General features: G+C 49.0%; 1 protein-coding gene and 1 non-coding gene across 2 annotated transcripts; both read left to right on the top strand.

Annotated features, from left to right (window-relative positions):
- Window positions 1-11,033: 11,033 nt before the first annotated feature.
- Window positions 11,034-11,105, top strand: TRNAW-CCA (transfer RNA tryptophan (anticodon CCA)). The gene has a single exon. It is a non-coding gene; the product is annotated as a tRNA-Trp (tRNA).
- Window positions 11,106-23,519: 12,414 nt separating this feature from the next.
- SLC47A1 (solute carrier family 47 member 1) lies at window positions 23,520-52,419 on the top strand. Its single transcript, XM_052657224.1, has 17 exons — window positions 23,520-23,654; window positions 31,600-31,701; window positions 33,253-33,321; window positions 34,785-34,933; window positions 36,126-36,168; window positions 37,767-37,811; window positions 40,969-41,066; window positions 41,270-41,367; window positions 41,474-41,587; window positions 41,670-41,737; window positions 42,515-42,623; window positions 42,717-42,792; window positions 46,431-46,500; window positions 46,725-46,857; window positions 50,101-50,195; window positions 51,201-51,279; window positions 52,193-52,419. The coding sequence occupies exons 1-17, from the start codon at window positions 23,520-23,522 to the stop codon at window positions 52,417-52,419; spliced, it is 1,710 nt and encodes a 569-aa protein (XP_052513184.1).
- Window positions 52,420-70,887: the final 18,468 nt, after the last annotated feature.

Genomic DNA, 70,887 nt, shown 5'->3' with positions numbered 1-70,887 from the left:
ACAGGGATACAGAACTGAAGATGTCTCATGAAGACAGAGGTAGCCACAGGCCAAGGACGGCCAGCAACCCCAGCAGCCAGGAAAGAGGCATGAAACACATGCTCCCCCAGAGCTTCCTAGAGAACTAACCCTGCTGCCACCTTGGCTTCAGACCACTGGCCTCCAGACTGGGAGAGAATAAATTTCTGGCGTTTTAAGCCCCCAGTTTGTGGTTCTTCATTCCAGCAGCCCTAGGGGTCTAATATAGGATCTAACTTCCCACTCAGAGTTGTAACTTCTATTCCCGATCCCACCATAGATCTTGAGAAGGGAGTTGGGTCTGTTAAAAAAAACAACAACAAAAAAACAAAAAACAACTACAGGTCCGAAAATGGAGTCACCTGCAGACAAATACTTACTATCTAACCTAACTACACTCGCAGTGTCTCCCAGGAATGTGACCTTTAACCAGTCAGCTGGAATTAGGTATCTGCATGATGGAACCCCCCCTCCCCCCAAAAGAAGGTGACCCTGCCTAAAGCAATCCACTCTTAGAAACTGTCTTTTTTTCCTAGTCCCCTTTTGCCTGTAAAAGCCTTCATTCTGTACAGCTCCTTGAATCTCTTCCTCATGTGCTGGATGAAATGCTGCCTGATTCAAGAATCTCTGAATAGAGACTTTTCTGGTGGTTCCCTAAGACTGTGCTTCCACTTCAGGGGTCACGGGTTCAATTCCTGGTCAGGGAACTAAGATCCCACCTGCCTCGCAGTGTGGCCAACAAATAAATAATAAAAAAAGAATTGGATTAAATCATGAAAAAACTGACAGAGCACAGGTATGTTCAGAGTACTTTATTGGTTCCCATGCTAACCTCACAGTAGCCCTGAAGTGAGGCTCCCACTGTCGGTCCTCTTTATACCTAGAGGTGAGAGTGAGGGAGTTTAAGACACACCCTAGACCCACGCGAGGGCCAGTGACAGGTAGGGACTCCACCCAGGCAGCCCAGCTTGAAAGCCATTCGATTACACTCTCAGAATGTGGGCAGTAGCCGTCCTCCAGCTCAGTGACTTCAGATGGACTGTGGAGGGAAGGAGCAGCAGGTCAGTCCTGGGGCGTCAGGAAACCTTGCTGTGACTAGCATCTCTCCCAGCTCACTACTCAGACAGACCCCTTCGTGGACTTCCCGCTGGGAACACAGAGAAGGTTAGGGTCCTCAGGGACAACATTTGCAATTCTCATCCAGTCTTAATTACTCGGCGGGTACGGTGTTCACTCTCCTCTGGGAGCTGTGAGGAGCAGACTCCCAGAATCCACCACACTCGCAGCCAATTAGACCTGACCCGGACCCACAGCGCCTCATTTTCTGTGCCCTCAGATTCCCCTCCCAGCTTTCCTCCTAAGCCAGCTCATCTGCGTCGTCGGGCAACTGGCCTCGATATGGTCTACGATGAAGTGAACAATAAACTGGAGACATCGCCGTACAGGACACACGCGGACTCCTGGGGATCGAGCCGGGAGGGGGCAGGGAAGGTTGGCGGACTTCCGGGATGGTCACTGGGTGGATGACGTCACCGCGCCCCATCCAGGCGTTCGCGGAGCCGCCTCGGGATTGGCTGCCGGCAGGTGCGGCGGGCGCTAGAGGCCGAGCTCATCGCTTAAGTGCGCCCTCCTTGCGGTCGAGGGTCTTGCGCCTGGGGGTTGAGACCCGGCCTCGCCCACCTTCCACAGGCCGCCAGGCCTGGGCGTGGCATGCGAGTCCTGCGGATCCACCTGCTCCTCGGCACCTTCTGCCGCCTCCCTCCCGGGGAGCGGGACGGGGGCGAGGTCCAGAGGAGCGTTGCCCTCGGCTCGGCTGGGCTGGGCGGCGTAAGCACAAAGAGGACACTGATGGCCCGCGGGACCGCGCTACAGCCTGGGGACAAATTGAGCCTGGAGCGCACTGAGCCTCTGGAAACACCCATAAAGAGACTGAGTTAAGAGTGTAGGAACTGGGTGGTCCAGTGGTTAAAAATCCACTTTCCAGTGCAGCGGGTGCGTCTTCCATCCCTAACCCTAACCCCTACCCCTAGCCCGGGGAACTAGATACCCCATACTGTGGGGCAGCTAACCCTGTGGGCTGCAACTCCTGGGCATGTGCCCCATAGTGGGGAGAAGCCGGAGTGCCACTACTGAGACCGGATGCCGCCAAAAATAAATATTTTAAAATATAGAGTTTAGAACTCTCAGCTCCCAAAGGTGTGGAGAGTGAGGTTCTTTTGCGAGGAACCCTGGGGTTGGGTTACTGGTGTTTTTTCTGGAGTAGGTTGAGGCCCTTGGTCCTGGGCTGGAATTTTTGGAAGCATTTTGGGAGCCTACAGTTATTCCTGTTTTATTCTTAGGAACATTTCCCTTCAGATAGAGAAGCTATAGATAGACTGAACAACAGATTAAACATTCAAAAATATCTCTGTAAAAATGGCAAAGTCCTTATACTGTGACAATATGAATGGAAGCCCAAAGCAGAAAAATCTTTCTGGGAAAGTTAAAAAATAGCACAAGGCTCCTCCAGGGGAGTTATTTCACATGAGAAAGAATGGAAGAAAATGCAGAAAGACTGTTGCTAACCTGTATCCTTCAGTCCTGCAGTACTTGTAACTGCTCAGCAGTGAGATGGAAGAAAGAGCCTGTAGACAGTGACAGACAGAGGCATCAGTGTTTTTTGGATGGGCACCTTAACAGGTCAGAGGCAAAGGTCCTGGAGCAACACCCCACTGAGTACAGGGGAGGGCAAGCAGGACGTGGCAGCGGTCTTCACTGGAGGGGGCTGCTCTCAGTTGTAGGGAGCATGATGTTAGAAGCCCCCTTGGTCAACAGGGGGACTCCCACACAGCTCTGGGTTAGCAACAGTCATGAAGGCTGGTGTCTCCTGATGATGACCAAACATACTGGAGCCATTCTGGTCCTTTGGCTAGAACAAATTTTAGCTGAGGGTCAGGCTGATCACTGGAGAAGGCAATGGCAACCCACTCCAGTATTCTTGCCTGGAGAATCCCATGGACAGCAGAACCTGGCAAGCTACAGTCCAAGGGGTTGCAAAGAGTCAAACACGACTGAGAGACTAACACACACACAGCCTGATCATGCTGGCCATTCCTTATTAAACTTGCAGATTAAGACGGGGATGCAGGGACTTCCCTGGTAGTCCAGTTGTTAAGAATGCAGGGGACTCAGGTGCGATCTGTGGTCAGGGACCTAAGAGCCCACATGCCACGAAGCAACTAAGCCCATGAGCCACAGAGAGAGTCCCTGTGTGAAATGAAGAGCCTGTATGCTGCAACTAAGACCTGAGCAGCTAAATGAATAAATAGTAAAAAAAAAAAAAAAGGAAGCAATCTTTTGCATAGCATAAGGGTGAGGCAGGGCCAGTGGGGCATGGGATGTACCAAGAGCAAGAGAGCAGCCATTTATGGGGACCGACAGACCATACAATCATAGGAAAAGGCAGAGTTCCATGAAGAATTCAGGTTGTGAAGACTAAATGAGGTGACATATAAAATACCTACTGGGACCTCCCTGGTGCTCCAGGGGTTAAGATTTCACCTTTGAAACTCAGGGTACGAGGGTTGAATCTCTGGTCCCAAAACTAGGATCCACATTGCCACAGGGCAGCTAAGCCCATGTTCCACAAAGAGAGAAGCCGAGCAGCCACGATAAAGACCCAATGCAGCCAAAGAGTAAAATGTGTACCACGGTGCCAGGGACATGGTAGGTCCTCAGAAAAGTGATAAAATTGCAAAGATCTGAGTTTCCAGATGACTCAGAGTAGGTTTATGAATCATTTTGTGATGATGATTCCCCGATTTACATATCCGTCAGATAATACAAGGTCACACTGGCTATCCTGGGGACCCAAACAGGGTGATTTGGTTGGACTCCATTAATCCCTAATCAGAGAAGAACAATACATTTTTGAGAGGGAGAGAAATAACACAAGAATGTAAGGTGGAATAGGGGCTGTGAGGTACCCATTTTCCAGCTTACATGACTCTGAGTAAGTACTGACAGCAGGCTTGCTTACTGCTTGTGCTTGGAGAGAGCCCAGCATTAGGTTAAACCACATCTTGCTCCATAGCCCTGGGCAGTCCTGACAGCCCCATGGTCATGAACTCTGACATGTCTATGGAAGCCTAATAGACACTCCTAAGAATCAGGAAACAGCGATGTCCTGGTGGTCCTGTAGGTTGACTCTGAGCTCCCAATACAGGGGGTGGGATGAACAGATTCGATCTCTGGTCAGGAAACTAGATATCCCCCTGCTGCAACTAAAAAAAATTTTTTTAGAAACATATTGTGCTCTTTGGAGCTCGTTTTCAAAGCATTACTTGGCTTACAATCCTCTTACTCCGGTTATATCACAGTTTAGATTGAGGCATGTTGCAACACATGGACTGTAGCCCGCCAGGCTCCTCTGTCCATGGGATTTTCCAGGGAAGAATACTGGGAGTGGGTTGCCATTTCCTCCTCCAGGGAATCTTCCAGACCCAGGGATGGAACGTGCATCTCCTGTGTTTCCTGCATTGGTAGGCAGGTTCTTTACCACTAAGCCCTCTGGGAAGCTCTTAGAATTGAGGAGTCCATGGCAAAGAAAAGTTGGGTGATTTGTCTGGTGTCACACAGATAGTGGCAAAGACAGGACTGGTACGCTTGCCACCTCCTTGGTAGAGGGAACCTTCCACAGTAATGTTCTTTGTCTAAGTTTAAACCCATATTTAAATCCTGATGAATAGGGACAGGCTCTTCCTTTTATCATTCTTTCATGTTGGAAGACAGGGGTTTTAGATCCCAGGGGATGGCACTGTCTCCATTTGACTATTGATGGAATTTCAGGGCCCTGTCTGTCATCAAGGCCTCTCTGTGTGTGCAGCACACAGCTCCATCTGGTGAGTGACAGCCGGAGGGTCTTTGAATTAGTAAAATGCCAAGGCTCTCTCTAGGCTGGGGACTTCCCTGGTAATCCAGTGGCTAAGACTCTGCCCTCCCAATGCAGGGGACCCTGTGTTTGATCCCTGGTTGGGGAACTAGATCCCACATTCCACAACCAAGACCGATGCAGCCAAATAAACAAACAAATATATATTTTTAAAAAGGAAAAGAAGGGCTTCCCTGGTGGCTCAGTGGCAAAGAATCCACCTGCCAATGCAGGAGACACAGGTTCAGTCCCTGGTCCGGGATCCATAACTGCTGAGCCCACGTACCCTAGAGCCTGTAGTCCATGACGAGAGAAACCCCTACAATGAGAAGCCCATGCACCACAACTAGAGAGCAGCCCCCACTTGCTTCAACTAGAGAAAAGTCCAGGCAGCAATGAAGACCCAGCACAGACAAAAATAAATAAATTAATTACTGAAAAAGTTTTTTAATAGTAATAGAAGGTTGACGATCCCAAGTGCCACAACTAAGACCAAATAAATTAAAAAAAAAAAAAATCTCCAGGCTGAAGAACATCTCCAGAAACAAGTACAGTCAACACTGTCACATGGGGCAAAGTTGAGAAAGTCACACTTATTGTCACATGGAGTAACTGGACAGGACCCTCATCCTTGCTAGCTGCACCCACAGCTGATGAACGTAGATGGAACTTTCTGCTTTCAGCTCTCCGTCTCCAAGGTAAAGGACATCCACACTGCCCCAGTCTCCCCTGACCACAAACAAGCATGGCAACCTTCTCATTAGCTCAGTGAAGACATTCTAGCCCTGACAGATCAGCCAGACTTACTTGGGTTTATACCAAACCACATCCTCAGCAAAACCAAAACCTAAGAGGGTCACAGAAGCTTTAAAAGGAAAAGACAGGCAGGGAGGTGCAGACTGGTTTCAACTATAATCCTCTTGAATTTTCCTTTGTTGAAGGAGGGCTTTTTTTTTTTTTTCCTAATCAAGGTTTTCAAGGCACAGAGCAAAGAAGGAAAACCTGGCATAATACAAAATCGTCATGAAAATAGAAATGCCTGAAATTCAAGACTCTCTGTCGACACAAATAATAACCAGAGTATAACAGGAATGACAAGAGTTTTATTTGAGTCAAACAGGACTGTAGCCTGGGAGACAGCCTCGGAGGAGCTGCTTCGGAGAAGCATGGTTTTCAGCTCAGTTTTATATCTTGTCAGAACAAAGGACATCAAACAAGTCTGGGGTACATTCCTTCAAGGTTTCAAAAAGCAGATGAGCCAATATACAGCGAGTCAGAATGGCCTTGGTGCCTGGGAAGGGAGTCTTACCACGGAAGGAGAAACCAACACTGGCGTCCCAGGCGGGGAGTCTTTTAATATTTATATATTTTTAACATGGACATTCTTTGCTTCTGGTCTGTGAATGTGTTAATGATCAAAGCAGATGTACAATGTACATTTGATAGGCCCCAAACAGGCTGTTCTGGTTAGCATCAAATTCAAGTTAACTCCTGTATAAACCAGAATGACTTTCTCATACCTCAGTATGTGAAAACTTCTTCCATTATCCCCAAATCTGCATTTTTAAAACTTTAATTTTTCTTTCCTTGTTTTTTTTTTTTTTTTTTTTACCTCTGTGCCACGGCCGGAGGCATCCCTCTCCCATCATGGGATGTAGTGGCTTTTCTTCTCAATTAATCAGGAGGCCACAGCTTGGAGGAGTCCTGTCCTTGGCCTGGGCCTCCAGATTACCGAACATTGGTTTCTAATATATCTAATGAAAAAATGCTATAAGGATTTTTTTTTTTTTGACCATTGTAAAAGACTTTCTTGAATTTGTTACAACATTGCTTCTGTTGTTTTATGTTTTGGTTTGTTTGGCTGCAAGGCATGTGGGATCTTATCTCCTGGACCAGGGATCGAACCTGCACCGCTGTTAGGAGAATTAAGATTGAAGTCTTGTTCAGGTTTCAGAGACAAAGAAAGCAGAGCAGGCCTCTGACTTGTCCCTAATCTGCCTGGATGCCACCCTGGTTACGTGCCTGCCTGCACTTGCACCGACTTTTACCAGCCAGCTGGGCGGCATCATAGATAAGATAGGGAGTGAGTCTTGGAATTCTCCTGAGCCCTGGAGATCCAACCAGTCTCCTGGGCCTGGAGACTGTCAATGCTCATAAGATAAAACAGACAGCATTAACCTGAAACCAGAGCTGAAGTTTGCTCACAGATTGATGGCTATATCAGTCTGTGGCCTGGGATTTTAAGCGGGAATCTCAGAACTGAAGTTTTGAAGTCTCACCCACAAAGTGGACTCACTGCCTGGGACATTTTCCCAGTTCAGACTCCGGACTTGCTGTGACAGGGGATTTCCCAGTGCTGTTTAAGTCTGGATGTTGGTTACAACCCAGTCTGATGATGTATCCTCCGCTGTTTCTATTTCTCTTTTAATGTTAATATATTGAAAGTAAGCTAGATAATTCTCTAATAAATACTGGTATTGTTCATTTGTTTGCAACAAATGATTAATTTTGTTAACAAATCCTTTGAACCTGAGATGAAAGTTAAAACTTTTGGCAGAAGTTTAACCATTGGGTTGCCAGAGAAGTCCTTGTAATGAACAATGAAATGTCCCATCCCTGCATTCTTCCTCCATAACAGTTACCCCTGGAGTCTCAATACAACGTCTCTTTATTCAGGGAGCTCATAAACACAAGCACTTGCCAAGGCCAGCCCCTGTGCTCACTCCCTTGGAAATTAGACTGAGCTGTGGATCTTGGGTTTCACTGTCACCAACACAGCTCTGATGAGAACAATCTGGACAGTGCATCTTTGCACACATCCTTATCTGGTTCTTTAGTACCTATTCCTTTTCTCTAGAAGAGCAGATGTTTAGACAGAAGCATTTTTAAAATATTTGCCACAGTACAATCCAAACAGCTATTTCCTGTTCTTTTCCAGTCCTGAGTGAGAATATCTATTTCCCCACACACCTTTGTTACTGATGGCAGTTATCCTTTTTTTTATATTTTATTGGACATTGACTGTTTTGTCATTTTGAAAATTTCTATATTTTGCAGGAGTTTTTTGTTGTTGTTCTCTCTCTCTCTCTTTTTTTTTTTTGGCATAATGGAGTTTAGTTCTAAAATAAGGAAGCAGTTCGTTTTGATTTCTGGGCATCAGCAGAATTTTGTTGAACAGCAGGGCTGGAACTAGGGTGAAGCAAGTGAGGCATTCTCTGAGGGGTTGGGGCTTATCTCCACAGTTAAATTTTTTAAGTTTAAAAAATATTTTTAAATAAGATAAGTTTTTAAAATGCAGTCTTTTGAAAAATAAAAATTGTTGAACTTCCCTGGAGGTCCAGGGACTAAGCTTCTCAGCCTCCACAGCATGGGCTGCGAGTTCGGTCCCTAGTGGGGGAATTAAGATCCCCCATGCCTCAGGCGTGGTCAAAAAATACAAATAGATGCAAAAAATCCATGATGAACAAGCAAGCAAAGTTTTTTTTTTTTTTTCAAGCAAAGTTTTAAGAGGAGTTGACCCTGGAGGATTTCCCTAGCCCGCCAGTGGTTAAGGCTTCGTGCTCCCACTGGGCATGGGTCCGATAACCCCGAGGCGGGACCAAGGGTAAAAGAGGACCTGACTGATGCTGCACAACTGCACACCTGCCTCACTCCTTCGCTCTGGTCTGCCCTGGCGGGGACGGCGCTCACTTTTAAAAGGGCCCGCGGATGGCATCCGTACAAACCTCTGCCTGGCCTGTAGGGGCGAACGCACAGCGCATCACACTTCAGGTTTGCATCAACATCCCAGGAGGAGGGGCCCGGGCCTGAGTATCCAGAACTCTGAGCTGGGTTTCAAGAATGTATCTGACCTTTCCTTGTATTAAGGCATTCTTTCCAGGAGATTCTGGGCCCTCGACATCCGTGGGAAAGGCACTGGCTCCTCCTCACAGTGACCTTGCTGTGCGGCCAGGGCTGGAGGCTTGCGGGGAGGAGGGACGCGAGGGAGTGACCAGCCCGAAGCTGCGACCAGATCTCGTTCACTCCCTCCCCTCTCTCGGCTCCCCATTCCTCCACCACCCCCAGCAGGGTACACTTCACCCCTGGGCCATCAAAATTGATAAGGAGGTGACTCGGGGCTCTGGCTCCCTGGCATCTGGACACGGAACCAGCAATGGTGCTGCGGGCTGGCAGGCCCTTTTCCTGGAAGATCGGGGACAGAGGCTCCAGTCTCTGATGCCCTGATGGCCTTGGGTCCACCCCAAATGCTCCCAATGTCATACGTGGCCACAAACACAGAGACTGCCACAATCCCTTTCCATTGACAAGTAGAAGCTCTGGTGGTCTCACCTGCTCCCTCCAACCCACACTGCCCCCCCACCCCCCAGCCCCAGCTTCACCCGAGAGCACCAGACAGTTTTCCTTCTTCCCACAAAGGCTTCCCTCTCTCCTTCTCTAAAGAATGCCAGGACCTTTGGATGTCCTAGTTATTGAATTAACTGATACCTCTTGTTCTTAATCAGGCCAGGAGAGCGCTCTTTCTTACTTCTACCTTTTTAACTTAGGAGCATGTTTACTCATTTATTAAATAGTTTTGCCTTTCTTATCCAATAAAAAGGAAAAAGTACTGTTCAAAAGCAGGGACTCAGGATTCCCATGAAGTGATCAATGAGCCCTTTAAAATTACGATACATTGCGTGCTAAGTCGCTTCAGTCATGTTCTACTTTGTCCAATCCTATGGGCTGTAGCCTGCCAGGCTCCTCTGTCGATCCGATTCTCCAGGCAAGAATATTGGAGTGGGTAGCCATTTCCTCCTGCAGCGGATCTTCCTGACCCAGGGATTGAACCCGCATTTCTGGCATCACCTGAATTGGCAGAGGATTCTTTACCATTAGTGCCACCTGGGAAGCCCTGCCCTAAAATTAGGCTAGGAAATGTATTAATTAACATATGGGGACAATATAGTGACAAGTGAGAATATTAAAAAAAAACCGTTATGTACAGTATAATCTCATCTCAAAAATGCACTGGAAGAGGGATGCTTAGGTCTTTCTCTGTCTGGGAGCCAGATACACATTATCACTTTGTGAAAATTCACGGTTGCTTTTCTGGGTGTGTGTTAGTTGCTCATTCTTGTCGAACTCTTTGAGACCCTTTGGACTGTAGCCTATCAGGCTCCTCTGTCCAAGGGATTTTTCAGGCGAGAATACTGGAGTGGGTTGCCATTTCCTTCTCCAGGGGATCTTCCCTGACCCAGGGATTGAACCTGTGTCTCTTGCATTGCAGGCGGATTCTTTACCCACTCCGCCAGCAGGGAAGCCCTTCTGGGTGTATACGACCCATTACTTGAAAGTTCAGTAACGGATTTGGGAAGTAGAGGTAGCTGATAAAAAATCTGCAAAAAAAAAAAAAAAAAAAAAAACAAAAAAAAACCACAAACCCCAATCAATATCTCTGGGTGGTGGATGGTCAGAGATTCCAATTTTCTTCCAGGCACTGTTCTGATTTTCCTCAAAGACAAAGTTTACTTCTATGGTTTAGAAACAATAATTATATATCAACTATGTTGTTGTTTAACTGTTAAGTCGTGTCCAACTCTTTTGTGACCCCATGGACTTGTATCCCGCCAGGCTCCTTTGGCCATGAGATTTCCCAGGCAAGAATACCGGAGCAGGTTGCCCGGTCCTCCTCCAGGGGATTTTCCTCACCCCGGGATCGAACCTCGGTCTCCTGCGTTGGGAAGCGGGTTCTTGACCACTAAGCCACCAGGAAAACTCTAAAACCAATTGTACTTCAATTAAAAATTGACAAATGCAATGAACTAACTTGCAAAGTAAAAAATAATAGTAAAGTCGTTGCGTTTTTCAAGCTCGTTTATCAAGTTCTGACTCTTCAGGCTTTCTTTCCTTGGAGTCGGGCGGGGGACTTCTCTGAAAGGAGTCCCGCCCTCCAGATATCCGCTCCGCCCCGCACTAGCTCGCTGCCAGGCTTTCCTGGGACGCGCGTGCGCGTGGACTCGGCTCCGCCCCCCGAGTCCGGGCGGGATGAACGAAGCGCCCGCGTTCTGCCGCGCGGCGGCGCAGCCTCGCCGAGGCCTTTAGCTCCCGGGTAGCTCCTGTTTTCTGTGACCTCGTGGCGCAATGGTAGCGCGTCTGACTCCAGATCAGAAGGTTGCGTGTTCAAGTCACGTCGGGGTCAGGTCGGCTTTTTTCCTCCCAAAGTACAGGGGCAGCAGAAGGAGTGGAGTCGAGTCCCATCCCAAGAGATTTGATCTCGCGCAGGTGTATTATCCCGCTCGCCCTGACGGCGCGTGGGCCCTTTTTCCTCTCGTCGCGAAGACAGAGCTGATGCTCACGGTCCCTCCCGGGACCCGCCATGGGCTGTGCGCCGGGCCTCTTGAGTCACCCCTTCCCGAAGTCAGCCCCTCTCGCCCGACTCACGTCTCACCTCCCCAGCCCCGCTCCCCGGAGGGCCTCCCGGCGGGAGGTGTCCCCGCGGACTCCGCAGGTGTCTGACCCCTCGGCGGGCTCGGCTGGAAGGTCCAGTCAGCAGGTCTGATGGCCTTGGAACCCGCGGCGGGGGCTGCTCGTGCTCCCCGCCACGCCCCCCTCCCAATCCCCCCGCCCCGGACCTGGGGACTGACGGCCGAGCTCTGCGCAGCTCCGATGCCCGGAGATGCCCGGGCAGGTGGAGCCCGGCTTCCACGCAGGTGCTGGGACCCGCTAGCGGGTGGCAAGCACGATCCTGAGAGAGACCAGGACTAGCCCTGCCCTGGAGTGGGCGGAAGGGCCAGCCATAAAGAGCCAGCGTTTCAAATCTCAAATGACGAAAAAATCCCCAGGATTAGATCTGTGCCTGCAGACGGGTGGAGAGCTGCAGGGCCTGAGGAACTGTAGGCTCAGGCAGCTCAGGGTGGCTGTTCTCTTACTCTCTGTCCATCCGCTGCTGGACCAGGGCCCACTTCCCCTACACCCTGCGCTCAGGACTGACCTTCCTGCCTAGTGGTCCCAGGACCCAGTTTATCACAGGGGCAGTGAGGGGCTGCCCTCTGCTGGTCTCCCTGGTAACTCATGAGCCCACCTGAGGTCAGTTTCCCCTATAACTGCAGTCTCCCCTTCCGGGGGAGAAGGCAGCCGTCCTGTCCACCCCTCTGTCCACCTGTCCACCTCTCTGTCCACTGCACACGGTGGGCTGTAGCTCCAGGACTTTCTTCAGAGGCATAAGTTCCTCTATGTTCAATCATCCATGTCGCTGTTGCTGACTCTGGCTCTCTCTTCTGCCTTGAAACTAGGCAAGCACAAGGCTGGTAGTCTTGCAGGCCACCAGGAGCACATCCGTACAAGCCCAGACATCACAAGTGGAAAGGAAAAACATGTCAAGGGGTTCTTCGCAGAAGACAATGAGGGACCAAGGGAGTACTGGGGAGATTTCCCCGTGCCTTTTGTGCACCTGGTTGGAAGAATTGAGAGATTAGATCCAAAGGGAGTAGCCCTTACTTTCGTGAATAACAATGTAAAAAGACTCCTCTGGGTTTCTGAAAACAGAATAAAACCCACAGGATCCATACTTCACCTACAGCTGTTCAGTTTCCCTTACTCTCATGACCAGAAAAGAAAGGAACGTGGAAAGACAGACACAGAATGACCTGGTCGCAGGAGCTAATAATCTATGGACATTACCAGAAAACACGGTGAAGGTGATTCTCAAAAATGGCTTTTTATACCACTTTGAATAACTCTTCTTGCGTATTGTCAGTGAAATCTATGTATGTTTTTACTGTACAGTTTGAGTACAGGAGATTTACATGAAATGAAAAGAATTAATAGATTTTAATTAACTTTAATAGAATCAGCATGACCTTCTAAATGTTAATATCAAATATATGCAGCAATATTGTATTTATTTTGTTTAAAATTTTTCATAAATGAAAAACAATATCAGAAAATGAATTACTAAGTAAAAGAAAAAATTGTTTCTCTCTGGAAAAATAAAGCAAGTTGCACAAAAACTTTAAACACACAAAATATGTAGACACATACTCTGCATGTTAACATGTAGGACTGTGGGTGGGAGACACACCAGCTCTGGGAGAGCGGTAACCACTGGCTTGTCCTGAGTTGGCAACAGGGACAATAGTTGGAAAAGCTGCCAGTTACTGATCAGAGGTGGGGTGTTTGAGACCCACTGTTACAGGGGTTGTTTAGCTTCCAGGTTTTTATAGGAGATGACAGGCTGCCTTCCTGGGCTGGTCACTGTCGATAAGGGGTTGGTTTCCTGGGCGTGCTGCTGCCCACTGTGAATTGGGCTCTATTTTTATACTGGTTTGGCTATCATCCATGTGTATATTCAGTCTCTCAGAGGTTGTTTATTCCCCAGCTGTCTCCCTGCAGGGTCCCTGGAAACCTCAGCCTGGACAAACGTCCATGGTTCCTGTGGAGTGACCCTGCCACAGGCCCTCTCTGTCCCCAAGTGCTGGGACCCACGCCTTCCCTCAGGTCTGCACGCCCAGGGTGGACAAGGCACCCCATCCCTCCCAACCTCAGGTGACTGTGCTGTTCAGGACTCTGTGTGCCCGAGGCCAAACAAACTAAAACGGAGGCATTTGGAGCAGAGAAAGGTTTATTGCAGGATTGAGCAAGGGGGATGGGTGGCTTGTGTCGTCCTCAAACGCCGAACTCCCTGAAGGGTTTCAGCAAACGTCTTAAAAAAAATATTCATTTATTTAGCAGCACCATGTCTTAGTGGCGGCACGCAGGACCTGCAGAATCTGCTCTGCAGTATGCGTGATCTTAAGTTGCAGCTGTAGCATGAGGGATCTAGTTCCCTGACCAGGAAACGAACCAAGGCCCCCTGCATTGGGAGCATGGAGACTTAGCCACTGGACCACCAGGGAAGTCCCAGGAAAGCATTTAGAAAGGCCAGGGGAAGGAGGGCATTCCCAGGGTCTGTGGTCAGCTCGTTTGCAATTCTCTGATTGGTTGATGGTGAGGTCACAAGGTGGGGTCACAGGGGTTCACAGTATCAGTCCTTAGGCCTTGTAGGTCTGGGGCAATTAATCATGTGTGAGTTTCTCCCATTTGGTGGTGGTTTTTAACATCTGCAAACTCAGGAAGTATTCCTGAGATGCTGTAATCTGGGAACTTCACAGAGGAACTATAGCAGAGGGGGAGGGGATCTGTTCTGGGAAGGCCCCGCAAGGTCTCAGCAGCACAAACCAAGGTCTTCGACCTGCTTCCTCTTTCCTCCCCATGCCCACTTGAACTTGAAACTCATTACCCCAATCTTCAGGTGTCAGTGCCACTCCCCACCTTGTGAGGGGCAGCCTGGCTCAAGGGGTGACCTTAGTCCTGAGGGACATGACCAGGACAGAGGGCTCCCTGCGACCCAGCTCACTAGAGCTGCCCTTTGCGGAGACAACTCTAGCAAGCTGAAAGAAACGGCATGAGGTCTGCCGACTCTGTGCTCCAGGGAACACACATTCTCCAGGGGACACACTGAACTGACAGCGGCGGAGAAGGGAGATGAAAGCGGCCGAGGAAAACCTGGACATACCTTCAAGTGTTCTGAGCAGACGGCAGAAGGAGATCTCATTTGTACAAAACATATCCTGCTCCACAAGGCTGGAGAAGAACACACCAGATTGTCAGCATTGCTTCTCTAGGGTGGTGAGATATTTGTCTGCATTTTCTCACTTTTCATCAACAGTGAAGAATCTGGAATCCAGTATGCCCGTCTGGAGCCTGGCCCTGCCTCAGTATGACCTGGACAATTACTGTCACCTCTCAGTACTTGGTACAGGCAGTAAAGAATCTGCCTGCAATGCAGAAGACGTGAGACTCGGGTTCAATCCCTGGGTTGGGAAGATCCCTTGGAGGAGGAAACAGCTACCCAATCCAGTATTCTTGCCTGGAGAATTCCATGGGCAGAGGAGCCTGGCAGGCCACAGGCCATGGGGTCACAAAGAGTTGGACACCACTAAGCAACTAACACACACACTCAGTGCCTATGTCCTTGTCTGTAAAGTGGGAGCCACCAGGGTTCCTGGCTCAGAGGACAAACGAGAGAACTGAGGGGGTGGATTTACACAGGGCGCTTCAGACACTACAGACCCTCCTGCTGTGATCAGAATGACTTTTCTAAGGTTATTGCTATTTCCAAGGCCAAACCCCCTTCTCAGTAAAAGAGGATTGCATCAGCGGAACCACAGCGTGTCCTGCCTCCCCTCTGACCCAGACACTCTGTGCACTATGTGCTGGGACAAGGCCCTGCAAAACCCTACCAAGGTCCCGCACTTGGGCCTCCCAGCTGGCCCCCAGGTGGGGGTTCCGACCACAGGTGGGAACCAAGCAAGGAGGAGGCTGGACTGCAGCGGTCAGCAGAGGGCGCCAGAGGCGAACCCAGCCGAAGAGGGCCGTTAACCGCGAGCATCTTTTTCGCTCCAGCGAAGCGAATGCGGAGCCTTCTTGTTTGAGCGCCTCTGGGAGAATTTCTGGAAAGCGATGTGACCCTTGTCTGTTTTCAAGTGGTCATCTAACACTTTCACCGTTATGTAATCGTTGCAGGGGTTGGCATATTGTGAATAGTAACGTGTTAAAATAAAGGGCTACATCATTAGTTTAACTATAACCCAGGAAATATTAATACCGCCAGGATTTGATACTAGGATGAATTTAAAAATATAAGAACAAGCTCTTCTTTATTAGACAGTTTGCATGTTTCCTCTTTCTCTTTGTATTTTCAGTCCCCTCCTGCCATAAATTTATAATAACATGATATACTTTTAAAAGTATACTTCTCTCTACAAAGATGCAAATATAAATTATAAAACATAATTTCATAAAATTAAATGTGTTGGACTTCCCTGGTGGTCCATTGGTTAAGACTCCACACTTCCAATTCAGGGACTGTGCGTTTAATCCATGGTTAGGGAATTGAGATCCCGTGGGCCGCACAGCAAGGCTGAAAAACAAAAAAAATAAAATATCTTATTTCCTGAGATCTTAGAGATCTGAAGTGTTCATTTTTCTTTGAAACTGAATCAACACTATAATAATGTTAGCATAGTACTGATACAAACTGTACAAGTATGAGTTTTGATAGTAAAATTTGAAATGATCAAATTGCCTCTTTAAACAAATCTTAAATTTTATACCAGAGTATAGCTGATTCACAAAGTTGTGTTAACGAATTGTCTCTTTGTTTGGCACTTCAGAAGTGTTTACACGCTGGGATGGCATCTCTAGGGAGGAGCTGGCTGGGTGAGAAGCGGCTTTTTCTTGACGAAAGACTCTATCAGGGAGAAAATGATTTCCTCTGCCCTTCTAGGTTCTTCTGGCTGGTCTAAGAGAGACAGAGTAACAGGAGAAAATCAAGTACAGTTTAATGTTGAAACCATTTCCCTCAGATAGGGACTTGAACTTGGCCAAAACCCAGTCTTCCAACTAAGATCACAGACCTGGTTTCAGGACCTAATGAAGCTCAGGTCCTTGATGTCTCATCACAGAAAGCATTCAGTGAGAGACAAAATGATAGATAACAAGTGGATTTATTTAGAGAATCACACTCCACAGACAGAGTGTGGGCTGTGTCAGAGGGTGAGTACGGCCTTGAGATGTCATGTGGTGAGCTTTCAAGGCCTGGGTGGTTTCACAGGCTAAACCACAGGCTAATGAGGGGAAGATTATTCCAGTTGTTCTGGGGAAGGGGCAGAGATTTCCAGGGATTGGGCTACCACTCACTTTTTGTTTTTGTTTTTTTCCCAAGTTATTCACTATTCTGTTTTTTTTTTTAATACATTTATTTATTTTAATTGGAGGATACTTGGCAATATTGTGATTGTTTTTGCCATGCATCAACATGAACCGGCCATAGGTATATATGTGCCCCCCAATCCTGAATCCCCCTCCCACCTTCCTTTCTACTCTATCCCTAGGTTGTCCCAGAGCTTTGGGTCCCCTGCTTCATACATAGACTTTTTGATCTTTGATGGTTGACTTTAGAACTCTCATGGTGCCTCTGGGTGTGTCATTTAGCTTGCTGATGTGTTACAGTTAGCAAATACTGAGGATCAAAGTCTAGGCCTCTGAGTCACCTAGGTCATGCCCCGCTCCTTCCCTCCTGTTTCAATATCAGGGACTTCCTGGGGGTCCAGTAGCTAGGACTTTGGGTTCCCAATGGAGGGGGCCTGGGTTCCATTCCTTGTCAGGGAACTAGATCCCACATGCCACAACTAAGACCCAGCACAACCAAATAAATAAATAGGACACAATGGACACTGTTTAAGGCCCATCCAGCATTAACACTCTAGTCTTCTCTTCAGCCTTATTACTCTGCGTGCGGTCCTCAAACCTGCAGCAGAGACTGCCTGGGAGGAGAAATGCAAGACCCAGACCCCACCCCAGCGCCACTGACCCCTTGTTCATCATTCAGTTGTGTTTGACTCTGTGACTCCAGGGACTGCAACACGTCAGGCTTCCCTGTCCTTCACTGTCTCATGGAGTTTGTTGCTCAGACTTATGTCCATCGATTCGATGATGCCATCCAGTCATCTCATTCTGTCACCTACTCCTCCTGCCCTCAATCTTTCCCAGCATCAGGGTCTTTTCCAATGCGTCAGCTCTTCGCATCAGGTAGCCAAAGTAGTAGAGCTTCAGCTTCAGCAACAGTCCTTCCAATAAATATTCGGGACCGATTTCCTTTAGGATTGACTGGTTTGATCTCCTTGCTGTCCAAGGGACTCTTCAGGAGCCTTCTTCAGCACCACAGTTCGAAAGCATTGATTCTTCAGCGCTCAGCCTTCTTTATGATCCAACTCTCACATCTGTACATGTGAGATGCTTTTAAAAACATATCCGGGTGATCTGCAGATGCTCTCCTACATAAATTTGAGGCTCCTCAGAGGGAAGAATGAAACAACCCACATGAATATAAATACATACATTTTATAGACTCGAGGGGCTAGGATGCCCCCTGGCAGTGGAGAAACGACGTCTTCATTTCTGAGCCAGGGGGCATCCATGGAATTTCTGCAAGTTCGGTGTTTTGTTCCTAGAAACAACAGATACTCACAACCCATTTTCTGGGTGACAGGTGTGCAGATGAGCAGAGTTGGATAGTCCTATCGCCTCATCACCTGATGTAAAATTATGAGCTTTTATTCCACCTTCTCTGGAACCAGGCAGAAGTAACTTGCAGACTCCTCCTCTGCCACTCATTAGCCACTTAGCCCTGGGCAAGTTACTCAGCTGACGGACTCGGTGAACTACCCCCCTGAAGAAACAGATTAGTAACCCGTCCAGGGTGGTTTCGAGGATTATGAACTCCCAGAGGAAAGCACTTGCCAGAGTCCTGGATTGAGGTGGGGGTTGGTGATGTGATGGAAAGAGAGTGTTGTTACATAAGATCACAGGCAGTGATATGACATGCTTATGGCTGTTGTATTAGTCAGCTCGGGGTGCCATTACAAAATACATCAAAGACGGAGTGTCTTAAACAACAGAAATTACCTTTGTCACGGTTCTGGAGGCTGGAATTCGCAGAGAAGGTGCCAGCTGACCCAGTTCCCGGTGAGGACTCTCTTCCTGGCGTGTGGACAGCCGCCATTTTGCTGTGTCCTTGCAGGGCCTTTCTCGGTCGTGCGTGGGCCCGGAGATCTCTCTTCCCCTGTTAGAGCCACCACTCTCGTCAAGTTCCACCCTCGTGACCTCATGACATGTTAATTACCTCCAGATTACCTCCTCTCCTGGAGCTTCTCTGGTGGTTCAGATGGTAAAGAATCTGCCTGCAATGTGGGAGACTCGGGTTCAATTCCTGCATTGGGAAGATCCCCTGGAGAATGAAATGGCAACCCACTCCAGTATTGCCTTGAGAATCTCATGGACAGAGGAGCCTGGCGGGCTACAGTCCACGGGTTCACAAAGAGCCGGATACAACGGAAGCGACTTGGCATGGCATATTTCATGTTAAGATTCTTGTTATGAATTTTTTTAATGTATGTATTTATTTTTAGCTGCACTGCATCTTTGTTGCTGCATGCGGGCTTTCTCTAGTTTCAGTGAGCAGGGCTGCTCTCTAGTTGCAGTGCATGGGATTCTCATCACAGCGGCTTCTCTTGTTGTAGAGCACAGCTTTCAGTGGGTGTGGCTCGAGGGCTCTGTGGCACAGGGGTTCAGTTGCTTCTCGGGCACATGGAAGCTTCCCGGACCAGGGACTGAACCCGTGTCCCATGCATTGGCTGGCAGATTCTTAACCTCTGGACCAGCAGGGAAGCCTTCAGGCATTGTTTCTGAAGCTCTGCCACAGTACAACTGAAGCGACTTAGCACGCATGAGCACACAGCACGGAAATGCCTGTGCTCTGGCCAGAGAGCCTTTCACTTTGATTCTTTTAATCCCAGTGGATGAAAAATGGAAGACACCAAGACAGAGACAGGTAAACAGTTTTGTAGGCATGTTATTCCCTATGAAATGTAACCCGCAGAAGATAGGTGAAAGCTACAAGGGCAGCTTTGCAAGTAGACAACTTCAAAGTGTTCCCCAAATCCCCCACAGCTACACAGTGGTTTTACCTGCTGTCAGAGGTGAATCTTTGGAGGGTGTTTTCTAGCTATTGGCTCTAGCAGTGGTGGAGGGGTGCTATGGGTCTGTGTAAACAATAACTTCCGGGAGCTGAATTGCTATGGATATATTATTACTAACCAAAGTCCATACTTAACTCAGATTCCTTAATTCTTGCTTAAGGTCCCTTTTCTGTCCCAGGGTCCCACTCAAGCACCATGGCACGTTCTGCCCTCATTTATCTTAGGCTCCTCTTGACTGTGACAGTTTATCAGAATGTTCTTGTTTGGGTTGATGGTGACAGATTTGAAAAGTGCTTATCAGGTATTTTCATAGAATATTTCTCCATTGGGATTTGCCTGATGTTTTTCAGATGATTAGACTGGAGGGTTATGGTTTTGGGGAGGAAGACCACAGAGATAAAGTGCCATTTTCATTACATCCTATCAAGATGCCCTCCTCCCCCAAAATCCCTGTCCCCCGGAACCTCAGATGTGACCTCATTTGGAAACAGGGTCTTTGCAGATGTGATGAGGTTAAGATGAGGTCACATGGGTTAGGGTGGGCTCTGATCCAGGGACTGGTGTCCTTTAAGGAGAGAAAACAGACACAGAGGCAGAGGTTGGAATTATGCTGCCAGGGGCCAAGAGATGCCAACAACTCCCAGAAGCCAGGAGAGAGTCCTGGAGCAGATGCTCCCTGAGCCCCAGAGAAGGAACCAGCCCTGTCAGCTCCTGCATTTTAGACTTCTGGCCTTCAGCACTATGAGAGAATATACTGCTGTTGGTTTAAGCCACCAGTTACAGCACCCCTAGGTACATACTTAAGTACATACTATGAGCCTGATTTATCACTGTTGATGTTAACCTTGGTCATGGGGCTGAGGTCATTTTAGCCAGGTTTCTCTGCTATAAAGTCACTATCTCCCCCTCCACACACACACCCTTCCCTGGTGTGCTCTTTGGAAGGAAGTCCCTGTACACAGTCCCATTGTACTTTATTTGTAAAAATTAACTGATTAATTAATTTTGGGCTGCCCTGGGTCTTTGTTGCTGTGTGTGGACTACTCTCTAGTTGTAGCTCCCTAGCTCGGTAGCTGTGGTGAGTGGGCTTGGTTGCTCCACTGCGTGTGGAAACATCCCAGACCAGGGATTGAACCTGTGTCTCCTGCATTGGCAGGAGGATTCTTAACCAATGGACCACCAGGGAAGTCCCCACAGTCCTTTAAAGAGTTGGGAATGCTCCATGTCATAGGAGGGTTTATTTGAAGGCTCTTGAGAGTCCCTTGGACAGCAAGGAGATCAAACCAGTCCATCCTAAAGGAAATCAACTCTGAATATTCATTGGAAGGACTGATGGTGAAGCTAAAGCTCCAATACTTTGGCCACCTGATGTGAAGAACTGAGTCATTGGAAAAGACCCTGATGCTGGGAAAGATTGCAGGCAGGAGGCGAAGGGGACGACAGAGGATGAGATGGTTGGATGGCATCACTGACTCAACGGACATGAGTTTGAGCAAACTCCAGGAGATGGTGACGGTCAGGGAAGCCTGGCATGCTGCAGTCCATGGGGTCACAAAGAGTCGGACACAACTAAGCAACTAAACAACAACAATCGTGAAAGAGGCTTTTCTCCTTCCAGTATTCTCATATATGTTATTACGAACCTAAAGGACTGATCATATCTGTTGAAGGACTTAAGTGTGGCAACTTTTAAAATTCCTTTAATTAATCCTATTAGCTTTATCCCCATGTAATTCCTTTGGACTATCTGGAATTATAACCATGAACGATGCTTTGATTTCTTCTCAATAGTTATACATGACATTTCTGTTTCATGACTTCTAACGTTGATCAGGATACCAGAAGACTATTAAAGAGCTGGGCTTGGAGATCTAGCATACATCCTAGCATTTTTGTCTGGTGGGACCCTCCATGTAACTCTGGTGGGACTCTTGCCAGTGACAGACAGCACCCAACCTTTCTGGTACAGAGTTGAGCCGAAGGTTTTGGGTCCAGCCAAACAAGACCCTATTTCCCTGGCCAGGGTGGCAAAGGCGGGCAGGAAACCTAAACAGGGCCAACCAATTTTCTCCGTTTTTAGTTTGTTTGGTCCCGAAGAGAAGTGGGGAGGGTCTTATCTGGATCACAAGGTAGGAAAGATGGGAATGAGGATTGGGGGAGGCTACCCTCCTGAACAAGCAAAAAGGGACTGCCTACAGAGAAAGATGAGGCCAAGTAGTGAAGAGCAAATAGTAGGGAGGGGACTTCCATAGTGGTCCAGGTTAAGAATCTGCCTTCCAGGGCAAGGGACTTAGGTTTGATCCCTGGTGGGGGAACTAAGATACCGCATGCCACTGCCGGGCAACTAAGCCGAGCGCTGCAACTAGAGAGAAGCCTGCACACCGCGATAAAAGACTCATGGAACTAAGATCCCACATGCCTCAATGAAGGCAAGACTCCACGCACCCAATAAAATAAAATAAAATAAATTAATTTTTTAAATGGTTAAGATAAGAGGGCGGGAAGACAGATGCGGAGGCAGAACACTCATGACCTTATAAATCCCTGAAGCCAGACTTCCAACTGTGTGACCCTCTCAGGATTTATGTTTTCCTTTTTGTAAAGTTGGGCCTATTAAAACAGAATGAACTTTGACTGTTACTGAAATCACTCTTGTTTTGGTGGCTAAATTTTCTTAGGCCATTACCCTGTACCAACCAGGCTGAGAGCACTTAGTCCATCTCATTTTTTTTTCAAAAAGATACTTTTGGCCACCTGACTTGAGGGATGTTAGTTCCGCAGGGGAGGACTGAACCCTTGTCACTGGCAGTGAAAGTGCAGAGTTCCAACCACTGGACCATACCATCTCATTTAATCCTCACCACAAAGGGCGGCTGTAGATATGGTTTCGAGTTCACAGATGGGAAAACTGAGGCTATGAGGGACCAGCAAGTTGCTGGTGCTCTCCCCATAGACCCTGGTGGTGTCTCCGGAGCCCAGGTTTGCTGACACACAGCCTCTTGGTCCCCTTGCCAACAAACACTTGGCACTGGCCGTTTGCCTCTACCAGGATGCAGTCACTGGCCACTGCAGCCCCAACCTTCATCACACCCTGAAAGGATTTCAGAGTGGAGATCAGGAATGAGGCTGTCTGCTCTGGGAAAATCCTGGCAGAACAAGCCTTCAGAAGATATTCTCAGGAGAAGATTTTATGAGCCTAATTTTTGCATCTCCTCATGTCTAGAAAAACACTAAAATCATGAAGGGGGACATCTGCTCCTGACCAGCAGCAAACTTTTGCCAAAGAGTGTGTTTGACTGCACACTGGCCCGTTCACTAAAACAGTGCATAGTACTGATGCCCCTCTCCCCCCACCTCCCATTTTTGGAGGAGTTCCTCAGAGCGCTCTGAAATGTCACCTTCCAGGCTATAATCCTCATTTTGCCCACAATAAAACTTAACTCACAACTCTCTCACGGAGCATTTAAAAAATCAATACCCTTATCCAGCTGTTGGATAAACATCCAAGACCAGAGAACCTGAGTCCTGGAGCTTGAAAATGTGGCCTTGTGCGCTATCCTGGCAGAGTCTAAGTTAACGAACGGGCGCACGCGGGCGGGGTGGGGAGGGAAGAAGAGCGTCCGCAGTCAAGCCCTATGCGGTCTCCCAGTCCTGTGCGCAGAGAAGGCGCTCCGGAGCCGGAGGTGTCTGGCTGCGGGGGCGGACCCTCAGTGGCCAACCTGCCAGCGCTTCCACGAGGCTTTCACCCCAAGCCCTGGGTTGCGCGGAGCCGGCGAGCCTAGCTCCTGAGGGCCCGAGGACCCAGCCCCCGCCGCGCTTTCCACTTTCTGTTTCTTTCCGGAGCTTCCTTCAACTTTGTATTCGGAGTCCCTGAGTTGGCAGGCCTTTGCCAGCGAAGCGGGCGACCTGGGCCGGGCGGCGGGGGCGCGCCCAAGGTGGGCGGCGGGCGGCCCAGGGCGGGGACTGCAGCGCGGCTGGCCCGGTCCGTCCTCCCGTCGGCCTCCTGCGCGCTCCCCGTGGCCGGCGCCCGGCACATGGAGGCGGCCGAGGAGCTTACACCCGGGCCGGGAGCCCGGGCGCTCAGCCCGGAGCGCCGCGCGCCGCGCTGTCTGCGGCTGGCAGACCTCCGGCGGGAGCTGGGGGCGCTCCTGTTCCTGGCGGGCCCCGCGGTGAGTAGGGGGCCTCACCGGGGGCTGGTCCCGGGGGCGGGGGTCCCAGGCGCAGAGCTAGCAGGAGGCGGTGGGCGCGCGCGCGCGGGGCCACGGTCCCGGGAGCCTGGAGGCGGGCAGGTCCGGGCGCCTTCGCGTGCGCCCGGGCCGCGCTGGCCGCCCTGTGCGGCTGGACAGCTAGGCAGTGGGACCGGCCGCGTCCAGTCTCCCGCTCCGGAGCCTTCTCTGGAGGAGGGCTGCCGAGGAGCAGGCGGAAGCCACCAGAACCGCAAAACACTGCGGAGAACACCGAAAACTAGCCGTCGATTCCGGCCGTGAACGTGCGTCTCCGGAGTAACTCCAGGCGGGGAGCGGTGTCTTTTAGACCCACATCTTCAGGCCTCTGCCCAAGGAAACTAGTGGCATCCTGCCTCACACGCCCTTCCCCAAGTCTTGTGTTTAAAACGTTTTTGATGTGGTTCTCTTTGGGGCTGAGGGTTTTTTTTTTTTTTCTCCATTATCATTGTCAGTTTAGGACTCTTTCTGTGTTTTCTATTTAAAGGTAACTAGAATTCTGAAACCACAACACCCACAAACCAGAATCTCATCATTGTTCTCCTGCCAGTTTGGGTGATTTTCAAATCAACAGGGTAAGGGAGCCCTTTCTTCAGACAAGAAGAACCCGAGATGGTTCTCAGGGGAGAATAAGCTTTTGGACTGGAGAAGGGAATGGTTCCCCACTCCAGTATTCTTGCCTGGAGAATCCCATGGACAGAGGAGCCTGGTGGGCTACAGTCCACGGGGTCACAAAGAGTCAGATGCAACTGAGCGACTAACACACAAGCTGTTGGGCTCTGGGGTGATGAGACATTCTGCACCTGCAGAGGCTGAGGCAGACAGGAGTGACCTGATGGTGACCCCGCTGTTTGTGGGATCCTGGGATGCCCATTGTGTTGTACCAGGTGGCATGGATGAGGCCGGGAGAAAGCCATGGCTTGAAAATCCATGTAGCGGGGAGCTGTTGGCAGCCAGAGGGAAAAGAACACCTGGTTAGGAATCTTACTTGTGGGTCCAGTTCTCTGCTTTGACCTCAGAAGGGAGGTTAGGAAATGGCTATGTGAACCTGAGTCAGCTGGTAACCTCTTCCGGCTTCAGTTAATCCATCCATAAAATGCGGATAATAATACCATGCTTGGCCCCACATTATCGCACAGGTTACTGTGAGAAAGGTCTCTGTAAGGCTTCCCAAGTGGCTCAGCAGTAAACAATCTGCCTGCCAATGCAGGAGATGCGGGTTCGATCCCTGGGTTGGGAAGATCCCCTGGAGGAGGAAATGGCAACCCACTCCAGTATTCTTGCCTGGGAAATCCTATGGACAGAGGAGCCTGGGTCCATGAGGTCACAGAGTCAGACACGACTTAAGCAACTAAACACGCAAAGCTGCTATTGCTCTGCTAAGTTGCTTCCGTTGTGTCTTGCGACCCCATGGACCATAGGCCGCCAGGCTCCTCTGTCCCCGGGATTTCCCAGGCAAGAACACTGGAGTGGGTTGCCATTTCCTTCCCCCAGAGGATCTTCCTGACCAGGGATCGAAAACTTTTCTCTTATGTCTCCTTCATTGGCAGGTGAGTTCTTTATCACTAACACCACCCCGAAAATGAATAATTAAACAAGGTAGCCTCTGAGATGCAGCCACTCCCAGGGCAGGCCCCTGTCTCTGCTAGCCCCCAGAGTCACCCAGTCCCCTTGTCGGTCTGCAGGGATGGTGAGCACATGGCTGACATGCAGCCCCCTGCCTTTTCTCTCTGTACACTTGTGTGTGTGTGCCTGTGACGATGTTAATTATAAGCATAATCTATGTTCCTTGTAGACAAAACGGAAAACCGAGACAAAGGAAAAGTCTCTGAAATGATCTGAAATAACCGGAGAGTTGGGAAATGTTCCTTGCAGCCGTTTGTGGGACTGTTTCTGTCTGACTGCTTTACGCAGTCAGGTCGTAGAGTTCTGACACCGGTTTAATTGGGTTGTATATGGGCTCCTCTTGGTCCCTCTCTGTCTCTGTTCCCCTCTCCTCTGGGTTTTCTGTTTCCTGGGGGCACAAGGGAGGGGAGAGGTGCCCCTCATTGCCTGCTCAGGGTCCCCCTCTTCACTTTCTGAGGGTCCCCCATCCATTAGGTAGGACCCTGGTCTGGGGCTCCTCTCTCTGATTTTCTGTCTCCGGTTCACCCTGTCCCTTCCAGGCCTCTCATATCAACAGTGACCCATGAGGATTCAATGTAGGAATCGGGTTGAGGGACTAGGACTTACCACACCTGCAGTGAGCTTTAAATGAGGGCTGTAAAGAGAGAATAATGCAGAACACAAAGGCAAGCGTGTGAGATGAGCCGTGCACATCTGAACAGAGGCTGGGCCACATTTTCCTTTAAAGATTTAGGTAAACTGTGCGTTTGTTGGGGCAGGAAGGCAGTTGTTGAAGTTACCTGGCCTCAGGCGTTTCAGCTGAGCTTTCTCCTCATCATTAGCTTCTCTTCACCAGACTGAACTGTCAGTCCTGAAGAATAATCTCAAAGAGGGATTGCGTGCTCCTCAGGGACACAGGCTGTGCAGTGCCTTGGTGAGAATAGAAAAGATCTGGGGTAGCCAGGCCCAGAGAGGGCCCTGGTTTCCATCTCCATGGAAACAGGCTCACCTGGGAGAGAGTTGAGGGGGTCTAGGGCTGAAGGACAAAAACTAGTGACAATGCCCCCCAAGCAGAAGGGCATCTGAGAGACTGGCTTCCTGCCCACGGACCTGCAGGCTGGTCTCTGACTGTTAGCCTGTCGGTGGGGAATGAGGAGCTGGGGGTGATCAGTTACCTTAGGTAAGATGTCGCAGGAGCAGACTTGCTGGGGGCAGAAAATGACCTTGGCCGAAGGTGGGAACTCCTAGGCAGTCCAGTGGTTAGGACTCGGAGCTTTCACTGCCAAGGGCCCAGTTTCAGTCCCTGATCAGGGAATTAAGATCCCACAAATCCAACTGCCCCCTGCCCTCACCTTTTCCCAGCCCCAGCCATCCCTCACATCCCACCCCCTCCTGCCTGGAACGTTCTCCCAGACAGACAGGGCCCTTTCAATTGCCCGCTCACCATACAGGTTTCGGCAGAAACTTCTATGACTCCTGAGCTCCTGTGTTGTCTGCAGTGCCCGTCTTGTGTGATCCACTGTGTTGTTCCGTGTTGAACATCTTTCCCTGTGATGCCCTGGGTTCCCTGGGGTAGGGCTGGAGCCATGGTGTTCACCTTACTCAGATCTATACTCCCGTGCTTGGCCTGTACTCGGTGCTCCAAAGGAGTGGATGAGAATCGACCTTCTTTTTTTTTTTTCAATTTCAAATTTAATATAAATTTATTTATTTTAATTGGAGGCTAATTACTTTACAATATTGTATTGGTTTTGCCATACATTGACATGAATCAGCCATGGGTATACATGTGTTCCCCATCCTGAACAACCCCCCACCTCCCTCCCCATCCCATCCCTCTGGGTCATCCCAGTGCACCAGCCCCGAGCACCCTGTATCATGTACTGAACCTGGACTGGCGATTCTTTTCACATATGATAATATACATGTTTCAATGCCATTCTCCCAAATCATCCCACCCTCTCCCTCTCCCACAGAGTCCAAAAGACTGTTCTATACATCTGTGTCTCTTTTGCTGTCTCGCATACAGGGTTATCGTTACCATCTTTCTAAATTCCATATATATGTATTATACTGTATTGGTGTTTTTCTTTCTGGCTTACTTCACTCTGTATAGTAGGCTCCAGTTTCATCCACCTCATTAGAACTGATTCAAATGTATTCTTTTTAATGGCTGAGTAATACTCCATTGTGTATATGTACCACAGCTTTCTTATCCGTTCATCTGCTGATGGACATCTAGGTTGCTTCCATGTCCTGGCTATTATAAATAGTGCTGCGATGGACATTGGGGTACACGTGTCTCTTTCAATTCTGGTTTCCTCAGTGTGTATGCCCAGCAGTGGGATAGCTGGGTCATATGGCAGTTCTATTTCCAGTTTTTTAAGGAATCTCCACACTGTTCTCCATAGTGGCTGTACTAGTTTGCATTCCCACCAACAGTGTAAGAGGGTTCCCTTTTCTCCACTCCCTCTCCAGCATTTATTGCTTGTAGAGTTTTGGATAGCAGCCATTCTGACTGGCATGAGATGGTACCTCATTATAGTTTTGATTTGCATTTCTCTGATAATGAGTGATGTTGAGCATCTTTTCATGTATTTGTTAGCAATCTGTATGTCTTCTTTGGAGAAATGTCTGTTTAGTTCCTTGGCCCATTTTTTGACTGGGCACACCAGGCAGGCTCACACCCGCTGTCCTTCTGGCATCCAGCCCCAGGGGTCACTCTCCCAAAGCCTCCTGGCCAGAAAACGAGGGTCTCCATGACAGGAGGCAGAGACATGCACAGACAGCCCGGCCATCTCTCTTGTCCACTTAGCCCTGTCTGAACCCCAGGCAGGAGTCCTTGAGGTGCTGGGGGAACAACCTGTGGGCCCAGCAGCAAGCCCTGTAGGTTCTGTAGGTCTGGTCCTTGACGGCCCCCTCTTGATTGGAAGAGTATAGTGGGGTGGGGGCTGGAGTATGCTGAAAGACAGATCCCTCAGCCCCATGGACATCTGGACTCTGTCTCTTGAAGTGGGACTGGGCATGGGTCTTCTGACCAACATCCTCAGGTGATCTCAGGTGTGTGGTTAGCAAACGTGAACTCTGGAGCCAGGACCCCCGCCGCCCCTGAGGCTGGGGTGTGGGAAGTCTGGCCATCCAAGGACTGTACCACTGGGATGACCCACCTTCAACCCAACAGTTGAGTGGATTAGCTCTGCATGAGACGTGGGTTTGATTCCTGGGTCAGGAAGATCCCCCAGAGGAGGAAATGGCAACTCATTTCAGTATTCTTGCCTGGGAAATCCCACAGACAGAGGAGCCTGGAGGGCTACAGCCTATAGGGTCACAAAGAGTCAGACATGACTGAGCACACGCACATACTCATGCGCGCACAGACACACACACAGGCACTCATGGATTAGCTCAGCTAGATTTCCCAGCCTCTGCTCTGAGAGGGTCAGCTGATCCCACCCATGCACTGGGCATTCACCCTAAGAAAATGTCTGGCCCCACCCAAGTAAGAAAGACATTCTGTGCAGTGCACTTTGTATCAGCAAAACCTGGAAAGCAGCCCAGAGACCTGACCATGCATTTTCCTGTGAAGCCACAGAAACAGCTTACATGTGGCCTGCGGAGTTGACCGGACACTGTTCTGGAAATATTGAAGTCTGATGAAAAAGGGGAAAACAGACCTATGACTATCGTTTGCAACAGTTTATGACAGTTCAGTTCAGTTCAGTCACTCAGTCGTGTCCGACTCTTTGCTACCCCATGAACTGCAGCATGCCAGGCTTCCCTGTCCATCACCAACTCCCAGAGCTTGCTCAAACTCCTGTCCATTGTTGAGTCAATGATGCCAAACAACCATCTCATCCTCTGTTGTCCACTTCTCCTCCCGCCTTCAATCTTCCCCAGCATCAGGGTATTTTCCAATGAGTCAGTTCTTTGCATCAGGTGGCCAAAGGATTGGAGTGTCAGCTTCAGCATCAGTCCTTCCAATGAATATTCAGGACTGATTTCCTTTAGGATGGACTGGTTTGATCTCCTTGCTGTCCAGTGGACTCTCAAGAGTCTTCTCCAACACCACAGTTCAAAAGCATCAGTTCTTCAGCTTTCTTTATGGTCCAAATCTCACATCCATGCATGACTACTGAAAAATCCATAGCTTTGACTAGATGGACCTTTGTTGGCAAAGTAATGTCTCTGCTTTTTAATATGCTGTTTAGGTTGGTCATAGCTTTTCTTCCAAGGAGCAAGTGTCTTTTAATTTCATGGCTGCAGTCACCATCTGCAGTGATTTTGGAGCCCAAAAAATAAAGTCTCTCACTGTTTCCATTGTTTCCCCATCTATTTGCCATGAAGTGATGGGACCAGATGCCATGATCTTCGTTTTCTGAATGTTGAGCTTTAAGCCTACTTTTTCACTCTCCTCTTTCACTTTCATCAAGAGGCCTTTTAGTTCCTCTTCACTTTCTGCCATAAGGGTGGTGTCATCTGCATATCTGAGGTTATTGATATTTCTCCCGGCAATCTTGATTCCAGCTTGTGTTTCTTCCAGCCCACTATTTCTCATGATGTACTCTGCATAGAAGTTAAATAAGCAGGTGACTGTATACAGCCTTGACGTACTCCTTTCCCGATTTGGAACCAGTCCATTTTTCCATGTCTGGTTCTAACTGTTGCTTCTTGACCTGCATACAGGTTTCTCAGGAGGCAGGTAAGGTGGTCTAGTATTCCCATCTCTTGAAGAATTTTCCAGTTTGTGGTGAACCACACAGTCAAAGGCTTTGGCGTAGTCAATAAAGCAGAAGTAGACGTAGTTTACGCACAAAAAGGCTTAAAAAAAAAAACTGAAAAGACTGATAGTGATGCTGAATTTACCCAAATAAGGGCCCTGTGCCCTTTACAGTTAATATAAATTCACAATCAAAGAGACACCAACTCTGTGAATGAAACCACAGAATATCTGTGGGGTGGGGACAGCACTTATTCATGGCCAGTTCCTGGGAACAGGCCTATGGGGGCCCCTGGTTCTGACTTTAGGGTCTACAGAATTGGGTTTTTCATATCAACCTTTTTCAAAATTTCTATATTTTTGGCTGTGCTGGGTCTTCATTGCTGTATGGGCCTTTTTCTAGCATGCTGGGCGGGGGCTTCTCTCTAGTTGCAGTGCGCAACTTTGGTCTCTGCAGTGGGGGAAGCAGGAGCTGGGTTGAGGTTTGGAATTTGATGTGGAGATGTTTGCACCCTCACCCCCGCACACGCACATGCACGCACACGTGCACACACGGCTGACCGCAGGCCTCTCATGGTCTGTCGATCTGGGTCCACCTGCGGAGATGCACCTGTCTGTCCCCAGGTGCAGGGAGGGAAAGCAGGCGGTCACCTGTACCGTCACCAGCAGGGCCAGGTCCAATGCCCACGTGGCAATCTTGGGTGGTTGCGGCACTGGCCGATGGCAGTGTGGGTCGACAGAGGTGAGGACGAGGGTCACTGTGAGCCTCGCCTGAGCTCACCAGAGGAGCTTTCGCCCTCGAAGGACTGAACGGCAGCAGTGCTGGCTGGACCTGCACAAGCTCCCTGAACCCGGGGTGTGCACTTTGAGAGGGGCGTGTGGGGCCGATGGGCTTCCCGGGAAGTCCTGCACCTCCAGGGTCTGGCAGGTCACAGAAGGTGGTTTTAAATTAACCTGAGGAGATAAGTCAGTGTCCAGAGGTGAGGCAGGAAGTTCTAGAATGGTGAGGGAGAATGAGTCCGTGTTCCCCAAGCTGCATTTGCCCTCATATTGGAGGCTTTGTGGAATCTGAGATGCTCGGCAGACTGGTAACGATTTGCCTCATCATTCCAGACCCCACTGGCCTTCCACTGAGGTAGCCTCAGGTTTGCCTCGGGAGTTCCTCTCCGTGGACTGTTCTGCTGGCAGTTGAAAGCTGTTCTCTTCAGCCCTCAGGAGGAATCTGAGATAACAACGGGGTCATCTCAGGAGGGAGCCTCTAGAAATTTCAGGGAAAATAGGCATGCCGTCTACGGTATGAGAATCTACAGTGAAAAATAATTTTAAAAGTTGGAAGTTCTCAGAAACATGATACTGGTGGTAGCAAATGAACTTGCATATTTTTCAAGAAGTCCACCCGAGGCCGCTCGTTTGCCTGTGAGAGCTGGCGGAGGCTCCGTGCAAGCCAGACCTCCTTACCTCCGGTCCGGAGCCCACCCAGGAGGGTGGGGTCACCTGGGAGGCCCGCCCCTTCCTTTCACTTCCGGGGCGGCCCTCGCCTGCAGCCTCGTGTTTTCCATCTCTTCCCAGTTCCTGGCCCAGCTGATGGTGTTCCTCGTTGGTTTTGTGAGCTCTGTGTTCTGCGGGCACCTGGGGAAACTGGAGCTGGACGCTGTCACACTGGCAATTGCTGTACGTACGGGGCTGGCCAGCTCCGAGCTAGGAAACCGTCTGTGTTCATTTGCTCCTGCGGCTCTTACAGATGATCAGAGTTTAGGGTTTTCAGGGAAGACACGTATGTGTCTGAATCTCTCACTGTTGGAGGCCACTGGTCTGAAAGGGGTTTCACTGGACTAATCTCCAGGTGTGGGCAGGGCTGTGACCGTGTTTCCATCCTCAGCCTGCCTCTCCTTCCCCAGGGAGCCGCCCCAGGTATGTGTCTCCTCAGGTGCCAGGCTCTGCATGGGGCGTCTCTGGAGGGCCAGAATTCTGTCTGCCACGCCAGCTAGTCTGCCATCCCTGGAGCTCTGGCTCCCACCCTGACCCCACATCTGGGAGAAGAGAGTTGTTCACCAGTAGAAACCCTCCCCCTTCCCGCAGCTCTTGATTTGTCTCTTATCCCGAGATGCCAGAATATGAAACCCTGGGTGCCCGGGTCCAAACCTGAAACCGGGAGGAGGGACTTCCCTGGTAGTCCAGTGGTTAAGAATCTGCCTTTCAGGGCAGGGGACATGGGCTGGATCCCTGGTGGGGATCCCTTGTTGCTCCACAACAAAGACCCAGCTTAGCCCACCCCCCCAAATAATAATAAAACTTTAAAAAATTAAATAATAAAAGTTAAAAATATCAGGAGGCACCAGTCCTCTCTGTACCCCAGACGTGAGCCCCACAGCCACAGAGAGGCGTCATTGGCCTCAGCCGTGGTTGCTGGCCTGGGGGCCCTGCCGGCCTGTTCACTTGGGCCAGCAGATGTTTCGCTGAAGTTCTTGCCGCAGGTGTGTCCCCTGAAAGGCACGCATCGGCCTCCCACACCTGGTCCATCGGGCATTTGAACTTGCCACCTCTGAGCCTGCAAGGTGCTCTGAACCATCCCCAGGGGCTCGTGGCTTGCTTTGCTTTCAGGGAGCAGCATGGACAACCTTAGTTTAATTATCCTGTTTGGTCTCTGATGTTTGGATATTTGGGGAGCTCAGCAAGCTTCCCAAAGATCCTGCTTGGCCACGGAAGTGCAGGAAAGCTGGTGCTTCTGGGCTGGGCCTGGCGGGGACTGCTGTCCCTGGTGCCTCCCTTTGACTCGGGGGGTAGCAGGTGGAGGCAGGCAGGGCCTCAGACTTCCTTGGTTTGGGGGTGCTGTGGATGCTGGAAGGCCTGAGTCTTGGCTCTGAGACTTGCTCCTGCTCTTGCAGAGTCCTTCAGAACGTTGTGTGGGTCATCCTTGGTCACTAGCAAGTGGGCTCACCCAGGACTGCTCTATGCCATGCCGCAGGCCCCTTAAAAGGGGTCATGGTCCTCGGAACCTGGGAAAAAGGTGCCCAAGACCTGGGGAACAAATGCCTAAGAAAGGCTAATGCGGTGTGGTCACCACGGCCTTGACTGTCCTTTCCTCCCAGCACTGTGTCTGTCCTTTAATTCAGGGCACGGGGAGGTCTGCGCACAGGCTCCCGGCAGAGTGCTGAGGGCCCCGGGGCTCTGGTGGGCAGACGGGGAACCTGCCCCCAGCCTCCTCCCTGGTTTTATTCCCAGGTGGTCAACGTTACTGGTGTCTCGGTGGGGTTCGGCTTGTCTTCTGCTTGTGACACGCTCATCTCCCAGGTGAGTGGCAGCCCCAGGTCAGGTCACTCCCCCTGCCCCACCCCAGTTGGAGGGCAGAGACCCCCAGGGCAAACCCTTGCCACATTTCTCAGCTCTCCTGCTGCCTCCAAAGTGTGGCCGCAGGTCTCTCTGGTCTGGGAAGTGGTGTTTTTCTGCATGACAGCCCTACTGCTACGTCTTGACAGATAGGGGATGTTTTGTAAAAGTCCCTTTTATCACTTCCAACATTGTGGAGCTCGGTATGTCCAGGGGTCCTCAAATGTGCATGTGTGTCAGAGTCACTTGGGGGCCCCCACCAGCCATAAGCCTGAAGAACCAGGTCTCGGGGGTGGATGGGGAGTGTCCTGACTGGTTATGTATGCTGGTCCCAGTGGCTAATTTCAAGCTGAGCTGGCTGGGGAGGGATGTGCATGGTGGGTTTTGTAAGCAATGAGAGCTGGCTCCAGTGCCTCCCCGATCCCCAAGTTTCTGCATCAGTAGGTCTGGGGAGGGGGAGGCCCAGGACATCATATTTCTAATAGGTTTCCAGGTGAGGCCACCCTGACTGCACATTAGGATTACATGGACATGGGGAGATTTTACAAATTATTGGTGTCTGGGACCTACTCTGGACCAGTTAAGTCCAGACTTATCTTTATCAAGCCCCTGTCATCAATGATTTTAAAATGTTCCCCAAATTAAACATCCATTTATGATAAAAACTTCAGAAAATAGGCACAGAAGGAATGTATCTCAATATAATAAAGACCATACAGAAAAAGACCCTGGTGCTGGGAAAGATTGAAGTCAAGAGAAGGGGGCAGCAGAGGATGAGATGGTTAGATAACACCACTGACGCAATGGCATGAGTTTGCACAAACTCCAGGAGATGGTGAAGGACAGGGAAGCCTGGTGTGCTGCAATCCACGGGGTTGCAAAGAGTCAGACATGACCGAGCGACCAAACAATGATAAGGTCACAGCTAACATACTCAGTGGTGAAAAGCTGAAACCTTTTCCTCTAAGATCAGAATCAGACAAGGATGCCCTCTTGCTCCACTTTTATTCAACATAGTATTGGAAGTCCCAGCCATAGCAATCAGAGAAGAAAAAGAAATACAAGAAATCCCAATTGGAAAGGAAGAAGTAAAACTGTCACTGTTTACAGATGACATGATGCTATAGGAAATCCTAAAGATGCCACCAGAAAGCACCTGGAGCTCATCAATGAATTTGGTAAAGTTCTAGGACACAAAATTAATATGCAGAAACCTGTTGTGTTTCTATACCCTAACAATGAAATATCAGAGATATAGGAAATGTTCCTTAGGTGATTCTGATGAGCAGCTGCGTTTGAGAACCACTGATACCTGAAATGTAGCAGTCTCTGCAGCCATCTGTCTCTCATGGGGCGTGATTGGAGGCCTCTGGGGGACAGCGAGGGCGCCGTTTCTGTGTTAATGTGTTGGTTTTGACTGCACGCAGACGTTTGGGAGCCAGAACAAGAAGCACGTGGGCGTCATCCTGCAGCGGGGCGTGCTGGTGCTGCTGCTCTGCTGTCTGCCCTGCTGGGCGCTCTTCCTCAACACCCAGCTCATCCTGCTGCTCTGCAGGCAGGACCCAGCCGTGTCCAGGTGAGATGGGCCACCCCCCAGCAGGATAGGTCCATCCCGGCAGAAAGATGGTGCCGGCCAGGTTCAGGCTCGGGGGGTTCCCAAGGCCAGGGACAGGCCACGTTCCAGAAGTAAGTTAAGCTGTCCTCAGCTGATTCTCCATACCTGGCCTGTGGGATAACATACCCGCTCCTTATTTGGGTAACTTTCAGGTAAATAGTTTTGGGTGAAATATGATCTGCAAACAGCCTCCACGTGAAATGGTGGTTCATGGTGTTGGTTCCCGGTTTTGTGATTTTTGGCCCTGGTCAATATTAAAATCACCTGAATGCTTTTAAAGCCCACTTCTGGGGAATTCCCTGGTGGTGCAGCAGTTAGGACTCTGTGCTTTTACTGTCAAGGGCCAGGTTCAATTCCTGGTTGGGGAACTAAGATCCTGAAAGCTGCATGGTGTGGCAGAAAAAAAAAAACACAACAACACCCTCCGACCTGGTGCCCTCCTCCAGCATTTTGTTCTTTTCATTTGTTTGTTAAAATATTTATCTATTTGGCTGCATACGAGATCTTTGATCTTGGTTGCCACCTTTGGGATCTTTAGTTGCAGTATCTAGTTCCCTGACCAGGGATCGAACCTGGGCCCCCTGAGTTGGGAGCATAGAGTCTTAGCTACTGGATCACCAGGGAAGTCCCTAGCATTCTGGTTTAATTGGCCTGGGGTGCAGCCTGAGTGTCCATGTCTTTCAAAGCTCTTTTAGATGATTCTAAAATGTGACACAAGGTTTGAGAGCTGCTGGTTTAGTTGATAAAGACCTTTTGTGACTTTCTGCTCAACCAGTGGCTCTGAACCCAGGGGACATTTGGAATGTTAGGAGACGTTTCTGGACGTCAGAACTGGTATGGGGGTGTCGCTGCTGGTGGAAACCAGATGCTCCAGAACATCTTGGGATGCACAGGACTGCCTCCACAGCAAGATTTACCCAGCCAGGGTACCCAGTTTGAACCCCCTGTCCTGGACCTGGAGAGACTTGGGAGAACCAAGAATGATCACTCGGGTCATAGGATGACATGTTCTGTGTAGATTCTGACGGTGCTCCAGCAGCTTCAGCCTGTATGTTTAGGAAGAGCCAAGCATGTGAAGGTAGTGTTGCTGTGTCCTGCCTACCTTTCCCTGGAAACGGAGCACTCTGTCACTTTTTCCCTCTTCCTTGTACAGGCTTACCCAGACCTATGTCATGATCTTCATTCCAGCTCTTCCTGTAAGTGTCCACGGGGTAAGGGGGTCCCTCCTTGAGGTTCATGGGTAAAAAGGCAGCAGAGATGCCTTGAGCTCAGGGATCTGGTTCAGCCCTGCGATGATGCCCACATGAGGAGTTGGCTCCTTCAAGGAAGCATAGTTTTCATCCTACTCGGGAAAGACACAAACCTTTGTCCCTCAAGAAACACCAGGGTCAAGAGGGCTGCAGAGGCCAGGGTCCCCACTCCTGTAGCAGAAGGGGCCTCTGCTCACCCGTGGGGAGGAGCTCAGACGACTTCTGTAGATGGTGAATCCTTGCCACCACGGACCCCCAGGGGCCTCACCTGGAACTTTGAGGCTCTTGCTTGCTAAGCCTGAGGCACAGAACCCACGTGTGTATTAGTGTTCAGGGGGGCCCCACCTGGTTGGTGAATAAGCACAGCTATTTCATTTAGTTAAACACGCGGCCGGATTAGTCTGCTGAGCTGCTGTAACAAAATATCACAGGCTTAGACAACAGAAACCTATTTCTCACAGTCTTGGGGGTTGGCAGTCCAAGATCAAGGTGTCGGGGCTGGTTTCCTCCGAGGCCTCTCTCCTTGGCATGGAGGCCCACCCCCAGTGTCGCTTGTCTGCCCAGAAGGGCACCAGTCCTGCTGGATCAGGGCCCCCCCAGTGACCTCATTTAAACTTAATTGACTTTGGGCTTCCCTGGTGGCTCAGATGGTTAAGAATCTGCCTCCAATGCAGATTGGAGGATCAAACCCAGGTTCGATCCCTGGGTTGGGACGATCTCCTGGAGAAGGAAATGGCAACCCACTCTAGTATTCTTGCCTGGAGAATTCCATGGATAGAGGAGCCTGGCAGGCTACAGTCCATGGGGTTGCAAAGAGTCAGAAACGACTAACATTTTCACTTTTAAAGACTTGATCGAATATGGTCACGTTGGGCATGAGGGCTTCAGTATACGAACTGGGAGGGGATGTAATTCAGACCTCAGAAGCAGTCATTTGCCCTCATAATTGAGATTGTGGTCTTTACTTTTTCATTTTAAATTGAATATTCTTTTCTAAGATTTTTTTTGGATGTGGACCATTTATTTAACATCTTTATTGAATTTGTTACAGTATTGCTTCTGTTTTATGTTTTGGGTATTTTTTGGGGGGGGCGGCCCTGAAACATGTGGGATTGTAGCACTCTGACCAGGGACCAAGCTGGCACCCTGTACCTTGGAGTGTGAAGTCTTAACCACTGGACTACCAGGGAAGTCCCTGAACTGAATATTCTTGAGTTTATTCCACCAAATAGGACTGCAGCCTAATCTATAGAAGGGGGCGCCCATCCAGAGTTTGCACGGGCCTCTTGCACAGTCCAGTGCCCCCAGGAGAATCCCAACCAAGCACCCAAGGAAACCACTCTCCCAGCTCCCCTGGGGGTGCTTAGATCATGTTCGCCCATAAGAGAGATCTCCGGACTTGGGGTTCCTGTCCTGCCCCCGAGCCTCCTGAGAGGGCTCCCACCTGGGCCTCCTGTGGGAGTGGAGGGCAGGCTGGCCGAGGTCTCAGCTCTCCACTGTGAGGCTGGCCAGGATGCTGACCTCTGTCCCCTGTTGTCTTGCAGGCAACCTTCCTCTACACGTTACAAGTGAAGTACCTGCTCAACCAGGTAACTCGACTCTCCTCTCCTGTGGGGGTGAGTGCATCTCTCCTTTCAGGGGTCAGGGAGACCCGGTGGAGAGGCTCGCCTATCCGGAGCCCCTGTGGGTTGTTTCCCTGAGGGGTGCACGTAGGGCTGAGGAGTCAAGGAAAGGACAGGTTTTTATTGGCACTGGAAAAGTCAGATCCAGTTCCCATTTGGAAATATTGTTATTGGTGGGCCGGCAGGGAGGATTCTTGGCCCTGCACCATCGCCTGGCTCCAGAGGGTTTGGGGGGTGACCTTTCAGCTCCTGCCATCTGGGGATGTGAAAGCACCCCCTTCCCCACAATGGAAGGTGCCTCATGTCATCAGGACTCTTGGTGGGTGGCTAACAGCCCTGGCCAGAGCCCGGCTCCGTGGGTGTGGAGTCATGTGTGGGACTGTCGACTTCCTTCCAGAAGGACCAGATAAATAGGGTGCCAGGTGGTGGTAGGGTACCAGCCCATGAGGGCAGGCTCTCCTGGGCTTGTGTGACAGGGACAGGATGGTGGAGAAGAAAGCTTTCTACCTATTTAACATCCTTAAAGTTAAGGTGTTATCCTCGTAATGGAATAAGGTTTCCACTAGTTCCACATTTTTATTAGTATCAGAATTGTATACTTGAAATGCCTGTAAAGAGGCAGAAACCAGCGTGTGCCCTGGATTCTGGGCTGGCCCCTCATAGTTTGTTACCCCGTTTGAGGGCCTTTGGCCTGTCAGCCCCCCAACAAACGTGGGGCTCCTGAGTGGTTGAGTGAGGAGTGGGTGTGAGGACCCCTCCCTGAAGGCCCTGAGGCAGGAGAGACGACCTAGAAGAAGGAGTCCTGAGCTGAAGGGTTAGGAAGGTGACTCAAGTGTTGGAGGACACATGGGTTTCTCGAGGTGGGAAGGAGAGGGGGTGCAACCCAGACTGAGGGGGTGCAGTGGGAGCCTGGACATGGAAAGGGGTTGCCCAGGCTGACTAGATGCAGGAGAGAAGGAAAGGATGGAGCCGCCGCCTATGGGACACGTGAAGGACAGGTTACTGGGGTCACTAAAGGACGGAGGATGCGGAAAGGTGAGAGGCAGGCTTGTGGGGACTCAGAGGGGGCTGTGCAATGGGCCGGGGCCTGGGGGCCTTAGCCTCAGGCCCTCCTCGGTGCCTCTGCTGTTTTTCCTCTTTTCTCTCGGTGGGCTCCCACCCAGGCCCCCTCTGCCAGGTGGTCCCACAGCCTCTATCTGAAATGCACATCGGGTCACCTGCCTCTCCTGCTGAAACAGACCAGGGCTCCCGGTAAACAATGCTTGGCAAGGTCCTGGTCTGGCCTCTGAGCCCGCGGCCACGAGCCCACAGGATGTAGAACAGCCAGGGGAATGTGGGTCTCAGGGCACAGAGCGGGGGTGGAGGTGGGGTGGGAGATCTGAAGGACGGTGTGAAGGGAGGGCGGAACAGAGGAACCGCAAATAAGCGGCCAGTGTCCGCCTGCCCTGCAGAGCGACCAAGCCCTCCCTCCCCGATTGCTGTGTCCAGAGATGCTGTGGCTCCCGTGGGAAATCCAGACTGCTTTTTTAAATTAATTAATGAATGACGGCTGCACTGGGTCTTCATTGCTGCTCGAGGGCTTCCTCTAGTTGTGGGGAGGGGGCCCTAGCACCCAGGCTCAGCAGCTGTGGTACCCGGGCTCAGTTAACCTGCAGCATGTGGGATCTTCCGAGACCAGGGATTGAAGCTGTGTGCCCTGCTTTGGAAGGCGGATACTTAACCACTGGACCACCAGGGGGAGTCCCGAGATGTTTGATTTATACTGTGGTTTCAAAGAGCAGAATTCAAACAGCCTATGATTTGGGGCATGATGCTTTACAAGGAGGTAGCACTTTTTAAAAATTGGGGTATAGTTGATGTACAATAGTCTATAAGTTACAGATGTACAGTATAGTGATTCACAATTTTTAATTCCCATGTATCGTTATTATAAAATACTGGCTGCATTCCCTGTGTTGTGCAGTATGTCCTTGTAGATTATTTAACTCACACGTATTAATAGTGGGTTCTACCTCCTAATTCCCTCCTCCTATATTGCCCCTCCCCCTCCCTCTTCCCGCTGGTAATCACTGGTTTGGTCTCTGTGCTTGTGAGTCTGTTTCTGTTTTGTTAGATTCACTAGTCTGTTTTATTTTTAAAAATGTGTTTTCAGAGAAAATCTTATTTTCATACTCAGACTTTGTATTGTCACTCATTTGTATAAGTGCGCTTTGTTATAGCACGGGCCCTGCCCCCACAATTTGGAAGTGTCACACACACAAAAAGACTGGCTTCCCTTCTTCCTGTGACCTTGACCTCTCCCTCAACTTCCTAACACTTATTAATTTATGAAACTGTTTTTCTCAGCGCAGTTTTGTTTTGTGTGTCCATTGGATTACAAACTTTATTAAAAAATACAAAACAACAAAAAAATAAAATTCCATACATAAGCGAAAGCATACAGTATTTGTCTTTCTCTGACTTAATTCACTGAGCATAATGCCTTCCACGTCCACCCATGTTGTTGCAAATGGCAAAATGTCACTCTTTTCCATGGCCGAGTCATTGTCCATTGTATATACATGCCACATCTTCTCTCTCTGCTCATCTGAAAGGTGACGTTGTACAGTGAGGTGACCCCTTGCGGTGGGCGGCCCCTTCCAGTCGGGGGAAGCAGTGCTTCCTGCCTTCGTCACAGCCGACTTTCTCTGCGTCCATTTTCTGTCCTGATGCTGTGAGGAGAGACGTCAGCCCTGGTCCCGTGTCGCTTCACTCTCATGCCTTCAGTCGGTCAGAGATGTGGGAGGCCTGGAGCTGCTCGGCTCCGTCCCCCACCCCAGGGTCATAGCGTCCCCTTAGTTCCCGACCTTCAGCGTTGGTCCAGGTGCCCGGGGAAGGTGACGTGTTCACGCTGCTCCTGTGCACGAGCCATCTCTCGTCCTCCCCCTCCGCCGCTTCCCTCTCTCCTGCTGCGTGTCCATGGCCAAAAAGATGCCCTTCTGGCCAACCCAGAGGAGGGAGTGCCCGGTGGATGGGAGCAGCAGCGCGGGCACGCCTGTGACAGCTGCCCTGCTAGCCATGAGGGCACCTGTTTGGGTGGCAGTCGGTGGTCCCCATGGGTCTCCAGCGTGGCCCCTCGTTTCAGGGAATCATCCTGCCCCAGATGGTGACCGGCGTGGCTGCCAACCTGGTCAACGCCCTCGCCAACTACCTGTTCCTCTATCAGATGCATCTTGGGGTTATGTGAGTCCTGGGGAGTCCTGGGTCAGGGAGCGGGGCGGCCCCCTGTGGATTTCCAGGGCAGGGTGGGGTGTCCATGCCGACCCTCCTCCTTGGGCCACTCTGGACCCTGAGGGGGGATGCTGCTCTGGGAGGAGGTGACCCGGGGCTGCTGTATCGCCAGCAGGGCAGGAGGAGCACCCCTCAGCGTGTTCTCTTCTGTCCAGGGGCTCGGCACTGGCAAACACGGTCTCCCAGTTCACCTTGGCTCTCCTCCTCTTCCTGTACATCCTCGCCAAGAGGCTGCACCAGGACACCTGGGGAGGTAAAGCCTGCCTGTCTCCTGCCTGGACACGACTCCTGTCTCGGCTCAAGCCCTTGCCCGGTGGCCGTTTGTGTCGCAACCGACTGCATCTGTGTCCTGCCTGCAGGCTGGTCCTGGGAGTGCCTGCAGGACTGGGGCCCCTTCTTCCGCCTGGCCATCCCCAGCATGCTGATGCTGTGCATCGAGTGGTGGGCCTACGAGATCGGGAGCTTCCTGAGCGGTCAGCGTGGGGCCGGCCGGTGGTGGCTTGGGGACAGCCAGGGCCCGTGGGAAGCACGTGGTCACCCATCCCTCTCCCGCAGGTGTCCTCGGCATGGTGGAGCTGGGAGCCCAGTCCATCGCATATGAGCTGGCCGTCATTGTGTACATGGTGAGCATACGAGCCCGTCCTGGGGCGGGGCTGTGTGCTTCCCTCCAAAGAGTGCTGAGCACAGGCGTTCAGCGTATACAGGTTGTGAAATGATTCCTGAAGGGCACATTTCACCCTGAAGCCTGGGAGGGTCCTTCTGGTGTGGCAGGGGGTGTTCCCTGTGAGCTGGAGGGCCTTGGGGAGACGGTCCAGAGGACTGGGTCGCCGCCAGTCCTCCGACTCCTAACGCAGTCCCAATCCGAAGGACTCGGTTTGATGGCACACTTGTCAAACATGCCGACTCTTTTCCTGTTTCATAACACAGATGCGGTGGGGACAGGTGGGGGATAAAGGTGATGGTGCTGCAGGAAGGAGGGGCTGAGCTCCATTCCCGCCTGCCTCTGTTGCCTCTGGATACTCGGTGACACTTGTAGGTTAGACCCCCAAGGAATGAAAACAGATGTTTGTACTGAAGTTCCTAGCAGTTCATGATTGCCAAGAGATGGCAGTGTCCCACGTGCCCAGGCATGTGCCCGGGGATGGCTGAGTGGACCCCATGCGTGGGCAGGATGTTGTTCAGCCAGAAGAAGGAAGAGGGTGCTGATGCTCTGGAGAACCCTGGTCGTCAAAGGCTTCCCTTTGACTCTCTTTTATTGAAAGCATCAGCTGGACATTCTGAAGGGCTTTGTCCTCCCCAAGTGTCACCTTAGAAATGCAGCTGGGAGGTGGGAACAGAGGGCTTGTGGTGTGGGAAGGACTGATTCTCAGCATCACCGTCAGGTCCCCTCCTCATTTCAGGTCCCCACAGGCTTCAGCGTGGCCGCCAGCGTCCGGGTGGGGAATGCACTGGGGGCTGGGGACATCGAGCAGGCCAAGACGTCCTCCGCCGTCGCCCTGCTGGTCACAGGTGCCTAGACTCGGGGACGCGCCCACAGCCCCCACGCCCTTCCCTGCAGACCCCCTTTCTCACCGTGTGCTTCTCCTGCCATCTGACCTCCAGGGCTCTTTGCTGTCATCTTTTGTGTCCTGTTGTTAGGCTGCAAGGATGTCGTGGGTTACGTGTTCACCAAGGACCGGTGAGTGTGGAGGTTTTCCTGGGATGTAAATCTGCAGCAGAGATGGTCCGTGGGAGCTGCTTTCACACTGGGCCTCCTGGGTGGTTGCATCTTGGGAGGGAGCCTGAGTCACCTCCAAGATCAGACATGCAGTTGTTACCTGGCAAGAACGGATAGGATGTAGGAACTAATTAATAAGCTAGAAGCCGAGTCAGTGGGCATGGGTGGCGGTGTACATTTCTGCTAGTGGAGTACTCACATCTTTTAAAGATGGTAACTCTTTTTGGGTACCACTGCCTCCATCTTCACTGAAATACTTCCTTCCCAACAACACGAGTCATCTTGGTGGCCCAGAAGCTGCCCAAGTGCTTGGCTGGCAATAGTCTTGTAATGTGTTTGTCCATCTGAACTGAAGTGCAACTCTCACCCCTGAGCTGTCTCCACACATCACATTATCAATCACTGAAGAATTCTTGCACCAGCAAAGTCCCCCATGCTCTGCAGATCCCATTAGGTTGGTTTGATAGCTTTCGTCCATGAGGCCACAGTGCATGCTGTCTTGGTAGCTATATTGTGCTGTTACCCCTTCCTTGGGCTTCTTTTTACTTATTTTTGCCGAACCATGTGACATGTGGGATCTTAGTTCCCCAGCCTGGGATCGAACCCACACCCCCTGCATTGGGAGTGCAGTCTTAACCACTGGACCACCAGGGAGTCCATAACCTGGGGTTCTTTTGTCAGCAGTTACAAAATGCAGAATTGACCCCTCCCTCCTAGATTCACAAAGCAGGTGGTGTGGACGGAACTGACCCTCAGGCTATTCCTCAGGAATCTGTCTTTTGACTTCTGGTAGTGGGTTGTCACCTTTTAGCCTTTGCCGTTTTGCTGTGAAATGTTTGAATATCCCTCGCATCAGTGTGAGTCAGATGTAGCCAGAGATCATGCTCAGCTTATTCACTTGATCAGAAGTCTGTCTTGCAGGATGGCTGCAGCAGGACCTGGTAGGAAGTTTGATTCTCAATCTGTGCACTTTTGGAAAATTAAATAGAGCAGGGAATAGAGTGAAAAACAAGAGGCCCACCAATGGGATTTTTGATGGAATTAGGAGACAGAAAACTCACAAAATCAAATTATTTGTGATATGGCCAAGCTCAGCTGAAACTGGCAGAACTAATGACACATTCTGAGGGTGACACAGATGCCTGACCCAAACAAAGGGCAGAAAGGCAGTGTGCACCTCTATGCAGTCAGAAATGGGGAAATTACTGAAAAACCATAGTTTTCTTAAAGCGGAAGAGACTAGTTTGCACAACTTTTGCAAGTATATATAAAATCTGGGGAAGTAATTTCTCAAAACTTATGCTACCAACAAGGACCTACTGTGTAGCACAGAATTATACTCAATATTTTGTAATAACCTATAAGGGAAAATAATCTGAAAAAGTATATACATATGTATGTGTATAACTGAATCCGTGTGCTAACACCTGAAACTAACACAACATTGTAAATCAACTGTGCTTCAATACAAATTACAAAAAATTCTAATTAAAAAATTATTCTAGAAAACATAGGTCTAAATAGATCAATTTGTTTAGAAATAAGAAATAGTTATTTTTAAAGTACCAGGGGACTTCCCTGGTAGTCCAGTGGCTAAGACTCCAAGCTCCCAATGCAGGGGGCCTGGGTTCTATCCCTGGTCAGGGAACTAGATATCACATGCTGTGACTAAGAGATCCTGAATGCCACAACTAAGACCCAGTGCAGCCAAATAAATAAATAAATAAAATATATACATATATATTAAAAAAGCACCAACTCCAGGGACTTCCCTGGCAGTCCAGTGGTTAAGACTGTGCTTCCACTGAAAGGGTCCCAGGTTCAGTCCCTGGTTGGGGAACTAGATCCCACATGCCTCACAGTATGGCCAAAAATTTTAAAAATGAAAATAAAAGCACCAGCTCCGGAGGGTTTCAAAGGAGAATTCTATGAAATCTTTAAGACGTAGATAATGCCAATGCTGCCTTAACTGTTCCAGAAAAAGGAAAATTTCCTCATTCTGTTTAGGAAGCGTGTATGTCAGTACCGAAGCTGACGAAGTTTTCACATGAAAAAAGAAAGCAATCCACAGGCCAATCTTCCTAATTAATGTCGATTTTAAAATTCAAAATAAAATATGAGTAGATAGGATTCAGCAGCATATTAAAAATAATATATGCTGATGGAATATGAATATAGGGGCTTCCCTAGTGGCTCAGTGGTGGAAAGTCCATCTGCCACGTCAGGAGACACAAGTTTGATGCCTGGTCCGGGAAGATCCCACTTGCCGTGGAGCAAGTAAGCCCGTGCACCACGATTCCTGAGCCTGTGCTCTGGAGCCTGGGAGCCACGGCCACCAAGCCCACTAGAGCCCGTGCTCTGCAACAGAAGCCACTGCAGTGAGAAGCTCCGCCATCGTAAGGAAGGGTGGCCCCTGCTCGCCACAACTAGAGCGAAGCCCGCACAGCAACGAGGACCCAGCACAGCCAAAATAAATATTTGGATTTTAAAAAGTGAATGTAACACACGAGGCAGAAAAATCAAGGCACAGAACACCACGGAGAGAATGTCAGAACATGAAACCATACATCAAGTCCAGAAGGGGAAAGAAGAATATATGTTTGTCCTTGCTTTTACTTTCATGAGCACTGGACAAATACAGTACCCAGAACTGTTCCTTGGTTTGGGGGCAGGTCACGGGAGGACTGGGCAAGGAATGGAAATAAGATTTTCCTCCATATGTTTTTCATGTTTAATTTCTTTTAACCATTGGCATATGTAACATATGTAACATAGGTAACCTATTCAAAAAGCAAAATAACATTTGAATAAAAGAACTGTACTTCTGTCCTTGTTTGGCAGGGAGGGGTGGCCATCCTGTTCTGTGCTGGATTTCTTAATTATTTATTCATTCTACCAACATTTAGTGCCAGACAACATTGTATGTTTCTTCGTTAACCACCTGAAGGAATTGGAAATACTCAGCCATTCCGGCCCCTGGCGGTGTCTCTCTGTCTCTAGCTGCAGAGGTGAGGGTTAAGGCCAGCTCTGTAAACTCTATCTGTGGCCTTTAGGACTTGCCAGCCTGGTTCCCTGGAGGGAGCCTGACCCTTATCCTGTTGTGCGTCACTCAGACACTTGGAGGGGACATGGAATTGTGTGAAAAGGAGGATGGCTCTATAACCCCCATTTTATTTTGGGGGGTGCAGGAGAGGAATACAGAATCATTTGATTGATTGACTTTCATTTTAATTTTATTGGGAGTCTAGTTGATTTATAGTGGTGTGTTAGATTTCAGGTGTACAGCTAAGTGAATCAGCTACATGTGTACATATATGCACTCTTTTTTAGTGAAATCATTTGGTTGAACTGTTTGTGTTGACCACAGGGACTATGTGTTTTCTAAAAGTCTTGAGATACTGCATACAGTAGTTTCCACTGCAGACCAAAACAAGGTAAGACTCCCTGAAAAGGATGTTGGTGGGACACCTGAGCCTGTTAGCCACACACGGAGGCGGAGCCCTGCCTGGCGGTCAGAATCACGGTCACCAGGAACCACACTGCCCTCCTCTCTGCCTCCGTCTGCCTCCCAGTCATGCTCTGCTTTGTTCTCCTAACAGAGAGATCATCTCGCTGGTGGCCCAGGTGGTCCCGATTTACGCGGTTTCACATCTCTTCGAAGGGCTGGCTGTGAGTACTGTGCGGTACCTCCTCAGCCGCCTTTACGATCCACGAGTTTCTGCTGACGATGGTAGATTTTAATGGAGAAGAGCGGCTGGGGAGGTGGGATATTCCTCTCACGTCCACTTCACGAGGTCCTGGACTTGAGGCAGAGTCCCCTGAGGTGGGGGGTGCTGGGGTGGGCGTCGTGGGGCAGCATGAGCCGTGTTCATACGACTGGCGTCGACCCGCAGTGCACCTGTGGAGGCATTCTGCGAGGCACTGGGAACCAGAAGGCGGGCGCCATCATCAACGCCGTCGGGTACTACGTGCTCGGTCTTCCCATCGGGATCTCCCTCATGTTTGCTGCTGGGCTTGGACTGCTGGGTAAGCCTCCCCCCAGAGCAGGAAGAGCCGGGATCACAGCCTGGGAGGTGGCTGTCAGAGCTCGGAGACAGATTTTGAGACGCGGCTTTAAAAGAACAGAGAAATGGGTGACTGCCCAGCCTTGATTTCTAAAATAATACTTGGGCGTAGATCAGCGTTAATACATGATTACATTAAAACCTGAGCACACTAGCTGGGTGCAGTGGAGACAATGCTCATCGGTATCCCTCTGCTCTTGGCCAGCTCAGAGGCGGAGGAGTCATCTGATACAGAGACTCAGCTTTCAGATCAACGTGTCTCCTACGTTGCACATTTTTCTCGTTCAATAATATTTTAATGAAAAGTATGGGAGATGTTGAAAGAATGGAGTTGCCAAGGCAAACTTCATTGGTGTAGAAAATTATTTATTCTGAGTTTCTGGCTTTATTCATATTTTTGAAAGTCATTTTAAATCTTATTTTCTGGCAGTTTGTGAGATCTTAGTTCCCCGACCAGGGATTGAACCTGGGCTGTTGGCAGTGAAAGTGCCAAGTGCTAATCACTGGACCTCCAGAGAATTCCTGGCATTATTCATATTTGGGGGTTTGCCAGTGACATAGGAAAATATTAATATTATAGGAATTCACTTTGAAGTATAGATCTATGTCCCAAGAGCTGACTAGGCCCACTCTGCCATTTAACAAAAGCTCACCTACAGAGTATACAGCAGAGAGAGGTGAGAATCACCCTAAAAAAATGTTAGGGTGCAAACTTGCAGTTGGAAAATAAGTCCTGGGGGTGTGGGGGTGTGATTACAGCATGGTGACAGTCGCTCCATCACTCTTGTCTTGTCCAATTCTCTGCAACCCCATGGACTGCAGCCCACCAGGCTCCTCTGTCCATAGGATCTCCCAGGCAAGAATACTGGGGTGGGTTGCTATTTCCTCCTCCAGGGGATCTTCCCAACCCAGGGATTAAACCTGTTTCTCCTGCTTTGCTGGTGGATTCTTTACCACTGTGCCACCTGGGAGGCCTGTAGTTAATAATACCATATTGTATATTTGAAAATTGCTGAGAGCAGATCTTAAAAGTTCTTATCATAAGCAAAAAAAAATTGTGTAGCTATGTAAGGTGATGGATGTTAACTGAATTTATGGAGGTGGTCATTTCACAATACATACAAATATTGAATCATGATGTTATACACTGGAAATAATATAATGTTATATATTGATCCATATATAAAAAATGGGGGGAACTTCCCTGGGGGGTCCAGTGGATAGGACTCCTTGCTTCCAATGCAGGGGGCCTGGGTTTGATTTCTGGTTGGGGAACTAGATCCCACCTGCTGCAATTAAGACTCAGTGTAGCCAAATAAATAAAAATTAACTATTTTTTTTTTTAAAGCTGGGGAATCTGAGGAAGTGAGGGCTCTGTGAGAAGACAGTGGACACTCCCTGTCCCAACTGGTGTTGAAACTCGTGTCCCCTCTGGCAGGACGTGCTGTCCACCTACACCAGGAGCCCTGAGAAGCGTCAGGAGCTACAGGTTCTCACGGGCAAGGCCAGAAAATCACAATGGCCATCCTAAGTCCCTGAGGCTTTCCCAACATCACTTTCCCGGGTCCTGCCCAGAGAATCCTGATAACCATCCCGTTTCAGCATTCCTCCTTGAGTCAAACAGGAATCTTTTCAATAGTATAGTGAAATCCTTGGAAATTTAACTCCTAGCTTTCAAAATACAGCTGGAGGTAGCTGGTTATGGGCTTCCCAGCTAGTGTTAGTGGTAAAGAACCCACCTGCCAATGCAGGAGATACAAGAGAGACAAGTTCAATCCCTGGGTCAGGAAGATCCCCTTTAGGAGGGCATGGCAGCCCACTCCAGTATTCTTGCCTGAAGAATCTCATAGACAGAGGAGCCTGGTGGGCTAGAGTCCATGGAGTCGCACAGTCAGAAGCGACTTAGCATGCACACACACATGTAGGTAGTTATCTAATGTTTAAGATGGTCAGAGGAGCTTGTGGTTTCTGTGGAGTGGGAATTTTCAGAAGAGGAAGGCTTTGCTTTCACTGGCTCCACTGTAGGAGTGACAGGTTGACTGTTCTAAAGATCAGGCTGATCACACCTGTAAAGTGCAGTGTGGGGTGATGGATACCACGGAGCAGCGTTGAAAAACGTGCACGAGCTCTGGCCACCCAAGCCTTAAAGCATGAGTCCCATCCAGCCCCCTTCACCTTACCCAGATCTAGCCGGCTACAGACATAAACGCAGACCACCCACCAGGGACCAGCAAAGATTCTTCATGCCCGGCTGTGGCACAATTTGATGGAGACTCCATGACAGGTGGCATGGGAGGGGGAGGGAGCCATGGTGGGGCAAAGGGGAGGCCCAGAAGTGGGGCATCTTATGTGCCTGGTCAGGGGGCACATTTGCTTTTCTCTGGGTGGTCTTAAGCGGGAAACCGGGACAGAAGTTAGGGAGGCTGTTAGTTACAGGTCAAAGCTTGGATATTCTGTGTCAGTTATTGCAGCAACTATTTAGCTTATCCCTAAAGAATGATCTGGCCTCTCAGGAGTCTGACGTGAAGCAGACTGGCTTCTCTGCTGTCAGTTATGGGTAAGGGGTTGGCTTCCTAGACAGGTTGCTTTAGATTGTGGGTCAGAGATCTATTTTTGTATAAGGTCTGACAACTGAGACCACCGTCAGCTTGGATATTTAGTCTCTCACAGCTTGGAGTTTCTGACTCTGCTGTGGGTTCACTCTTGGCCAGAACCCTCGTCCCTCAGGTTCCCCTCTCGGTTCTGTGTGAGTGTCTGGGGCAGGGTTTTTGGGTGAAAGCGCGGAGTCTTAGCACCTGAACTGCCAGGGAATTCCTGACGTCTGCAGTTGTAGAGTGGCAGAGTTTGTAGAGTCCGCTTGGTTGAGGAAGATGGTACAAGGTATTGGGAGTCTGGAGGTGCTGTTAGAAAGCACTTTGTCCTGAAATATTCACTTTTCCTAATAGCCAAGCATTATGGTCACAAAGGCCAAAAACAGCCTCCAGATATTTGTTCTGAGATCCACAGACCCAGGAGTGGCCTCAGGGTTCTGGGCTTCCTGGAACCTCCTGGAAACCAAGAGTGAGCAGGGTGGAGGTTTCTGGCTCTCTGTGGGCCCCTCCTCTGCCGTAAGAACAGATTCTCAGAAGTGATTTAGGAGAAACACGCTCCCCAGGGCAGCTGACTTTCCACCGAGTTAACTTCTGTTAATGATCCCCACCTCCAGGTCTGTGGTCAGGAATCACCATCTGTACCATCTCTCAGGCTGCATGTTTTCTCGGCTTCATTGCCCGGCTAAACTGGAAAGAAGCCTGCCAGCAGGTAACCATAGACGCTGCTGTCCTGCCCTGGAAAACACACAGAACAAGCTTCGCCTTTCTTTGCCTTATTTTGGAAGGTTTTATTATTATTATTATTATAAATGCTACCTTTTTTATCATTGCTTTATTTTATTGAAGTGTAGTTGATTTACAAGGTCATGTGAGTTTCAGGTGTACAGCACAGTGACACATTTATACACACACAGACACATATGCAGATATACTCTTTCAGTCTGAAAAGGATTTTTATTTTTTGTCCTCACCACATGGAATCTGGGATCTTAGTTCCCTGACCAGGGATTGAACCCATACTCTGTGCAGTGGAAGTGCAACATCCTAATCATGACTGCCAAGGAAGCCCCTTTTCTTTTTCAGATTCTTTTCCCTAATACAAAATATTGAGTATATATCATTGCTGTTTTAACTGGACTTATTAACTCAGGTGTGAAGGACATCTGTTCCCCTTTGTTTATTCATTCAGTAGAAGAACAGAGGGTCTTTTCCTCCCTGGGTCCTATGTTAGACTTCTGCCTTGCTCCTGAACAGCCCATTTCAGGACAAGATTTAGAAGTGGAGAGAAAGGTGGGGTGCCAGCAACTATATCCTGTTTGTCTGGCTGCAACAGGACAACGGGGTTGCAAAGTCAGACATGACACCCACTGAACAACAAAGTTTCATTAAGATACCCGTGGGCATCTTTCTCTATGAACTTTCTAGGATCAGGGCAGCATGTTAAGTAGGTGATAGAGAAAACGAATGAAGGAAGGGGGAGGGAGAATCCTACAGTTGGTCCCCGACTTGCCTCGTCTTTTTTCCAGCCAACCTTCCCCATGCACTGGCCCCACGTCAATCATTAGAAAAGAGGATTCCATGCTTGTTAACTGGAGAGGCTCCTGTGTTCCCTGTCAGTGAGAGAAAATGGCTGGGTTTTTCTTCAACGAGGGTCAGGCCAGGCGTGTGGCCGCACTGTGATGGAGCCTGTGGACTGATGCGTCTCCTCTCCTAGGCTCAGGAACACGCCAATCTGAAGCGAAGAATGGCCGGGAAAGGCACGGCCACGCTCCCTCAGGACCCGCTTTGCCCAGGTATGATACATCTGTCTCTGCTCTTGGAAAGGGCCCTCTAGGTGTTCACAACTAGATTTGCTGTGCTGAGCTCCCATATAAATAGGGAAATACATCCAGTTTCAGGTCAACAGTTGACGTTTGTTTGCTTTAATTGCTGACTCACATGCTGCCATAGATGATTAAGAGTTGCAGGTGATCAATTCAGTACTGGTGCAAGCATTTAGGGTATTTTCCTTACTGTTCCTCTTCTGAAGTATCATGAGACTAAATCTAGGTCTGGGTCACTATCCTGCCTGGTTCTTTGAGGGCCCTCTAATGGGAAGGCTTGCATCTCCCCCACCAACGTGCTGTGAACACTCTTGAATCACCTCTGAGGTCATCCTTTCCTTCAATGACCTTATTTTCTTTCTGAGATGCTAGTTTGATGGGTGCTGGCCCCTTGAACATTTCCCCTAAAGCCTGTTAAACTAGGGCTTCCCTGGTGGCCCGGTGGTAAAGAATCCACCTGCCAGTGCAGGAGGCTTGATCCCTGGGTTGGGAAGATCCCCTGGAGGTGGAAATGGCAACCCACTCCAGTATTCTTGCCTGGAAAATCCCATGGACAGAGGAGCCTGGCAGGCTATAGTCCATGGGGTTGCAAAGAGCCAGACATGACTTAGCAGCTAAACAACAACAAAAACTCTTAACCTAAAGAGCTACCTTACTTGGCTTTGTACGCAATGGGGCAGAGCCCCTGCTGACCCCAGCAGGATCTAGTCAGTGTCTGTGGGTTCGTGGACAACACCTGAGTCAGGATTTTCTTTATTCTCCTTGGTCAGGAAGCAACTGCTTCCCGAATTATCATTCTCCCAGCTGGTACTGCATCCGTGCTTTTCCTTTTATACAGCTGAAAAATATCCTTTTAAGGTGCTGAGTTCATTTTCCCCTCCAGTGGGCCCTGAAAATCGTGGAGGAATGTTGATAAGAGATGTTGGACAGAAAGAGGAGACTCAGTCGGATCAGCAGATGAGCCAAGAAGAGTATCTCGAAGTTCATCCCAAGGCCGCGTGGAGGTTGTCCGGGAGACAGCTGGTGCTGCGGCGGGGGCTCCTGCTCCTGGCTGTCCTTGTCATCTTACTGGTGGGGATTTTAGTGAAAGTCTATGTCCGAGTTCCGTGATATGGCAAGAGAGAGAGAAAGTCAGGCCAAAGGATGCTTCTGAGCTTAAACAAACAGAAATTCATTGGCCCAAATGTTACTAAGCTGTGCTCATGGATGCCAAGAACTGACAGTTCCAAGATACATTTCTGATGAAGAAAACGAACGAAGGTAAAAAGTATGCGTGAGTCCAAGACAACATTGGGGAGATTACACCCACCATCCTTTCCACCAAGGACCACTGTGTACTGGCTGCATCATGTAGGACTTTGATGTTTCTTCTGCTTACTGTTTCTTAAGCTACAAACCTATATACTGAGCACTTAAAGATTCTTACTATTTGAATTATTTAAAATATATTTTACAATATATCTTCCTCATGCCTTAGATTATTATTCAGTGGGAAACGATCTTTGTTAATATTCCTTTGGACTTCAGATCTCAGGTACCAAGGGTGGTGGATGTGCTTAAGAAACTAATAGGGGAGAAGACAGATTACCGAGAAGAAAGGAGTCAGGTGGCATCAGTTAGCTTGCCTCGTATTCAGGGCCTGTCTGATCATTGGTTTGGACCCATATGTTGTGGCGGGGGTGGGGGGAGGCAGCGGGGAGGGAAATGAGGGACCTGCACTTTGTTTTTTTATTTCTTTATTAGCTGTGCTGGGTCTTTGTTGCTGCCCAGGCTTAGCTGCGGTGAGTGGGGTCTACTCTGGTTGCGGGGCTACTCTCATTGCGGCAGTTTCTCTTGTTGTGGAGCACGGGCTCTAAGGCACACAAACTTCAGTAGCTGAGGTACTTGGGGTTAGTCGCCCCAAGACATGTGGGATCCTCTCAGACCAAGGATTGAACCCGTGTCCCCTGCATTGGCAGGTAGATTCTTAACCACTGGACCACCAGGGTCGTCCCAGCACTTGGTTTTTCTAAAGTGGTGGACAACAGACAGAAATACAGGGTTCAAAAAGCTAATTCAGGCAAACTGGAGGGAGAAATCAGACCCTTTCCTATGTTGACAGAAAGAAGGGCTGAAAGAGCTGAAAAGCAGCAAAAATGAAGAGTGTTCTAGGAGAGGGGAAGGTTACATCCCAGAAGGGCTTCCTTTGTGGCTCAGACAGTAAAGACTCTGCCCAAAATGCAGGAGACCTGGTTCGATCCCTGGGTGGGATCCCAAGGGTGGGATTCCTTGGAGAAGGAAATGGCAATCCACTCCAGTGTTCTTGCCTAAACAATTCCATGGACAGAGGAGCGTGGCAGGCTACAGCCCATGGGATCTCAGAGAATTGGACAGGACTAAGTGACTACACTACATCCGGGACAGGCCCTATTGTTTGGGTGGTTCTCATCTTAGAAAAGGCACAGGCTTTTATTGGCTGGCTTCCCTTGTAGCTCAGTCGGTAAAGAATCTGCCTGCAGTGCAGGAAACCTGGGTTCGATCCCTGGGTCGGGAAGATCATCTGGAGAAGGAAATGGCAACCCACTCCAGTACTCTTGCCTGGAAAATCTCATGGACAGAAGAGTCTGGTGGGCTGCAGTCCATGGGGTCGCAAAGAGTCAGGCATGACTGGAAGACTAACACTTACTTACTCGCGTATATCCAGAAGATTCCGGGCGGACCCATCTCAAAAAGATGAGATTCTAACGAACATGCCCTTCTCCTTGACTTTGGGGATCGTTGGGAAAGTCTTGGAGTCATGAAAACCCCATCACTCCTAACTGTTAACGGTCAGGAGGACGGTCCACAGGGGCCTTGGATGAAGGGGTGAAGCTTGGATGCAGCATGGGGTTGGGGGTGGGGGAAGATGCGATGCCAGCCAAGCGAGCCTCAGGACCTACTAAGTTCGCTGCCTGCGGGATGGGGACCAACAGCCAGACCTGGCCTTTGCTGGGAAAGACCAGGTAACCAGAAAAGGAGAAAAGTGAGCGCCTCTTGAGTGAAGACACCGCGCGGCAGGTTTTCGGTGTGTATTGGTGGGGGCTGGGGGAGTTCTCTTAAGGCCCTCATTCCTCTTGGGTCAGTAAGTGGAAGGCCATCTTCCAGACGAAGGCTGCACCCAAGGGGGCGCTCGCGATGAGGCCCCAGCGATGTCCTCGTCCCGGTTCGTCGTGCCCTCCCCACCCCGCGCCCTAGATTTCTCACCAGCCGCCAAGTCCAATGAGCTGCAAACTGCTGGCACCTGGGGAGGGCAAGCCCAGGAGAAAATGCTTTGACTTGGTGGGGGGCGGGGGAATGCTGACTCCAGGCCTCCTCTCTTCCAGTACTTTTCCCACGCGCCCCCACGAAGGCCGCCCCTCCATCGAGCCCCGGGGGTCACCGGACTGCGAGGGTTCCCCCAGCCCCGGTCGCCGCGGCGGGGGGCGGGGGGTGGCGGGAGGTGGAGCCCCCTCCTCACCCGACCCCTCTGTCCCGCCTCGCCTCCCACGCGCTCCCTGGGCAAACCAACGCGCCTGAGCTCAGGCCCCGCTGGTGCCAGCATGGTCACCCCTGCCCCCTCTGCCATCCAGACCCCCGCTGGCACGAATGCCTGCAGGCCCTGAGAGGACCTCTGCCGCCCGACGTGGGGACGTGGGGCCGAGACTGGCGGCGCTCGTGGGCCCTGTGGTGAGTGAGCAGCCCGCCCCCAGCCCCGCGGTTCCCGTCTTCGCAGTTACCCCGTGTCTTCCGCTGTCCCTCATTCCGCGGTCACACGCGGTCCTTCATCCCATGGTCTCTCCCCGCGGACACCCCTTGTCCCCCGCGGCCCCCCCAAGTCCTCCCGCCCCCGTTGTCCGGCCGGTGGACAGGGTCCGGCTCCCTCTGGGCCCGGGGGCCGGTGTAACGTGCTGCCTCCGCCCTCGCCCACCAGTTCCCTGCGCGGCTGCTCCTGTTTCTCATCAGCACAGTGAGCGCGGTGTTCCCCGGACACCTGGGCAAGGTGGAGCTGTCTCGGTAGGTTTTTACATTCCTTTCATTAGGGCTGCCTGGAAAATCCCATGGACGGAGGAGCCTGATAGGCTACACTTTCATTAGGACCGAGAAGGAAAAACCTGGAACTTAAATGGTCTTGACTGGCACTTGCACCTTTGTGGAGTCAGAGCTTGCCCCGAGGGTTCCATTACCTCATCGTCAGATTTAGAAAGAGATCCTATGGACTATTTAGGAAAGGTGTTTTCCTTACTCTCAAACCAGCCCCAGGGGAAAGTGAAAGTGAAGTTGCTCAGTCGTGTCTGACTCTTCGCGACCCCATGGCCTGTAGCCCACCAGGCTCCTCAGTCCATGGAATTTTCCAGGCCAGAGTCCTGGAGTGGGTTGCCAAGGGACCCACCTCTAATTATGCAAGAAATCTGTAGCCATGAGACAACTCTGCAGGTAGAACATGAAGAACCACATTTCCCCCTTTATTATGAAGTTAAACTAGGTAACTTATCTACATCTAGGCTGGCTGCCATTAGTTAGAATTAGTTCACTCAGTTCAGCTCAGTTCAGTTGCTCAGTCATGTGGGACTCTTTGAGACCCCATGAACCACAGCATGCCAGGCCTCCCTGTCCATCACCAGCTCCCAGAGTTCACCCAAACTCATGTGCATTGAGTCGGTGATGCCATCCAACCATCTCATCCTCTGTTGTCCCCTTCTCCTCCTTCCAGTTCACTAAGGCCACACTATTTCAGCTTCATAGTAAAGTGTCTCCATGGATTGAAATTATACCTTCTCTGAAGGCCTGCATTTTGGAGAGTTCCCTGGTGGTCCAGTGATTAGGACTCTGCCCTTTCATTACAGAGGGCATGGGTTCAATCCCTGGTTGGGGAACTAAAATCTCACCCGCTAAGTGGCATGGCCAAAACCAAGAAACCACCATGACATCCCTGCTTTTTTGCTGGTGAAGTTGTGGACAGCTGCCTGTCTCCTGCATTTCATCAAGGCCTTCAAAGGTGAGAAACTCCTGCTGGTGATGGCAGGTGGTCTTTCCCAGTCTCAGAAAATGCCCCTTCTGTCCCCGTCTAGATGGGTGTACAGCCCTGAATCGTGACAGCCTTGGTGCATGGAATCAGACGTTTTATTTTCAGGTCTGTTTTTGTGAACCCATTTGGTAGGTTGCCTTTTCATTTTGTTGATGGTTTCCTTTGCTGTGCAGAAGCTTTTAGTTTTATGGAGTCTTGGTTATTTTTACCTAGTGCCTTTGATTTTGGTGTCAGATCCCAAAAAACTTACTGCCCAAGTTTTCTTCCAGTTTTATGGTTTCAGCTCTTTCACCCACTGTAAATTGATTGTGTGTGTGGTGATACATAGGGGTCCAGTTTCATTCTTTTGCACGTGGACTCCCCTTTCCTGGCGTCCGTTTTTGGACAGTCCACCCAGTACACCATCCTATATTTTTCCTCGTTGATGATCTCTGGGTGGCCTCTTCTATGCTCAGACACCCTCAGGACCTGAGTGGCTGTCTCCTTGGCTGTGTTGGTCCACCTCTCTCCATCTCATGGGCTTCCAGAACCCCCGAATCCAGTTTGGGTCCCCCACCCTGCACATTCCCAGCCCTCCACCTGCACCCACAGTAGAAGCTTTGAACTTTACACCTCCACTTACCTCCTTTTATCCCTGGAGCCCTGTCTGGTCCTCACACCTGTGTCTCATGGCCTCTGCCCTCACAGGGTTTTCTGTGCCCTGATCCCTTCACCCTTCCTTCCTCTGCAGCCCCCCACTTGGTCCCCTCCAAGAACCCAGGGCCAGTCGGTGCCTGACCACCCCTCCTTCCTCTTCCTTCAGAACTGCCACCTGGACCATCGCTATCCTCTTTTGAGACCTGGGCACAGAACCGTCCTCTCTCCTCCAGTCCCTTCCCTTTAACTAGTCCTGCTGAATTATGATAAAGGTCTCCAGGTCTCATTTTCTGTATAAACTTGTCTCCTGTCCACTCCCCTCTGGCCTCTCTCCACTTACATCCCTTGCCAGAGAGTCTACACTACATCTCAGTAATGCAGTAAATACAAACCTAAAATTATACAGATAGGCCTGAAAAGAGCATGTGGGAAGCGGGTATGTTGCAAAGGCAGGTGTTTCTGTGGACACGGTCTCAGATAAGGGGTTTCTGTGCCCGTCCTCCCTTGGGCAGTGAGTGGCAAGATAGCGAATTGCTAGGGAGAGAGTAGGCTCATTTTGAGAAAACTATTTCTGAAAGCCAGACACAGTTAACATTTTTTCTTTTTTTACCTTGTGAGAAAATTCTGACTATATTATGACAGGATTTTACAAGAGTGGTTTTAAGATAAGAGAACATTTCTATATACCCACCTTGTTCCACAAAGCATTTGAGTTGGTTTATAAATATACTTCCAAAAAAGGCTCACGTGTGACTTTGTATTCAATATAAAACTCTTTGAAAGATTGACATGCTTCATCTTTGTCTGTTCCTGGAAGGCAGAGGTGTCTCGGAGCTTTTGCCCTGACGCTGTGAACCTGGGCCCCCCACCCCACCCCGCCCCCACATTAGGAGTGTGGAGTCTTAGCCACTGGACCACCAGGGAAGTCTTGAAGTGTGAACTTTAAAATGGTTTTGATGTTAAAACAATACACCATATAGTCATGACTGGAGTAAGAAGCGGAGAAATGGCTAACCACAATAAATACAAATGAGAAATAGTAGAACTGGAATATGTGAAAGATGGAGACCTGCTTTACATATACTAGGAGTTCCAGAGGGCGAGGCTCTACTGGTGGGGATGCAGAATTCAGGCATTGATGAGAGAGATCAGAAGAGGACTGACGTGATGATAATGATATTATATTCAGCAATAATAACATTATATTAGAGATTCTAACCTGTGCAGTTAGGCAAGAAAAGGAAGATGCGTTGATTTAGAAACTGAAAGGCTGACATGGCTTTCCTGTCCTTTGTTTGTGGATTTTTCTCCAGTGGACCTCTCCACTACATAGGAAGGCTCAGTGGGCAGCTCAGTACAGAGGTGGGCTTGGTCCCATGACGTCTTTAGGGTTTGTGGGCAGGGGGCAGAGAGCAGCAGCCCTGCCCTCCCCCACCAGCTCACCCCACCTCCCATCCCCCAGGATGGGAAGGGCTTAGCTCTGAGGTGCTCACAGCACAAGGGAGCTCTGGCACTTTGCTTTTGTGTTTGCCCAGTCTCTGTGCAGTGACCTCAAGGGAGGGGTGGTCAGCAGTGAGGTCTGGCTGAGCTGCCTGTGACCCAGAAGTGAGTCCCCAGCACCGCTTACCACTGCCTCCTGGGGTTCCCCTGGAAAGAACTGGTGGGACCTAGCCTTCTTTACTGTGGTCCTTCCCTCTTCCTGAAGCTCGGCTGCTCATTTATGTTCAGTGTTGTTAATGGATTTCATTTCTGATAGCACCTTTACTGACATTTTTGCGGCATTTTGGGAAGGAAGGGGGATAAGCATGTGAGCTGGCCGTTCATCATGAGCTGAAGCCAATACATATACTTTGGACCTACAAGTCTTGTAAATTTTTGTATAGTCAGGTCCACTGTTTCTCAGATTCTTAACAATTTTTAATACATATGTTTTTATCAACTTCACTTAAGTTGCCTCTCCAATAGCAACAAATTAGATGGTTCTTTGGAGAATGCTGCTTCTAGTAGGAACAACAAGTTAAAGCTGACGTGCAAATTATTACAAGCAGACATGAGATTCAGTTCAGTTCAGTCGCTCAGTCGTGTCTGACTCTTTGCAACCCCATGGACTGAAACACACCAGGCTTCTCTGTCCATCACCAACTCCCGGAGCTTATTCAAACTCATGTCCATTGAGTCGGTGATGCCATTCAACCATTTCACCCTCTGTTGTCCCCTTCTCCTCCTGCCTTCAATCTTTCCCAGCATCAGAGTCTTTTCCAATGAGTCAGTTCTTTGCATCAGATGGCCAAAGTATTGGAGTTTCAGCTTCAGCATCAGTCCTTCTAATGAATATTCAGGACTGATTTCCTTTAGGATTGACTGGTTTGATCTCCTTGCTGCAAGGGACTCGCAAAAGTCTTCTCCAACATCACAGTTCACAAGCATCAATTCTTTGGTGCTCAGCTTTCTTTATAGTTCAACTCTCAAATCCATGCATGGCTACTTGAAAAACCATAGCTTTGACTAGATGGACCTTTGTTGGCAAAGTAATATCTCTGCTTTTTAATAAGCTGTCTAGGTTGGTCATAGCTCTTCTTCCAAGGAGAAAACATCTTTTAATTTCATGGCTATAGTCACCATCTGCAGGGATTTTGGAGCCCCCGCAAAATAAAGTCTGCCACTGTTTCCCCATCTATTTGCCATGAAGTGATGAGACCAGATGCCATGATCTTAGTTTTCTGAATGTTGAGTTTTAAGCCAACTTTTCACTTTCCTCTTTCACTTTCAACAAAAGGCTCTTTAGTTCTTCACTTTCTGCCATAGGGTGGTACCATCTACATATCTGAGGTTATTGATATTTCTCCCAGCAATCTAGATCCAGCCTGTGCTTCATCTAGTCCAGCATTTCTCATGATGTACTCTGCATATAAGTTAAATAAGCAGGGTGACAATATACAGCCTTGATGTACTCCTTTCCCAATTTGGAACTAGTCTATTGTTTCATGTCCAGTTCTAACTGTTGCTTTTTGACCTTCATACAGGTTTCTTAGGAGGCAAGTCAAGTAGTCTGGTATTCCCATCTCTTGAAGAATTTTCCTGTTTGTTGTGATCCAGTCAAAGGCTTTGGCAGAGTCAATAAAGCAGATGTTTTTCTGGGAACTCTCTTGCTTTTCCAATGATCCAACATATGTTGACAATTTGACCTCTGGCTCCTCTGGCTTTTCTAAATCCAGCTTGAACATCTGGAAGTTCATGGTTCATGTACTATTGAAGCCTGGCTTGGAGAATTTTAAGCATTATTTTACTAGCATGTGAGATGAGTGCAATTGTATGGTAGTTTGAGCATTCTTTGGCATTGCCTTTCTTTGGGATTGGAATGAAAACTGATCTTTTCCAGTCCTGTGGCCACTGCTGAGTTTTCCAAATTTGCTGGCATATTGAGTGCAGCACTTTCACAGCATCATCTTTTAGGATTCATAACCAATTATTAAAGTTTTGGCATCTGAAGGGCTGTACTTCAGTTCAGTGGGTAATTAGGCACAAGGAATGCTGGACACATGATGTGTGATGGGGTCAGATTTCATCAGCTTTTGCGATGTTCCTAGAGTGCCAGGTTTGTTTTGAGTGCTTGTTTCACATGGGTTATTTAATTTTTTTAAACGGCTTTACTTCTTTTTTTGAAGCCCCAATACTCTGGCCACCTGATATGAAGAACTGACTCACTGGCAAAGATCCTGATGCTGGGAAAGATTGAAGGCAGGAGAAGGGGACGACAAAGGATGAGATGGTTGGATAGCATCACTGACTTGATGGACTTGAGTTTGAGTAAGGTCTGGGAGTTGCTGATGGACAGGGAAGCCTCGCATGCTGCAGTCCATGGGGTTGCAAAGAGTCGGACATGACTGAGTGACTGAACCTTTTTTTTTAAATTATTTTTGGCTGTGCTGGGTCTTTGTTGTTGCACACAGACTTGCTCTACTTGCAGTGAGCAGGGCCTGTTCTCTAGCTGTGGTCCTCGGGCTTCTCCTTGTGGCGGCTTTTCTTCCTGTGGAGCACAGGCTCTACAGCGTGTGGGCTTAGCATTTGTGGCACTTAGTTGCCCCACAGCATGTGGAATCTTTCCAGACCAGGGGTCGAACCTGTGTTCCCTGCATTGGCAGGCAGATTCTTAACCACTGGACCCCAGGGAACTCCTGGTTCATTTAATTTTTACATATTATTTCTATATTTACAGTTCACTAAATCTTGTGGAATGTAGCAAGTTTGAATGGACTTTTCAGAGTGTGTGTTTAGCTAATAACGGAGGTGCTTTGCCCTCATATTCAGCATCTTTAAGAGGTTCCTATTCTGCTGCCCCTTTTCTGAAAAAAAAAAAAAAAAAAAGATCATCTTTTGGCGCGGCAGGTCTTCCTTGCTGTACGAGGGCGTTCTCTGGTGGCAGCGAGCAGCAGCTACCCTTTGTTGAGTGCTCGCGCTTCTCACTGCGGTGGCTTCTCTCGTTGCAGAACACAGGCTTTAGGTGCTCGGGCTTCGTAGCTGCAGCACAGCAATCGCTGTGGTGCAGGGGCTTAGTTGCTCTATGGCAGGTGGGATCTTCCTGGACCAGAGATCAAACCAGTGTCCCTTGCACTGCAAGGTGGATTCTACTACTGGACCACCAGGGAAGCCCCTACTTGGCTGCCTTTGATGGGGGAGCAGTCTGGGCAGCTGTTACCTGCCTGTAACAGCCAGTGAGGTGATCCGCTTGTTTACATCACACAGCAAGGACACACTGGACCGGGTATGGATCCCGGACCTCTGACTCCATCTCAGGTTTCCATGCAGGTGGACCCCAGTGCGCTGGTATTCTGACTTTCAGACTTGACTTCTTGTGACTTGTGGTTGTTCGTTCCCAGGTGGCCCCTGGCCTCAGTGTGGTGGCCAGTGTCCAGGTGGCCAACACCCTGGGGGCGGGAAACAAAGGACAGGAGCAGCACTCCTGCGTCACCAGCCTCCTGTGCATGGTGTGATGCGGCTCGAGGCTGCCTTCCTGATTTTTATCTGAGTTAAATTTGTGTATCACGAGTTCTCCAGGAATTGGCTTACATATGTAAACTCAACTGAAATTTTATTCTTTATGTTGTCTCCAGTATACTCCGTTAAATAAAACTCTTGATTATGATTTTCTGTTATCAGGTGCCAACTAAATACTGTTCTCCTGGGCCCTAAAGGGAATCATTGCAAATGCAGTTGTGACCATGTGCAGGCTCCTTTCTGATGAGCATCTGTGTTCCCGGCCCTCCAGGTCTCTGCACCCCGACCCCTGGGCAGTCTGAATGTTCTGGAGTCCGAGCAGTTAGAGAAGATGTCATCTTACTGAGCATCTTTTCTATGAGAAAAAGGAGTTAGAATCACTTCAGTGATTTTCAGTTCAGTTCAGTCGCTCAGTTGTGACAGTTGTGTCAGACTGTTTGTGACCCCATGAATCGCAGCACACCAGGCCTCCCTGTTCATCACCAACTCCCAGAGTTCACTCAGACTCATGTACATAGAGTCGGTGATGCCATCCAGCCATCTCATCCTTTGTCGTCCCCTTTTCCTCCTGCCCGCAATCCCTCCCAGCATCACAGTCTTTTCCATTGAGTCAGCTCTTGGCATGAGGTGGCCAAAGTACTGGAGTTTCAGCTTTAGCATCATTCCTTCCAAAGAACACCCAGAGCTGATCTCCTTTAGAATGGACTTATTGGATCTCCTTGCAGTCCAAGGGACTCTCAAGAGTCTTCTCCAACGCCACAGTTCAAAAGCATCAATTCTTCGGCGCTCAGCTTTCTTCACAGTCCAACTCTCACATCCATACATGACCACAGGAAAAACCATAGCCTTGACCAGACGGACCTTAGTCGGCAAAGTAATGTCTCTGCTTTTGAATATGCTATCTAGGTTGGTCATAGCTTTTCTTCCAAGGAGTAAGCGTTTTTTAATTTCATGGCTGCAGTCACCATCTGCAGTGATTTGGGAGCCCCCCAAAATAAAGTCTGACATCGTTTCCCCATCTATTTGCCATGAAGTGATGGGACCAGATGCCATGATCTTAGTTTTCTGAATGTTGAGCTTCAAGCCAACTTTTTCACTCTCCTCTTTCACTTTCATCAAGAGGCTTTTTAGTTCCTCTTCACTTTCTGCCATAAGGCTGGTGATTTTAGGTGATTTAAAGGTGACTTTAGCTGTCTTTTCCTGGACAGTCAGAAGAAACACTTAGATTTCTTAAGTCACTGACCATGAGAAGTCGGTACTAGGATTACTTCTACTTCCTGTTGGGTCTTCAGTATCTTTCAGGTGCCTGTGCCCTTGTAATGGGATCTTACTTGCTGCTTTAAAGGATGTGGTTGCCTCTGCATTTACAAGTGACAAGTATGTACATCATCTGGAAGGACACTGTAGATTTTATGCCTGCTTTCTTCACTGTACTTTTCTCACTCTGAGAGGTGAGTGGCATTTCACTCTACAGGAAAATCTGTAGTGCAGCCAGGACTGAGAACCAGAGCTGAACTTGAACAAGTTTGAATGAAGGAAGCCTGAGGAGACCCCCTCCATCCCTCCAATCAATCATTTATCAAACCAAAGTGGGGTTTCTCTTGTGCTCAGTGTGTTTGTGCTCAGAGTGTGGAAAAACCTCACCCCCAGACAGGCAGTTTCCTGTCCGGGGCACGCTGTGACAGCAAGCCCTCCTGGACCACCTGGGCGGTGTTTGCACAGACCACTGACTCAATCTTAGGTTGAATTTCACATTTTCTGTGATGATGTGTTTGCATAGTTATTTAGACTGTTACTAATAAGTGTCCTAAATAAACCAAATTTTGATGAAAACGCCTCAATAATTTTCATAGTTGCCCCAGATTATGCTTTTGAAGAAATTTGGCTTTACTGCTGTAAAGTGTGCTCATCTCGTGACACTGATTTTAGACCAGAGCTTAAAATGTAAAATCTCAGGACTAACGAGGTGGTCAGCTGGAGGAACAGAAACTAGATTTACCCTCCTGTCTTATGCAGCGAAAAATCTAGACAAAATCTATTTTGTGAAAAATGGCTTTCAGACTCTGGACCACAGGCGGCACACGTGGATCCAAGGGGCAGCATGGAGGGGAGCCTGTGACTGCCTGGCTTACCACAGGGGAGCAGTTTCCAGGACAAAGTGCAGACGGGGGCATCTCCTTGGGCTGAGGAAGTGGAGCTGGGAGTTGGGGGAGTGTGTGATTTTGGGCCTCCACCATCGGGAGTTCATACAGACCTGAAGGCAGTGCTCGCAGCTCCACTCAGAGCAGGACCGCGTCCGCTGTGCCTCGTTCTACCTGACGGACTCTGGCTCATCTGCTACCTTGTTTGTTCTGGCTGTGCCGGGTCTTTGTTGATGTGCGCCAGGGGCTTGCTCTAGCTGTGGCGTCTGGGTCGGCTTCTCACTGCGGTGCTTCTCTTGGAGAGCAGCCCCTGGGGCACTCAGGCTTCCGCAGTAGTGGCACATGGCCTTAGTTGTCCCAAAGCATGTGCAATCACCCTGGACCAGGGATTGAACCTGTGTCCCCTGCATCGCAAGGCAGATTCTTAACCACTTGACTGGCAGGGAAGCCCAGTGAGGTTTTATGATGCCCTCATTTCCCGAGATAGGAAAGAAGTGTTTGGCCTGGGTGGACTGGCCACTCTGCCAGGTAACCACAACTGCACAGAGCCGTGGGTTTCCGGTCATGACTACTTTCTTTTCCTCCAACAGGGACATTATTTCCCTAGTGAGCCAGGTAATGCTGATCTTCATTGCTTTTCATCTGTTTGATGCACTTGCTCTGAGTACTGGTGGTTTTACTGTCTGCCACACTAGCACACTTTGTGTTTCTGGTTTATAATTAAATGCCTATGATTTAGTTTTCAAAAAGAGGGAGCTCTACCTTCATGTGGTTGGAGCCATTGGAAGGACAGGTGGGTGACGTGACGTGTGGCATCTGGGGTAGGAGAGCCCCGGGCTAGCCGGCCTCCCCTACTGTGTCTGGGCCCAGACACTCTGTGTAACTCTGGCCATGTGGTGACACCTCCAAGGCAGGCCATGCTACCTTGGAGTCAGTCCTGACCATGAGAAGATCCTTCTCCCACCTGATCTTCTGTAGGCTTAAGGGTATTTGAAGACCCTTCTGCTGAACCCTAGAGTCATCCTGTGAAGCTTATTCCTGGTTTAGCAATGGGTCCTCACAACATGATTTCTGGGTCCACTTGCCATCTTTCTGCTGTGTCTCAGTCACTCTGGAGACCTGGTGGCCATGACTGGACACTGGCTATGGCAAGAATGTGACAGAGTGAGATCATCATCATCCCACTGGCTGTGGGCATTCTAGAAGCCCAGTTGCATTAATATTTTCCAGCTATGATATTGGACTAGTTTTTGCTGAGAGTTCCATCCATGAAACCTCTACATTTTTAAAATACCTATGAACTATTCTTATGTTTTATTTTTTTTAATTGGTCAATTGATAGGTTATTCTTTGGCCAAACCATGAGGTTCATGGGATCTTAGTTCTCTGACCAGGAACTGAACCTGGGCCATTGGTCGTTAAAGTGCAGAGTCCTAACCACTAGACTGTCAGGGAGTTCCCTTTAGGAACTATATTTAAATAGAGATTTAAATGCTGTTATCTGGCGGACTCTGATGAAAGCTGCTGTAGTTGTTAACATAACTTTAAAAGCATATGTTCTCCTTTGTCTCTAAGGTGGGGCCCTGTTTTGAGATAGGATGTGTGACTGTACTCAGAGCATGAAATGCCAGGTGGTGCTCTGACCTGACCTGGTGACACACGAATGACCGCAGTGTCAGCTGTTTTCCTTCCCTTTGGGGCACTTCTGGTGGAGTCCTGAGAGGAGCAGGGTGCTTTCCTGAGTGCCACTGGTTACTATGTGTGTGGTTCTCTCCCTGGAACATCTCTGATGTCTGCTGCTCATTGTGGGATGACAGGTATGTGTCTGAGTCTGAGGTGACTTGCCTCGGATCCTGCTTGTCATGTTAACGTAAACTGAGATACAAAGCAGTTATCTGCAAACTGACCCTTGTGGAATAGGAAAAATTATTTCCTCCCCAAATAGTTATTTTGTGTATAGAATTTACACTTTGTATATTTGGTATACAAGAAGAGTTTGTGTATTAAGCACACAAAAACACTGGAAATGTCCACTTGAGGAAAATAAACATGACCCTGCCCTCAGGACGAGACCAGGATCTAGTAAGTAATCACACACTTACTCCATTTGGGTTAAGTGATGTGGACGCTGTGAGCACCTGCGATGGGCTGGAGGGAGCTGGCTGGGAACAACTCCAAGTCATGACGCAGTAGCTCAGATCTGGGGCATGTCTAGAATCACTAGACAAGGTGAGCCCCATTTGTTGGAAAAGGTTCTTTCTCTGTTGAATGGTCTTGGCACCCTTGTCAAAAATCAGTGGGCCAGAGGTGGGAGGGTTTATTTCTGGCCTCTGTTGTGCTCTCTTTGTCTCTGTCTGGCTCATGCCAGTACAACACTGGATTACTGTAGCTGTGCAAGTTGCTTCTATGGAAATTTTTATTGAAGTAGAGTTGATTTACAATGCTGTGATTTCTGCTCTACAGCAGGGTGACTCAGTTATACAAACATATTCATTCTTTTTCCTTTTCTTTTCCATGGTGATTTATCCCAGGATATTGGATATAGTTGCCTGGGCTATACAGTAGGTCCTTGTTTATCCATCCTGTATGTGATAGTTCGCATCTGCTAATCCCAAACTCCTGAGGCCCCCACCCCTAGGAACCCCAAATCTCTTCTCTATGTCTGTAAGTGTTTCTGTTTTGTAGGAAAGTTCTTCTGTATCATGGGGCTTCCCTGGTGGCTCAGACGGTAAAGCATCTGCTTGCAGTGCAGGAGACCCGGGTTCGATCCCTGGGTTGGGAAGATCCCCTGGAGAAGGAAAAGGCACCCCACGCCAGTACTCTTGCCTGGAAAATCCCATGGACAGAGGAGCCTGATAGGCTGCATTCCATGGGGTCACAGAGTCGGACATGACTGAGCAACTTCACTTTCACTTTTGTCATATTTAAGATTCCTAGCCCGTAAGTCTTGAAATCAGAAGGTGAAGTCTTCCAATCTTCCAAGTTTGTTCTCGGTTTTTTTGCTGTGGCCAATTTTCTTTTTTTTTCCCCAGGGCCCCTTGCAGTTCCATATGAGATCAGCTTTTCCATTTTTCCTAAAAGGCCACTGGAAGTTTTTCTTTTTTGGGGGGGGGGGGGGCGGTGTGCCATACAGCTTGTGGGATCTTAGTTCCCCAACCAGGGATTGAACCTGGACCCTTAGCAATCAAAATGCCAAGTCCTCACCCATTGGACCGCCAGGTAATTCTAGAAATTTTATCAGGGTTGCACTGAATCTTCAGATGGCTTTGTGGAGAATTTTGAAGTTTTTATTAGGATTGCATTGAATCTGTTGGTTTGCTTTGGAGAGAATACTGCCATGTTAAGTCTTCCAACCCGTGAACAGAGACTGTGTTTCCATTTATTTAGGCCTTTCTTACATCAATGTTTTGTAGTTTTCAATGTATATGTCTTTGACGTCGCTGGTTAAATATATTCCTAGATATTTTATTCTTTTGGATGCTCCTGAAATTTTCTGAATTTCATTTTCAAATTGTTCTTTGCTGGAGTATTAAAACACAGGTGATTTTCGTTGCTGATCTTGTAAGTTTGCTGAATTCATTAATTCAGTCCTAGTATTTGTGTGTGTATGAATTTTTCAGGATTTTCTATATATACGGTCATGTCATATACAGTTTTACTCCTTCTTTACCAATTTCCATGCCCTTTATTTTTTCTAGCCTTATCGTTCTAAAATAGGATTTTAACATTTAAAATTTTCAGTTTCATTTACTTTTTAAAAGTTTTTATTGGAGTACAGTTGATTTACAATGTTGTGTTGATTTCTGCTGTACAGCAAAGTAATCAGTTACACATATACATATTCTTTTTTTACAATAGGTCATTACAGAGCAATACTTTTATTTTTAATTAAAAAATAACATAGGACTTCCCTGGTGGTCCACTGTAAGACCCTGCTTTTCCAAAGCAGGGGGTGCCAGTTTGATCCCCAGTCAGGGAACTAAGATTCCCATATGCCATGCAGTGCAGTCAAAAAAAAAAAAAGTATAGCTATAATTTACAGGATGCAAGATAATTTTTCCTGAAGGGCCTTTGCAGAAATACATTGTTTATGTACATTATGTTGTTTATGAAATTTATGAAGACATCAGATACCATCTCCCATTTGCTCCATCTGACACCTGGAAAAGCTGGTGCCCAAACAGGTGAAGCAGTTTCTCACAGACAGCAGGTAAGGAGACAAGATTTGAGCCCAGACAGTTGCCCCTAGAGCCACGCTAGTTACTGTGGTGTGCGTGGTCTCCCTGAGGTTTGAGTCCCTCATTCACCCCGCAGACTCACTGACACCGGTGTATGGCAGCCTGGGCAGTGCTGGAACCCAGGGAACATTAAGATAAGCAGGCAGGATCCCCGTCTGCTCTGAGCTCACCCCAGGCTCTTGGTGTTTACTCCTCTCTGTTCTTTGGCACTTTCCCCACCTTTTGCTCTTAGGATGCAGGCATTCCCTGAGGGCTGAGAGATGATCCTCTTGTTGTCCTGTTCCTACTCTCCTCCTTGGAAGGTGTGGGGTTCAGCCTGGTGCCCAGGGCTCTCAGCTGTGGACCCGACTTGGTACCTAAGCTCCTGGCTGCCCAGATGTTCGCAGGCCATCTCACTGATGTCTTGGTTCAGGCCCCCAGGCGAGAACTCTGCCCGGGTCAGGCTGCCAAGTCTTAGCCAGCTCAGACTGTGAGATCTCAGGCTTATCGCACTTGCAGAGGTTAGGAGGTGAGAGTTTGTAAGGGCCATGGCGTTTATCTTAGCATTTGGCATCTGTAGTAACCACTGCACCCATTCAGGTGCTGTTCATTACACTCATTAAGGGCATCTCACTCAGTACCCAGTTTCCTGTTGGGGGGACTGCAGAGAGGAGGTGCTTGAGACAGATTCTGTTTTCCAGACACTTCATTTCTTCCTTAGGGAAATTCTCCCCTCCTGGGTTTCATCTCAGGATAGCACCAGAAGATCTCTAAGTCCAGCTGCCCAGCGATCCTTGGCCTGGAAGACACCTGTGTTCTTACAAAGTGGGCACCCCTCTGACCACCTCAGCTCTTACAAATATTTATGAGCATTTTGGAAATGTTAGGCTCTGCTCAGTGTACTTTTCATCATTTTCCTTTTTCTTGTTAAGTTTACACCCAGACATATCATCCTTTTGTTGTCATTGCAGACGGAGGCCTTCCCTTCCATTATATAATCTAAGTGGTGGTGGTTTGTATGTATGAGGCCTGTTAACTACTGTATGTGAATGTAGCTTGTTAAAACTCTGAATTCCTCAGAAGTTTTCAGTTGACTCCTGGATATTACAGGCATTGTTTAGTTGCTAAATCATGTCTGACTCTTTGCGACTCCATGGATTACAGCCTGCCAGGCTCCTCTGTCCGTGGGATTTCCTACTGGAGTGGGTTGCCATTTCCTTTTCCAGGGGTCAAAGACCCAGGAATCGAACTCGTGTCTCCTGCGTTGACAGGCGGATTCTTACCACTGAGCTGCCAGGGAAGCCCCACTGAGGCAAACAATCATATAATACTTTTATATTCCCCTTATCAAAGGTTATATCACACATTTCTTTTCTTGCTTAATGCCTGTAGTAGAATAAATTGTTGTGGTGTTAGTGGAAATGCTTGTCTAGTTCAGGACTTTAGTAGAGAAATATCAGAAGCCCTAGTTCTTAAGCAGCTTGCTGGATTTTGGCCTGACACACACATATACACGGGAAGATCCCCTGGAAGAGAAATGGCAACCCACTCCAGTATTCTTGCCTGGGAACTCCCATGGACAGAGGAGCCTGGTGGGCTACAGTCCATGGGTTGCAGAGTTGGACACGAGTTAGCAACTAAACAACACACAAATACAATATTAGACACATAATAAATCCATGAATTCATGTCATCTTAATGATGCTCAAGAAATATTCATGGAGTCTGCTTTATTGAAAGTTTCCAACAAAAATGGTTGAGGATTTTGTCAAATGTATTACATGTCATGTACATAGAAATAGTTTTACTCCTTCCTAATTTTTATGCCTTATTTCTCTGGCAAGAATGTCTACTATAGGATTTTAACATTTTTTTTCTATATTCTCCTCTAGGAGTACTTTTTTATTTCTTAAAATTTTTTACTTAAGTTAGATGATGTATAATGTATATAGATGTACAGGTGTATAATGTAGTTCACAACTTTTAAAGATTATAATAGCTATAAATGGAACACTAAGTATTTACTATATTCTCTGTGTTGTACAGTATATCCTTGTAGCTTATTTTATATGTAATAGTTAGTACTCTTAATCCCCTACTCCTATCTTGCCCCTCCCTGCTTCTCTCGCCCCACGGGTTAACTACTAGTTTGTTCTATCTGTAAGTCAGTTTCTTTTTTGTTATGTTCACTGCTTATATTTCTTAGATTCAACATGTAAGTAATATCACATAGTATGTATGCCTTTGAATGCTTTACTTCACTTAGCATAATGCCCTGTAAGTCCGTCCATTTTGCTGCAAATGGCAGAATTTCTTCATTTTTTATCACTAAGGAATATTCTATGTGTATACACACACACACACACACACACACACACACACACACACACCTTTATTCATCTTTTGATAAATACTTAGGTGCTTCCTTATCTTGGCAGTTGTAAATAATGCTGCTGTGAACACTGGTGTGCATGGATCCTACTGAATTAATGTTTTTGTTTTGTTCAAATACATATCCAGCAGTGGACTTGCTGGATCACTTGGCAATCTTATTTTTAGTTTTTCT

This window comes from Budorcas taxicolor, chromosome 19, assembly GCF_023091745.1.
Source record: "Budorcas taxicolor isolate Tak-1 chromosome 19, Takin1.1, whole genome shotgun sequence".
Taxonomy (NCBI): domain Eukaryota; kingdom Metazoa; phylum Chordata; class Mammalia; order Artiodactyla; family Bovidae; genus Budorcas; species Budorcas taxicolor.
The sequence above is the reverse complement of the archived record's forward strand: the minus strand, read 5'-3'. Positions and strand labels throughout refer to the sequence as shown.

What these genes read in the sequence shown, in the direction of transcription:
- SLC47A1 (XM_052657224.1), top strand. Translation starts at nt 23,520, where the DNA reads ATGGAGGCGGCCGAGGAGCTTACACCCGGGCCGGGAGCCCGGGCGCTC. An exon ending in TGAAGTACCTGCTCAACCAG is followed by an intron (nt 37,812 to 40,968) that starts GTAACTCGACTC and finishes CCCTCGTTTCAG; the next exon opens with GGAATCATCCTGCCCCAGAT. An exon ending in GATCGGGAGCTTCCTGAGCG is followed by an intron (nt 41,588 to 41,669) that starts GTCAGCGTGGGG and finishes CCTCTCCCGCAG; the next exon opens with GTGTCCTCGGCATGGTGGAG.